General features: G+C 43.9%; 3 protein-coding genes across 5 annotated transcripts in view; 2 read left to right on the top strand and 1 right to left on the bottom strand.

Moving 5' to 3' along the window:
* Positions 1–22,427: 22,427 nt before the first annotated feature.
* On the top strand, positions 22,428–30,759 carry glb1 (galactosidase, beta 1). The gene is made up of 17 exons (XM_056279997.1): positions 22,428–22,478; positions 23,128–23,253; positions 23,647–23,816; positions 24,920–25,070; positions 25,691–25,751; positions 25,844–25,938; positions 26,076–26,256; positions 26,707–26,765; positions 26,860–26,981; positions 27,283–27,323; positions 27,482–27,594; positions 27,754–27,828; positions 27,977–28,066; positions 28,292–28,405; positions 28,673–28,804; positions 29,199–29,438; positions 29,988–30,759. Exons 2-17 carry the CDS (start codon positions 23,203–23,205, stop codon positions 30,240–30,242), a joined length of 1,950 nt encoding a protein of 649 aa, XP_056135972.1. The 5' UTR covers positions 22,428–22,478; positions 23,128–23,202; the 3' UTR covers positions 30,243–30,759.
* A 1,001-nt stretch (positions 30,760–31,760) lies between these two features.
* Positions 31,761–37,247, top strand: cldnd1b (claudin domain containing 1b). Its single transcript, XM_056279796.1, has 5 exons — positions 31,761–31,817; positions 32,144–32,769; positions 32,894–33,001; positions 34,946–35,083; positions 35,248–37,247. Exons 2-5 carry the CDS (start codon positions 32,484–32,486, stop codon positions 35,466–35,468), a joined length of 753 nt encoding a protein of 250 aa, XP_056135771.1. The 5' UTR covers positions 31,761–31,817; positions 32,144–32,483; the 3' UTR covers positions 35,469–37,247.
* A 28,866-nt stretch (positions 37,248–66,113) lies between these two features.
* LOC130113159 (N-acyl-aromatic-L-amino acid amidohydrolase (carboxylate-forming) B-like) overlaps positions 66,114–71,933 on the bottom strand; it is a 16,141-nt gene continuing 10,321 nt past the window's right edge. For 2 of the 3 annotated variants that reach the window (XM_056280699.1, XM_056280697.1), the window contains 6 exons: positions 68,813–69,039; positions 68,313–68,505; positions 67,345–67,438; positions 67,136–67,243; positions 66,900–67,012; positions 66,114–66,338 (listed from right to left, as the gene is read on the bottom strand). In XM_056280699.1, coding sequence (XP_056136674.1) covers positions 66,144–66,338; positions 66,900–67,012; positions 67,136–67,243; positions 67,345–67,438; positions 68,313–68,505; positions 68,813–69,039 — 930 coding nt within the window. In that variant the 3' untranslated portion in view covers positions 66,114–66,143. Of the gene's footprint in view, positions 66,339–66,899; positions 67,013–67,135; positions 67,244–67,344; positions 67,439–68,312; positions 68,506–68,812; positions 69,040–70,168; positions 70,336–71,933 lie in introns of those variants that run through there. The other variant, XM_056280698.1, reaches the window with a different exon arrangement.

Below are 71,933 nucleotides of genomic sequence, written 5' to 3' on the forward strand. Positions count from 1 at the left end.
CTAATTGATCAACTTTCTTCATAGTTCTCCTTATTAATAACCATAAACTTGATTTTTATTTAAAGAACTAATAATGACAGTAATAAATACATGGACCCCCACCCTCACCCTCTCCAGCCACAATACGCCCATTTCACGCCGCGGCCATCTTGGATTTTAAAAAACCAAGCGGTGGTAACTTAGCCACGCCCCCTTCTTACTTAATTGAAAACACTGCTGGAAGCAACATGTCGTACTGCTGTGTACCATCCTGCAACTCCTATCAAAGAAGGGAAAGAGATAAATCTGTATATATGTGTGTATATATATATTCACTAATCTTTCAATAGTGGATAGCTCTGTTCTGACACATCATCTTGATAACAGGAAAATGTGTGGATTTATATTGCTTCCCACACGTATGACATATCCTCATGTGTCCAGTGAGGTTTGGGCGACTCCACCTGATCATGACTACGATGTGAAGCCCCTTTCTGTGGAAGACCAGCTTGACGCAGTAAAGAAACGCATCGCTTTCCTGGAGGATGAAAATAAAAAGCTGAAAAGTGAGCGTTTTGGTCTAGAACGCTTCCAGTGTGCGCCCAATCTGATCAGGTTTTACACTGGTTTTAAGGATTACCACACCCTCAAAGCACTCTTCCTAGCTTTACAGCCTACTGCAGAGTCCATTGTGTGATGGACTCAAATGCAAAGGAACAGCCATAACCTAGAACACATTTCTGTGTCTGGCTTCCATGCAGAGCATTTATCGCTGATTGATCAGTTTTTCCTGTTCTTGTGCCGTGTGAGGCAGGGCTTTTTTGCTCTGGATTTATCTGTACGATTCAATGTGTCGCCGGCCACAGTCAGCAGGAACTGTACGACGTGGGCCAACTATTTGCTCTTTATGTTAGGGACCCTCCCAATATGGCCTAGCAGAGCAGCAGTAGACGAGCTAATGCCACCAGTATTCAGGGAATTCTACCCAAACACAAGAGTGATACTAGACTGCACAGAGATCCGCATCGAGACAGCTAGTTCGAAGGTTTTGAACACCATGACATACTCCCATTATAAAAGTAACACTTCACTGAAATCCCTAATTGGGATCACTCCCTCAGGGTCAGTTAGCCTGGTAAGTAATCTATACACAGGATGTATTTCTGATAAGGAGATAACTAAGAGGTCAGGTGTTCTGGACCTCTTAGAGTCAGGTGATGAGGTCATGGCCGATAAGGGTTTCCTTATCAAAGACCTGCTCGATGAAATAGATGTAAAACTTGTCATCCCTGCATTTTTAGGCCCAAGTGGACAGTTTAGCTGTGATGAGCTCACAGACACACAGAGTATTGCTGGCTTGAGAATACACGTCGAACGGTCAATAAGACGCATAAAGGAGTACCACATTTTTGATGGAGTCATACCCCTTTCACTAAGTGGAACAGTCAACCAACTGTGGACTGTGTGTGCTCTCCTAACAAATTTTCAGGGACCACTGTTTTAAAGCTTTGTTAAATTCAGCTGACAAGAAAATAGTGCACACAAACCTTAGATAGATTGAAACTTATTTAACTTCATTTCAGTACAGTCCCATTTTTTAGCCCACACCTTGAGATGCGCAATCACTATCTTAGTTTAGTAAACAATTGATGATTTGAGTTGGTAGCGAGTTCCAGTTTATTGCTACAACAGAATGACAGTTGACTGAACATATTTTAGTTTAAAATGAACCAACAGTTTTGTTAAAGTTAAAGGACAAAGAATGAAAATATTGTAGATGGGACAATCTAATGTATAAATATTGAATGTACAGTATAAAAATTAAACGTGTCTTATTTTTTATTTTACTGTGATTAAACTGCTTCTTTGAATACAGCCCTGTGTGTGTGTGTCTCTCCTCACTGGCACAGGAGAGGCAGAAAGTACTCGAAAAAGAAAAGATCCAGCTTAGTTTTCATATTATGGTAAATGACGGTAGGTGCTCGAGGTTGGAAGCCCAAACCATGTTTGGTGCTGGCCCCAGCTGCATTGATTTCCGATTGAGTAAGAAGGGGGCGTGGCTAAATTCCCACCACTTGGTTTTTTTTTTCAAATCCAAGATGGCCGCGGCGTGAAATGGGCGTATACACAACCAACTGCACTCTCTGCCAGCCCCTCTCTGCTGTCCCCTCCCCACCAAAGCCGCACCTGCACGCTGAGGACTTGATATTGGGCTATACAAATGCAATTAACTTGACTTGACGTGTGCCAGCTCTTCCAGAGACAGAAGACCAGGAAGGCACTGAGCCCGGATGGCGTGTCGTCTTTCTGTCTTAAAGTCTGCTGACCAGCTGGCCCCCATTTTCACACTGATCTTCAACAGAGCACTAGAGCTGTGTGAAGTCTCCTTCTGCTTCAAGAGATCCACTATCACCCCAGTCCCCAAAAACCCCGCATCACAGGATTAAATGACTACAGGCCCATTGCCTTAACGTCTGTATTCATTAAATCCTTCAAGATACTGGTATTGGCCAACCTGAAGGAAATCACAGCCCCCTGCTCGACCCTCTGCAGTTTGCCTACCGAGCAAACAGGTCAGTGGATGATGCAGTGAACACGGGATTGCACTACATCTTCCAACACCTCGACTCCCCAGGGACATATGCAAGGGTCCTGTTTGTGGACTTCAGCTCAGCGTTCAACACCATCATCCCAGATATCTGTTGAGTAGTACCGTTAGCATGAAAAGAGCAGACGGACAACGCAAGGTGTAGTTTCAACTTTCTTTAATCGGAACTCTTCTTCAGGGACATGCACATATCAACACGTACAGTCTGTAGTGCTAGGCGCTACTGCCACCTACTGGAATGATAAGGCATGTAAGACAATACCACATATCCCTCTCTTTTAAGAATAACATTCCTGCAATAAACCATGTTTTGAATGAACACTTTAAGTAAACGACTCTGACTTCTCAATCATTTGTAACAAAGTAGCTTATATAGCATATCAAATATATGTCACAAATATTGCATATCAATTTTAAACTGAAAGTGCAGTCATCACTGTAACTAAAACATCTTATCAGAATGTCAGTGCATTTGCCATAGATTACTTCGTGATAACACATGAACAGTGTATTTACCAACCAACAAACAGACAAGACAGGTGTCCTTTCTTTCTTTTTTTTTCAAATTCACCTTATACAAAACAGTATATCTGCTTACTTTCCCTTTTCAATACCAATTACTTTTTCTTCCTTTGTTGCTGATATTACAAACATATGAAGGTGCAACAGTCCTTTTTTAAGGTGAAAACATATTAAGTGTAACAGTCCATAACACAGTCAATTACACACCCAACCTGCCCCTCTGAAAAGTTTAGGGTACATAGTCCTCCAACCAAGCAGGAGGGTGAACTTGCCTGCGGCCTCGCTGGGGAACAGGAGATGCTCGAGGAGGCGGGGCAGCAGGAGGGGGCATGTAAACATCCTCTGGCTGGACAGTGGGCTGTGGGTGTGCAGCAGAACCTGGTACAGAGGCAGGTGACAGGTGCATGGCATTCCACACCCTACCGTCAGACAATTCATAGGTTGTAGGGCCTCTCTGAGCCACCACCTGGAAGGGCTGTGTGAACATGAAGTGTCCTTTCTTTGTGATCCCAGGCTTCCTAACCCGCACATACGATCCACACTGGAATGTAGGAGACCGTGCACCCCGACGCTCATCGGTGTATTTCTTCACTTTGGCATAATGTCCATTCTTGTTACATTGTCTACAAATGGCTGATTTAGCTGGGCACTTGGGATCATTTGCTAGGTGGTTTGTGGAGCCACACCGGTAGCAACTCTTACCAGCAGCAGCCGCGTTGGAAGGAGGGCGGGAAGGAGGGTGAAGGCTTCTGTGGACGTCTGTGTTTCCCGCCTCGGAACGTAGACCCCCCACGCACCATGCCGACTTCTGCTGACGCTCCATGGTGTGTAGTGGTCATCGCTTTAGCCCCAGCTACTGCATGTTCTATCTGGCATGAAATTGTAATGGCTTTCTCCAGAGTCAGATTTCCCTCAAGCAGCAGACGTTCTCTAATCCTAGCATTGTTCGTCTTTTCAACAATCTGATCTCTCATCATATCATCAGCAAGCCCGCCAAACTCACATGCAGCAACGAGTTCACGCAGGGCAGCAGCAAACTCTGCAGTAGACTCACCAATCCTCTGAGATCTCTGTCGAAACTTATTTCTCTCTGCCACGACATTCAACTTCGGGACAAAATAAGTTTTCAATGCTTTCAAAGCATCTGCATAAGAGTCACTATCGACTGGCAGTGTATAAAAAATGCGTTGTGCCTCTGCACCGATTGTATGAATTAGCAGGGCGCGCTTCCTCTTGTCTTCCATCTTGTCAGCAAGAGCCATCACGTAGTTATCAAACATACGAATCCACGTATCAAAGTGGACAGTGGGCACACCCGGGCTGCGTAAAAATGCCGGAGGTGGCGAAATACCTAGTAGGGCCATAATTATCCCGTCGTCGCCAATATGTTGAGTAGTACCGTTAGCATGAAAAGAGCAGACGGACAACGCAAAGTGTAGTTTCAACTTTCTTTACTCGGAACTCTTCTTCAGGGACATATACACATATCAACACGTACAGTCTGTAGTGCTAGGCGCTACTGCCACCTACTGGAATGATAAGGCATGTAAGACAATACCACAATATCCTCCACTCCAAACTCACCCGGCTCACTGTACCAGCCCCCATCTGCCAGTGGATTAAAAACTTCCTGACTGACAGGAGGCAACTGGTGAGGCTGGGGAAAATCACATCCAGCACCCAGACAATCAGCACTGGCATCCCCCAGGGATGTGTGCTCTCCCGTCTACTCTTCTCCCTCTACACAAATGACTGCACCTCAGCTGACCTGTCTGTTAAGCTCCTGAAGTTTGTGGACGATACAACCATCATTGGCCTTATCCAGGATGGTGACAAGTCTGCATATAGACGGGAGGTTGATCAGCTGGCCCTCTGGTGCAGCCATAACCACCTGGAGCTGAACATGCTTAGAACAGTGGAGATGACAGTGGATTTTTGCGGGGAGTCTCTCAAAACTGCCCCTCCTCACCATACTCAACAGCACAGTGTCTGTGGTGAAAACCTACAGATTTCTGGGTTCCACAATCTCCCAGGACCTAAGGTGGGCATCCAACATAGACACAATCATTAAAAAGGCCCAGCAGAGGAGGTACTTTCTCCGCCAGCTCAGAAAATTCAACTTGCCTCAGGAACTGCTAATTCAGTTCTACATGCAATAATCCAGTCTCTCCTCTGCACATCCATCACTATCTGGTTTGGTTCGGCTACAAAACAGAACAGGGACAGATTACAATGATAAATTAGGTCTGCAGAGAAAATCACTGGTGCCAACCTGCCCTCCATTCAGGACTTATACACCTCCAGACTAAGGAAACGGGCAGGCAACATCACTGCAGACCTGCGGCGAACCGTCAGGGCCTTCTAGAAGGCCTAAGACTCCACACAAAAAAAGGAAAGCACTTTCATAAATATAATACAATCTTCTAATCAATATGTTAATGTTAATATCACATTACATTTCGATTTCGACTACACATGCGAATTCGGGAGGCTCTTCTTGCAGACTCTCGGCCAAAACAAATCCAATCAACTTTTTCCCTGTTGTAACCGTGTGAGAAGACTTCTCCTGCCAATGCCTTCGACATCTCGAGTGAAGGAAGGTCTCTGCTAACTAAATAAATTAGGCGTTAATACGGGATTGATAGATTACTCAACCAATCAGATTTTGATGTGTAGTGAATGGGCGTATTCTTTTATATTTGCATGGCGTCATAGGGCCTTTGCTGCATACAGCCTACTTGACCGATTGTTCAGCCAATCAGCAGCAGCACCTAGGTCTGTGGTTGAAACCGTTGTGGATGCATTCCGCAGCGCATCGCGGTAGTTGGTGGCTAATGTTAGCTAGCGTTTGTGTTTTTGATTTAGTTAGCTAAGCTAGCTAGCCGTGAATGAGAATAATGTCTCACTGAGAACTCGTGAATGATGTGGTGGCAGATTTATTAGTCGCACCATTTTCAAGACGATCGTTTCGGGAAAAGCAAAGGGTTGTGGAGATGGGCAGATCAACCCCACAGTTAGCGGCTCTGACCCAACTGGGGAAGACGTATGTGCGGCATTTCCAGGCAAGAACCTACACAAGGTACCCATGGCTCACTGGATCCGAGCAAAACGGAAAACTTTACTGTTGGGCGTGCTTGCTTTTCTCGTCAGAGAAGGGGTCATGGAACTACACAGGCTTCCAAAACCTGGCTTGTCTTATTCAAAAGCCAAAGGAGTGCTCTATGACCGTGTGATCGACCGTTTAATCCAGAAAGAAAAGAGAATGGATTTTGTCTTCAAATCGACAACACAGGTGAGTCAAATATATTTTTTTGTACAGCTAGTTGATTTGCTTAATGTTTGATTGTTTTGATGCCCAGCAGCCCGGCTGGGATGTGTTTGTTGAGTTTCTTGATAGTGTAGTGGTTATGGGGCTACATAATTCCCCTTATTGAGCTAGTAGGAACGTTAGTTTACAGCTGCCGTTTCCTCGGTTCGGGTTTACAGTGACACACTTCCGCTGCGCGGGTTTTTTGATGTTGTTGTAATGGTGGAAGGAATAAATGGTGCACGCTGTGTAGCCGAAAGAGAAAGTTGTCACGACTCCTGCTTGAGCTCCTCTACACTGGTGACCCCGACGTTTGTCTCGGTAGTTATCAGAGACAAACTTTCGAACGAACATGGTTGACGAAATCAACGCGGTTTCTCTCAAATTGGCAGAGTTCTGGGAGTCATCGGCAACGACATGGTTCGCCCAGGCGGAAGCGCAGTTTGCTATCCGCAAAATAACGGATGATGCTACTAAATACTACTACGTGGTATCGGCGCTCGGATGTTCGACTGCAACTAGAGTGGCGAGTCTCCTTACAAATCCTCCGGCGGCAGACAAATACAAGGGGCTCAAAGACAGCCTCTTGAAGATTTTTGAACTTTCCGACGCCGAGAGGGCCCACCGTCTCTTTTCTCTGCAAGGCTTGGGCGACAGCAAGCCATCCGAGCTCATGGACAAAATGCTGAATCTGCTGGGACCGGCGCACACACCTGATTTGCTCTTTGTACAACTATTTCTGCGACAACTGCCAGCTCAGGTGCGGACCGCTTTGGCTAACACCAGCATTACCGATTGCCGCAAGCTAGCTGAAGAAGCTGACAAGTTCTTCCTGGCCAGCCAACAGCAGCACTGCGCGTCCGCGCTCACCCCTGCCCACCCCCACACGCCACCACCTGGTGACTCCATGGTGGTCGCCGCGGCAACCCCCGGTCGGCGACAGGAGCCCGGCCTGTGCTTTTACCATGCAAAGTTCGGGGCCAAGGCGAAAAAGTGCACCTCCCCGTGCAATTTCAGCTCGTCGGGAAACGCCAAGGCCGGCGCTCACTAGTGGCCATGGGCGTCGGCGTGGAGGACAACAGGCTACTTTTCCTGCGAGACTCCATCTCGGGGCGGCGTTTCCTATGCGACACTGGGGCGCAGAGGAGTGTCGTACCTGCATCGAGTGTGGACGCCCTGTCGGGCGCTCACGGCCCTCCCATGGAAGCTGCTAACGGCAGCTCTGTCCGTACGTACGGCACGAGGCACATTGACATGTGTTTGAATGGACAGCGGTTCAGCTGGGATTTTGTCACCGCCGACGTGGCATTTCCCCTCCTCGGTGCAGATTTTCTTTGTGCTCATGGGCTGCTGGTGGACGTCAGGAATCGTCGCCTGATTGACGCCGTCACCTTCGCTTCACACGCGTGTGCACTCAGCGATACAGGCTCCGTCAGGCTGTCCAGCATGCTCTCCAATGAGGACGTGTTTCTCCATCTTCTCTCCGAGTTCCCTGACCTCACTAAGCCCACATTCTCGTCATCTACGACCAAACATGGGGTTGAGCACCACATCGTCACCACCGGCCCGCCGGTGCACGCCCGAGCTCGGCGCCTCGACCCGACCAAGCTCTCTGTCGCCAAGGCGGAGTTTGAGAACATGGAGCGCCTCGGCATCATCCGTCGCTCCAGCAGCCCGTGGGCTTCACCCCTCCACATAGTGCCTAAGCCTGGCGGTGGGTGGCGTCCATGTGGTGACTACCGTCGGCTCAATGACGCAACAACACCGGACCGCTACCCGGTCCCTCACATCCAAGATTTCTCCGCCCACCTGGCTGGAAAATGATCTTTTCCAAGGTGGACCTCGTCCGTGGATACCACCAGGTGCCCGTCCATCCCGCTGATGTCCCCAAAACGGCTGTGACAACTCCGTTCGGACTGTTTGAGTTCCTGCGCATGCCGTTTGGGCTTAAGAACGCCGCGCAGTCCTTCCAACGCCTCATGGACTCAGTGTTGTGGGACCTGCCTTTCCTCTTTGTGTACCTGGATGACATCCTGGTCGCTAGCACCTCCGTGTCTGAGCACTTGTCCCACCTCAGAGCCCTTTTCAAGAGACTCAGCCTGCACGGGTTGATAGTTAACCCGGCCAAATGCCAGTTTGGTCTGAGCACCATTGACTTCCTGGGCCACCGGGTCACCAAGGATGGGGCGGCCCCCCTTCCATCTAAGGTGGAGGCCGTCGCAGACTTTCCACGCCCACACAGGAGTGCAGGCATGCAGGACCGCCGACACAGGGCTGCAGTTGGAGGATGTGGCTTTCGATGACGCCGGCGCCACGCTCCTGTGCGACATCTCTACGGGTCAGCCCCGACCAGTCGTTCCGACTGCTTGGAGGCGACGGGTCTTCGACGCAGTCCATGGGCTGTCTCACCCTGGCAGAAAGCCTTCACAGAGGTTGGTGGCGGCAAAGTTTGTCTGGCATGGACTCAAAAAGGATGTGAGGGACTGGGCTGACACCTGTGTGGAGTGCCAACGCTCCAAAGTGCTCCGGCACGTCAAAGCGCCCCTGATACCTTTCACGGTACCTGAGAGGAGGTTCGACCACGTGAATGTGGACCTGGTAGGCCCCCTACCCCCCTCCCGTGGTTTCACATACCTGCTCACCATGGTCGACAGGACCACGCGATGGCCAAAGGCCATCCCGCTTTCGTCCACGACAGCGCCTGAGGTTGCCTGAGCGTTTATCGGAACCTGGGTCGCCCGCTCAGGCACCCCATCTGACCTCTCCTCGGACAGAGGGCCACAATTCACGTCAGCGCTCTGGGAGGAGATCGCCGCGGGTTTAGGGGTGAGGCTCCATCGCACCACAGCATATCACCCTCAGGCGAATGGATTGGTGGAGAGGTTCCATCGCTCGATGAAGGCCGCATTGCGGGCTACCCTCAAGGACGACCGCTGGGTCAACAAACTGCCTTGGGTCATGCTTGGGCTCAGGACGGCTCCCAAGGAGGACCTCCAGTCCTCATCCGCCGAACTGGTCTACAGACAGCCACTTCGGGTCCCGGGGGATTTCCTTCCCACTGCCACAGCTCCCTGGTCCGCCAGATGCCAACGGACTGCGCTGCAGGAGGAAGCCAGGGCTTTTGCACCGGTCCCCACTTCTCAGCATGGCGGCTCTCAGTCCTATGTCCCCACGGAGCTGCGGTCGGCGGAGTATGTTTTCATCCGTCACGACGCGCACCGCGGTCCCCTGCAGCCACCCTACGACGGCCCATTTCGGGTACGGGACACTGGAGATAAGCGCTTTGTGGTGGAGGTTGGCAGCAGGCTGGAGCGGGTTTCTGTGGACCGCCTCAAGCCTGCTCACCTGGACTTAGACCGCCCTGTTGGTCTTGCCCTGCCCCCACGGCGGGGGCGCCCCCCGGCTCTGCCCCCCTCCCCCGGCGAGCCGCCCCCTGCTTCCCCAGCCCCTCCCTTTCCTCGGTCCAGCTGTGAGGACTCTGCTGCTTTGCCTGCGGGTAACCAACCCCCAGCTCCTGTTCAGCGGAGCCGTTGGGGTAGAGATATCCGCCCCCCTCGCCACACTGACTTTTCGTATTAAGGCGAATTCTGGGGGGACGTGTGTAGTGGTTATGGGGCTACATAATTCCCCTTATTGAGCTAGTAGGAACGTTAGTTTACAGCTGCTGTTTCCTCGGTTCGGGTTTACAGTGACACACTTCCGCTGCGCGGGTTTTTTGTTGTTGTTGTAATGGTGGAAGGAATAAATGGTGCACGTTGTGTAGCCGAAAGAGAAAGTTGTCACGACTCCTGCTTGAGCTCCTCTACACTAGCATATTTGCCCGGCGGGATTACTTCCAGTAAGGCTGTACGTTACACCATGTCGCCACACGATGTCGCCGTTGTGAAAGTGAAAAGTGTCAAATAACTTGATGATGGTGATGATTGTGATGACAACCACTTTTGCGACTAAAACATTGTAGCATGGCGATATGACGGCTGTCTATGGGTAATTATGAGGAGGTGACGTCTTACCGAAGGCCTAAGTCTGAAATGCACGGTCCGCTACTGCTGCAGACTCATCACACCCTAGTCACAACCTAATCCAACTCCTCCCCTCTGGCAGGCGCTACAGAGCACTGCCCATCAAAACAACCAGATTGAAAAACAGTTTCCTTCCATGGGCTGTCATTCAAATGAACGCGTAACAGTCAATAAACTGTTTGTACATACTGTACTATACATTGTATGTATACTGGTACGCTCTGTCATGTGTTGAGTGATATTAAATATAATCCGAGTGTATTTTGTATTACTCAGTATGTAACCAATGTATTACTCTGTATGTAACCAGAACAGTGGGTGAAGAAGACACCTTCATGTAGACAAATATATTGCAGGTCTCCCACAAGAATGTGGGTAGGGGAGGGGGTTGCCCTCCCCTGGGGCCTTGGGAGAGACACCGTGTCTGGTACGAGGAGGACCCCCTGCTAAGCTCAGTAGGGTAGAACAGGATGAGCACTTCTTAAAGCTCAACCACCAAAAGGTTCCATTGATAGGATAATCAAGACCAGAGGTGTCGTAAAGGAGAAGCAGGGGGGTCTATATAACCCACCAGGACACACAAAGAAGTCAGACACACACGACGGATTGGCAGTGTGTCTCCAGATCTGTACTCAATAAAATTATTTTAATCTCCTAAAATGTGGTGGCTGTTTCCTTCACATCAACGGACCCGGGGACGAGGACCACGAAGGTGATTTCTCAACAAATTGGGGGCTCGTCCGGGATGTGAAGAAGCAGTCCTAATTGGACAGTGTGGCTGCCCGCCGACACCTCCCGAGCTTGGGGTCGACCCATAATACGAATAAGGTAAGCAGAACCTGTAATGTCCGTAGACGCCTTGTCTTACTGACATAAGAATAATTCAAGTACGAGCCGACTTCGTAGGTTCTTAACTGTGTAGCTTTTACTAGCGTTCATCCGACATACAACCTTCATAACATGCGCTTCTCACTTCCTGTATACGTCACACGCACTGCACGTACATCCGTGAGTAGGTCAAGTTAAACACGTGACCTTTCATTCATTACATCTCCCCCTCTAAGATTATTTTCTAAACATTTCTCTGAACATTTACTGCCAACAATTTTAACCTGTATATCACCCCCCTTTTCACAAAAAATTAAAAATCTCCCACAGTACACAAGTCCATACGCCTCACAAATCCAGCCGGATTGCTGGCTTGCTCACCCTGCCAGAGCGAGTAACATATGGTGTGGAAGTTGGCATTTCTGCTGCTCGGGACTCATCCGTGTTTCCACTCTCCCCTGGAGTGACATGGTCAGGATCCCTGCTGACAGAGGTGAGTGTTTTGGGTGTAGCCAACAGGTGGCGCCTGTTCCTTCTGTAAGGTGTAGCTCTGTATGTCAACAGGGCGAGGAGAGGGTCTTCCTGCCTTAATATGCTTTTGGCTATCTGAACAGCCCTCTCTGCCTGTCCATTACTCTGGGGGTAGTGTGGGCTTGAAGTCACATGGATGAAATCATAATCCTCACTGAACCTCCTCATCTCTTCTGAAACTAGCTGTGGCCCATTATCGCTAACTACAATTTCAGGGATACCATAACGTGCAAATGTAGCCTTCAGGCTAGCTACAACCTGACTGCTAGTAGTTGTTGGTAGATTTAGGATCTCCAAAAACCTGGAATAATAGTCAGACACTATCAAGTAGTTTTGCTTTTTGTACTCACACAGGTCTATGCCAACTTTCTGCCATGGTCTGGATGGGAGCTCACTTGACATTAAAGGCTCTTTTCTCTGTGTGTTCTTGTGTTCTCTGCAGAATTGACATTGCTGTATCTTTGTTGTAATGTGCTCTGTCATTTTGGGCCACCACACTGACTGGCTAGCTCTCTCTCTGCACTTAGCTATCCCCTGGTGCCCGTCGTGTATTCTGTCTAAGATCACCTCCCTCATCTCTGTGGGAATGACGATACGACTGCCTCTGATGACTAAACCATCTACCTCAGATAACTCCCCTCTCACCTGATAAAAGTCTCTGACTGTCTCCGGCACTTTATCGACATACTCAGGCCAGCCGTGTCTGATGAAGCCCAACACTGTCTGGAGCTGCAGATCCCCATCCGTGCTCTGTTTTATCTCCTGCATCCTTTGAGGTGTGGCAGGCACCTGGCACACGATGGCATCAATGTGCGCTGCAACATCATCATGAGAAGCACCATCTCCGTAGCGCTGCTCTGGGCCTCTGGAGAGTGCATCAGCCACAGCTAAAGTTTTGCCTGGTGCGTATTCAGCCACTGCATTGAAACGCATCAGCCTCATTAACAGTCTCTGGCACCTAATGGGCACATTATCCAAGTCTTTGCTGTTCATGAGAGGCACTAGTGGTTTATGATCGGTGACAAGTCTGAAATTGTCAAGCCCAAACAAGTACTTCTCGAACCTTTCACATGCCCAGACGCTGGCTAAGCACTCTTTCTCGATCTGTGCGTACCTTGTCTCTGCGTCACTCAGCCGTCGGGAGCAGTAGGCCACGGGCTTCCAGTGTTCCCCGTGCTGCTGGAGCAGAACGCCTCCCAGCCCGTAGCTGCTGGCATCTGCTGACACCACCGTAGCCTTAGTAGCGTCATAAAAGGTGAGTACCGGGGCGGTGGCGAGTGCTGCTTTAAGGTCTTGGAATGCTGTGTTCTGTGCAGGTCCCCACAGCCACTCTGTCGTTGCTTTAAGCAGTCCATAAAGCGGCTGACCTACAGTGGACAGCTCTGGGACGTATTTTGCCAAATAGTTCACCATCCCGAGGAACCTCTTGAGTTCCGTCACGTTCTGGGGCTGAGGAAAGTTCTCTATTCCGGCCACTTTGTCCGGGTCAGGTCTGATGCCTGCCTCGTCGATGACATGACCAAGGAAGCGGACTTGTTTCTGTTTGAACTTGCATTTCGCTTGGTTCAGTTTGAGACCTGCTGTTTCAATGACCCCCAGCGCTTCTGCTAGGCGCCGGTCATGGATTTCCTCAGTCTCTCCATGTATAAGGATGTCATCCATGTACACCTCTGTGCCCTCTAGCCCGGTCAGAGTTTCCGCCATCTTTCTCTGGAAAATCGCTGGAGCACTCGTTATACCAAATGGAAGGCGGCAGAAAGCATACCTCCCAAATGGGGTGATGAAAGTGGTGAGCCCCCTGCTGTCTTCATGCAAGGGGATCTGGTAAAACCCACTTGCTGCATCCAACGTTGTGAAGAACTTTGACCCTGCGAGCCTTGGCATTATTTCCTCCATAGTGGGCAGCACGTATTTCTCACGTTTCACCGCTCGATTCAGCCTCATGAGGTCAGCGCAGCAGCGAACCTCTTTCTTGTTCGGTTTCAGCACCGGCACCATAGCGGCGCACCATTCTGTGGGCTGAGTCACTTTTTCAATAATGCCCTCATTTTCCATGCGCTGCAGTTCTTTCTTAACCAGTGGTACAAGTGGCAGTGGTATCCGTCTGGCTGTATGCACCGCGTATGGCTGGGCACCCTCCACCAGAGCTATTTTCACTGGGTCTGTTTTCAGCAGTCCACTTGAACCGAAAACTCCACTGACCTCATTCATCCGCTTCACTAGACCCATCTCCACTGCCTCTGGACGACTCAGCAGACAGCTGCCTCTCCCCTTGATCACATACACTGGAAAGGAGTATTGTTTCTCCTTGTATTTGGTTGTGGCTTGAAACTGTCCTATGCAGCTGATGTTTCCACCTGGGCTTATGAAGCATGTGTCAGGAGGTCCCAGTTTTATGTTTGGCTTCAGCTTTTTAAATGTCCCTTGGTTGATAACAGTAGCGTCAGCCCCCGTGTCAATTTTAAAGGTTATTGGTACATCACTTATTGTTAAACTAACAGACCAATCTTCCTGACTGCTCTCTTTACCAACTTCTCCCAGAAAGTACAGCTGTTTAACCTCTTCAGTGACTTCTCTCACCGCTTTAGAGTGACATACACGCTCCCAATGTCCCTTTTTATGACACTTGTTGCACTTACTGTTCGTTGCAGGACACTTCCGCTCATCGGTGTGCTGCGTCTTGCCGCACCTCCCGCATTCATCTACTTTGTTGGTTGCCGGACTGCCGCCACCATGACGCTGTCCGCCCTTTTTGTTTTGGCGTTCGTCCCGCCATCGGACAACATTGACGTTAGCCAGCTGGGCCTCTGGTTGGTTAGCTTGGAGGCTGAGCTGCCTTGTTATTGCCTCCGCCTGGCGCACTTGTTCAATGACTTTCACCAGAGTAAGGTCCGCTGTGAGCTGGAACTGACGGGAGAGCACCTTATCTTTTATGCCCACTACCAGACGATCTCTGATATGTTCATCCCTCTTGTCCCCAAACTCACAGTGTTCAGACAGCTCATGCAATGTCCGGATGTACATCTCCGCTGTCTCTCCTGGCTGCTGGCTACGTTGATAGAAGCACGCCCTCTCATGTATGATGTTACGGCGGGGAATAAAGTAGTCGTCGAACCTTTTCAGTACGATATCATAGTCCACTTTATCACCCTCCGCCGCGAAGTCAAACGAGCTGAATATCTTTTCAGCCTCGCTGCCCATTGCATAAATCAGCGAACTCACTTGAATCTCCCCGTCGTCTTTATCCAGCTTTGTCGCGAGCCTGAAGCGCGAAAACCGTTGTTTCCACTCCCGCCATTCAACGGGGCAGTCAAACTTGAATTCACTCGGCGGATTAAACTTCGGCATGACCACTCGTGTTCCGATACACAGACTATTCTGACACCATGTAATGTCCGTAGACGCCTTGTCTTACTGACATAAGAATAATTCAAGTACGAGCCGACTTCGTAGGTTCTTAACTGTGTAGCTTTTACTAGCGTTCATCCGACATACAACCTTCATAACATGCGCTTCTCACTTCCTGTATACGTCACACGCACTGCACGTACATCCGTGAGTAGGTCAAGTTAAACACGTGACCTTTCATTCATTACAGAACCTGTTTTAACGAAATCTGCATATTGGACTGAATTACTAAATTGTACTAACCTCGGGAAGGAGAAGGCGACCAGTTTAACAAAAGAGGAGGGGTTGGAGTCCCCTACGGTAAGAGTAAAAAAGAGATAACCGGTAGAAGAGGTTGGAGTCCTCTGTCTAAGATCCTAGGTAGTGGCGCACCCACTCACTCTCTGACGAGGGGGTGAGATTAAGGCTGGGAAAACTCTCCCGGGGAATTGAGGACCCCCAAAGGAGGGAAGCTTAGAGCTCAGTAAGGGTTGGAGTCCCTGAAAAATTGGTTAAATACAGTAAGGGTTGGAGTCCCTGAAAAATTGGTTAAATACAGTAAGTGTAGGAGTCCCTGAAAAATGGGTTAAATACAGTAAGGGTTGGAGTCCCTGAAAAATGGGTTAAATACAGTAAGGGTTGGAGTCCCTGAACAATTGGTTAAATACAGTAAGGGTTGGAGTCCCTGAAAAATTGGTTAAATACATTAAGGGTTGGAGTCCCTGAAAAATTGGTTAAATACAGTAAGGGTTGGAGTCCCTGAACAATTGGTTAAATACAGTAAGGGTTGGAGTCCCTGAAAAATTGGTTAAATACAGTAAGGGTTGGAGTCCCTGAAAAATTGGTTAAATACAGTAAGGGTTGGAGTCCCTGAAAAATTGGTTAAATACAGTAAGGGTTGGAGTCCCTGAACAATTGGTTAAATACAGTAAGGGTTGGAGTCCCTGAAAAATTGGTTAAATACAGTAAGGGTTGGAGTCCCTGAAAAATTGGTTAAATACAGTAAGGGTTGGAGTCCCTGAACAATTGGTTAAATACAGTAAGGGTTGGAGTCCCTAACAGATAGACAGGGGACGTAAAAGGTAGAATGAAAAAAGAAGAAGGAGAAAAAAGCGGGAGCCGACCGCAGTGGAAGTCCCTGCAGAAGCAGAGCGACATACTGATACAAATGATGACCAACCAAAAAAATGAGGGTCCCAAGGCAAAGGCGAGACGAAGGGAGGAAGAACAAAGGAGGTTAGAAGAAGCTATTAGGTTGGGAGAGAGAAGGGTGAAGAGAAGCCCCGGTGGAAGTCCTTACGGGAACAAATAGATGCACTGGTCAGAATAATGTTGAATACTCGGAAAAGAAAGGGTGTGAAAGTAGGGAAAGAAAAAGCTACAGAGGACTATGACACGAAACCATTGGTACCAAACCGCACTTTGATTGACCCTGACTGACTTGTGTTTGACATGACTTGTCTGTGTGTGTGTTCATAGTTTGTTTTGTGGTGTTTGTCCGTCTGGCCATTTTGTGTTGTTTAGAAGTTGCAAGTCCTTGAGAGTGGCTTAAAAGGGGATATAAAAGCTGGAGGAGGTTTTGTTTTGGCTTTTCCAAACCTTTTGTTTTCCTGACAATTGGGGTGTGAGAGGAGTCTTCAGAGACCACCTCGTTTAGCATCCTTATCAGACCCCACCCGGCTTTTGTTCCTGTGTGACAAAGAACTGGCTTTAGAAAGTTACCAACCTGAAGCATTAATTATTTAAATCCTTTCAAGAAATCTATTTCTTTTTTTTCTGAGGTACCTCATATAAAATGTGATATATCCATTTGTTTTTTGTTTTTTGTTTTTGTTGCATTGAAAAGTTTTTGTGGTGTATTTTTCACTTTAAGTTGATTCTGTCCTCACTTCTTTTAGATTCCCCTAAACCGAAGGATTTCCTGTCCCTGTTTCATTTCCTGAACTGTTAAGCAGAACTCTGTTATGTCCAACGCCACAGTTGCAATATTTTTAATTTTACTTGTTCTGTTTTTCTTTCTGTTACTGGGATTTTTTTAAAAGAATAACTGGTGGGAACCAACTGCCTACCCACTTCACACCTTGGGGGGATGGGGGGTTGCCTTGAGAGTAACAGGGACAGTGTAAACCAGTTATGTTGTTTTAAGCTGTTGTTGTTTTTCTTTCCATTAGAAGACACCCATTGGTTTATTTGTTTTTATGTTGACTTTCCTCTGTGTTAATTTGAACTTGTTTTTGTTTTTCAACACTAAGGTGTGAATTTTATGATGTTGTTCTTTTTTTTAAAGAGGGTATTCATTTCTTTGACAATTTCTTGTGTGGAGGACGATTACATTTTATTTGAATATGAATGAAACCTACCGAGTCCTGCGTTTTAAAGGTCTATGCTATGGCCATGTTTATGTTATTTTTTACCATGAGTTTGAGCCTCCTCATAAGACTCATTTTTGGTTTGATTTATTTGGTTTTAACTGATTACATCAATTTCTTTGTATTGTTAATTGAGCGTTTCTTTCCTTTGAAACCCCCTCCCTCTTTCTGGGGCCTTGAAAGGGGCTTCTTGTTGTTTCATTTGGTTAAGGTGGGGGGCATTTGTTTCTTGTCTTCAAACAGCTCATTGTTTCAATGATTTACAAGATACCTTATGGTTTTATTCATTTAGGTTTATTTGAACGTTCAGGATCTGAGACAGCAACTATCTTTATTATCCCTCGTCTGTTTTCGTTTTAAAGACAATTTATTTCAGAGAAGTACAACATTACAGACTTCAGAACATTTGTAAACAGCTTGGATGAAATGAAAGTCCGATTCATTCGACTGCATGAAATTGTTTTTGGTTTATTAACAACTAACACACAAACTGATCATGTCATACTTTCATTTTTGTCCTTCATGGTTAAATGGGTTGACACAATGTGTTCTGTTCTTGTGTAAAACGAGGGGTAGTGGGAATGAGGAATTGAAATGTGGGAATGAGGAATTGAAATTTAGAATGGTTGTGAGCCTTCTTCTGTACAGTTTTCTTTGATTTTTTACTTCATAAGAAACAAACGGATACAAACTTGGATCATAGCGTAAGTATCTGAAGAACACTGAATCAAGTTGACTATGAATCTTCAGAATCCTAGAATGACAGTGTTTTCAGTGTTGTGCAGTTTCTCTCTGAAAGTTTTTCCCTCCAGATATTGTCATCACCTGCTCCTCCCCCTCCTCCAGACGGGCTGGGTAACACCCCCACTCCCGTGGTACCGGGTCCAGGGGCCCGGGGTATGCTCCACGGGAAGACAACCTCCCGGCTGGACAGAACTAAGAGCAACCCGCCACATAACGTGGCTGTAGGAGCTGTGTCTGTGTGAGGGTGGTCTCCATGGTGTCCCGGTTAGCTTCTGGGTGAGAGGAGGTGAGGGTGGTCTGCTTCTGGCCCAGCCAATCCCCCACATATGAAGACCCCTCTGGTTGTCTAGATGAGACTAGCACCAACTAGCTAGCTCTGGAGACCATAGGTTTGGGTTTGGCTTTGAGAGTCCGAAATCGCCTTGCCTCTGTGGAGTCTGTAACCAGTGACAACTTTGAACGTTTAACTGCAGCTGAGTCCACCATCAAAATGGTCCGAACCCAAAACCTGTCTCTGCAGGACCGAATCGACGACCTCGAGAACCGATCTCGGAGGGTCAATCTCCATGTACTGAACATTTTTGAAGGCAGTGAGGCCGGTAGAGATCCGGTGCAGTTCATGTCGGAGATGCTGATGCAAATAATGGGTCCTGATGTCTTTTACTCGCCTAGCCGAAGCAGCATCACTTTTCCTGGGTGTCCTGCTACTCCTCACCTGCTGCATCGTGCCCATAGTTCGGCGTGTGATACACGGCCTCATTGCTACTCAGCTCGTGTATTATCACCTCCTTGCCCAACAGGACGGGGATCTTGTTTCATCTTCCCCCTCTCCACCACTGATTTTCCTCACCCCCCCACAAGGACTTCGGTTCTGAATCCTCCTACACCTCCTCCAATGACAGCGACTCCCCCGTCTGAATGATACTTTATGACGAACACTGGTTAACCCTTTCGATTCCGGTTGTTCTCATGGCTGGATCTCATTTCTGTATATGCATGTTATGTGTGCTGATTGGTATTATTTCTATGTTACCTTTGGGTGTTCAATGATGAACAAAAGGGGGGAATTGTGGAGTACAAATAGTACTCCATGTGCACTCCGTAGGTACTCTGTAGTTTTCCACTTCTCTGTGTGTATGAAACTTCTCATACACTGCAGACGACAAAGGGTCATTAACACATGAGGGCCTCCCCAGCCTTGGGCAGTAAAGATAACAACAAGGGGTCACTAAAACATGAGGGCCACTCCGGCCTGGGGCAGTAAAAGAATAAATCTACAGACACTCACCAGGCACAGAACATTACTGATGTTTTCCTGCATTCCTTTGTAAGACAACACCTTGGTTAATGCAGGAAACATAGGGTATGACACGACGGACTGTGCTAGAAAACCCCTTATCTTCAGTATAGGGGCGGAGCATATCCTCACAGACTGACTTCTGTGATTATATGACTCTCCATCTGGAGATGCATTAGAGATTTTCTGTTTGCTCCAATATTTGTCCAATGATTGTTCGTCCCAGAGGTTGCTGGGGCAAGAGCCCATTAAGAGGATAAGAAAATCCACAATTTGGTGCCAGAAGTGGGCTCTCACGTCGCTCGCCAAACGGACAACCGGCGGACTGATCTTCTCGGGACAAGAACATAGCTACCGATCTCCCAATAACCTAAGAAAGGGTGAGGCGGGTGGTCCGTTTGGTCGGTGTCGCCGAGATTCCTCAGCAAAACCCTGGGAGATTCGTCGCACGCGTAAGATCATTTAAAAACGCGCATGAGGTCGTGCACTGACAATAATGCGGCTGTTTACCCTCGGTCTCGCACTAATAAGAGTGCTGGTAGGATTAAGTGAAAAAAAGAAGAAAAAACAAGGAAAAAAAAGGGTAACCATATACTCAGACTCGGAGTAGGGCATGTAGGGGCTGTTCAGATGAATCGAAATCTTTGCCATTGGTGGCATCCTTTTTTGACCGACATGACTAAATACCACGTCAAGAGTTGCCCCATTTGCGCTCAGTGTAATCCACGCCCCACCATAAAACCTGAGATGGGGGGATTTCCCCTGATCTCGTGTCCAGGACAAGAGGTGGTATTGGATTATATGGATATTGGGGAAGCCAAGAGGGTGAAAGGACACCAGTATTTGTTGGTGTGTGTGGATCAATTGACAGGGTGGCCGGAGGCATGGCCGGCAAAAAAGGAAGATAGCGCCACTGTTATAAAATGCTTGATTAACCACTACATACCTCGACATGGATTCCCCTCCAAAATCCGCTCCGACAACGGATCTCATTTCAAGGGGGCCGACCGCAGAAAGGTCGAGAGCCTATTAGGACTGAAACACGCCTTTGGGACCGTATACCATCCACAGTCCCAGGGCAAGGTAGAAAGAATGAATCACAACCTCAAACAAAAACTGGCTAAAATTTGTGCTCAAACTAAAATGAATTGGGTCGAGGCCCTTCCCTTGGCACTAATGACGATTAGGTCATCAATCAATCAGAGGATCGGGTTCACCCCATATGAATTAATGACGGGGCGACAGTTTCCGGGGCCAGGGGCGGCCCCAACGGAGGGACTAGAGTCAATGGGGGGAAATAAAAGCACATGTTTTAAAGAATTACAGGCTTTGGTTTCAGATTTCTCCCGACAGGTTGGCGAAAGACGCACGCCAGCACCGGAATCCACCCTCCCCCAGGCGCGGTTGATCCTGTTGCGAGCCATTAAGCGGAAGTGGGCGGAGCCCCGGTGGACCGGACCCTACGAGGTGGTAGAGAGGACGTCTCACGCAGTCCGGCTGAAAGGGAAAGGAGACGTCTGGCACCACTGGAGCCAGTGTGCTGTCGCGGAGGAGCCCGGACGGACCCTAGACGCTATACCAGAGGGCCTACAGGAGGCAACGTCCCCCCCAGGAAGAGAGACCATATTCCAGCGAAACACCAAAACACACTGTTAGCTTGGAACAGGTTGAAAGTGCTGGTAACCTCTCCCCTAGGTCATAGAGGAACCCGGCCGGACGATCACAAACCCGGCTAGAAGAAGCCGATTCGGGAGGTACGGCCCAGCAGATCGGCGACCCAGCAGCCTGCGCCATGACGGTCAAAAGAATTCACCATCATGTAGAAACTAGATTTGTGGTTGGGGCTCTGGCCGTGGTGATGTGGCTGACCGTGTGCGTCTGGGCTTTTGATTTAACCCAGAGCCAGGCAAAGAGGGACGAGGTAAAAAGCGGGTGTTTGCTCTATGTTTGGGGACCAGCGTTGTACTTTCATTCCCAATAACACCGCCCCAGATGGATCTGTTACACGAGCCCTCGGGGGTCTGAGGGCATTATCACAAACCATGCATGAGCACTCTGGGATTGCCAACCCGGTTGAAAGATGGCTCTTTTCCCCTATTTGGCAAGTGGAAGGGTGTTGTAATATCCCTCCTCCTTTCCCTCGGCGTATTCCAGGCTATACTAGTAACTTGCGGTTGTTGCTTCATACCCTGCCTGCGTTCCCTGGTAAACCGGCTCGTCATCACGGCTATCGACCGTAAAGACGGGAACTACCGCCCCCTATGATGCCCCTGTTTGTCCTGAACCCCTTAGATCAGGAGTTAGAAGCCTTTTAGTGATCTCCTTAGAGGAGATCAAAAGGGGGAATTGTTGAGTGATATTAAATATAATCCGAGTGTATTTTGTATTACTCAGTATGTAACCAATGTATTACTCTGTATGTAACCAATGTATGTAACCAGAACAGAGGGTGAAGAAGACACCTTCATGTAGACAAATATATTGCAGGTCTCCCACAAGAATGTGGGTAGGGGAGGGGGTTGCCCTCCCCTGGGGCCTTGGGAGAGACACCGTGTCTGGTACGAGGAGGACCCCCTGCTAAGCTCAGTAGGGTAGAACAGGATGAGCACTTCTTAAAGCTCAACCACCAAAAGGTTCCATTGATAGGATGATCAAGACCAGAGGTGTCGTAAAGGAGAAGCAGGGGGGGTCTATATAACCCACCAGGACACACAAAGAAGTCAGACACACACGACGGATTGGCAGTGTGTCTCCAGATCTGTACTCAATAAAATTATTTTAATCTCCTAAAATGTGGTGGCTGTTTCCTTCACATCAACGGACCCGGGGACGAGGACCACGAAGGTGATTTCTCAACACATGTCCATCTACCTCAGGCATACATGTAAGTAACCTGCTAATATTTATTTCATCCATCCATCTGAGCCGCTTATCCTGCGCTCAGGGTCGTCGGGATGCTGGAGCCTATTCCAACAGTCATTGGGCGGCAGGCGGGGAGACACCCTGGACAGGCCGCCAGGCCATCACAGGGCCGACACACACACACACACACACACACACACACACACACACACACACACACACATTCATTCCTAGGGACAATTTAGTACCGCCAATTCACCTGACTTACATGTCTTTGGACTGTGGGAGGAAACCGGAGCCCCCGGAGGAAACCCACGCAGACACGGGGAGAACAAGCAAACTCCACACAGAGGACGACACGGGATGACCCACCAAGGTTGGACTACCCCGGGGCTCGGACCCAGGACTTGCTGTGAGGCGACCGCGCTAACCACTGCGCCACCGTGCCGCCCTTCTTGAAAATTGTTCAATATATATTAAAAAAAAACTCATGGCACTACATGTGTAAAGTATCGCGAGTTACGGAAGTGATATCATGTGACTGCCAAGAGCGAGTCTTAGTGAGCTCGCAAACCACGTGACGACTCGCTCACGGCAGTCACATGATATCACTTCCGTAACTCATGATACTTTACATTAGTAAGTACCATGAGGTTTTTCACTCTTTCTAGCGAGGTAAACAAAGATACATATATTCAAGTGCCCCAGCTGAAATCCTGACGTGGAGGCTCGCCGTGATCAAGACCATGCCTGGCTTCAGTGTGACAATCGTGATACTACTCTTCGTTGGAAATTCAGTAAGTATTTTATAAGTCACGAGTCTCCGCAGTTTACCGCTCGATTTCTATAGTTAAATCCCGTACCGCAAAAAATAAAGCGAACTCCATAACGTTCAGTTGTGCATCGATAACCAGAACTGGTGTTGACTTGCTTTTATGGAGTGATTATCAGACATTTCGTGCAAGGTGTCAGATACTAGTGACAGCCTATGGGTGTCGCCTGGGATAGAGTACTTGTTTTATAAACGCCTAAATCCTGAATGAAAGATAATGTACATATGGTGTTCTCTCTCAGTTTAAAAAAAAAAGTTAATCCCAACTAAAAGTAGAGAACTTATTCCACTTGGCATTTGCCAATGTAAATGGAAGCTGTGCATCATTTCAAATTGTGGTTTTGACTTTTACCATCAGTTTGGGGCAAACTACTCATTCACCGTGGACTACGTGAAGGACTGCTTCAGGAAAGATGGGCAAGAGTTTCGCTACATATCTGGGAGCATCCATTACAACAGGATCCCGAGAGTCTATTGGAAAGATCGTCTGCTCAAGATGTATATGGCGGGCCTAAATGCCATTCAAATGTATGTTTACCGCATGTACACTCTCTAAAAATCTTTTTCACAACTTTTATTGAAAAATCTGCCAAAATATTTAGAAAATCATAATGTACTGAAAAAAACAAAACAACCATGCACATTCTTTTGGCTTGCCCAGATAGTTTCAAATAATTTTAAACAGCCCTAAATAGGTATACATACGGCCCTAAAAAAGATTGCCAGATGTCACATGGATGGAGCACAGTGATGAGGCATTTGTGTCAATGTTAACAGTCTCTTATGAGCAGGGTACAATATGTACAGTGTTGTGATGCAGTAAAGCTGCAATAGGCATCCCTGGGCTGAAAAATGTATAACGTTGTCAGCATAATGTAGTATGACTAACAGGATTGCATTTTAAAGCATATTATAAAACATCCTCCTAACCTAACTCAATTGCTGTTTAATGTAAGTGCAGAACATCATATTTTCCCTCATTACATTCACAGAAAATTCAAGTTTTAACCTTCTCTCTATCGATTAGAAAATATCCTATGAAAACAGTCATGTTTATCAAACTGAATTACCAGCAGGGTGTCCGGGTAGCATAGCAGTCTATTCCGTTGCCTACCAACACGGGGATCGGCGGTTCAAATCCCCGTGTTAGCTCCGGCTTGGTCGGGTGTCCCTACAGACACAATTGGCCATACCTGCAGACGAGAAGCTGGATGTGGGTATGTGTCCTGGTCACTGCACTAACACCTCCTCTTGTCGGTCGAGACGCCTGTTCAGGCTGGAGGGGGAACTGGGGGGAATAGTGTGATCCTCCCACATGCTATATCTACCTGGTGAAACTCCTCACTGTCAAGTGAAAAGAAGCGGCTGGCGACTCCCCATGTATCGGGGGAGCCATGTGGTAGTCTGCAGCCCTCCCCGGGTCGACAGAGAGGGTGGAGCAGCGACCGGGATGGCTCGGAAGAGTGGGGTAATTGGCCGGAGACAATTGGGGGGGGGGGGATCCAGAAGAAAAACAAAACTGTATTACAAGCAGAGCATTTTACATTCCCAATGTCTGGTGCATGTAACCAACAATGGTTGGTTAACCCCTTGAGTGTCCACGCAGTAATCCCTCTTCATTCACCTTGAAGGTATATTCCCTGGAACTACCATGAACAATCTCCGGATCAATACAGCTTCTCTGGAGACAGAGATTTGGAGTACTTCCTACAACTGGCACAAGACATTGGTTTACTGGTCATCCTTAGACCTGGTCCATATATATGTGGAGAGTGGGACATGGTGAGAGAGGGGGTCTGAAACTTCAACAACTAAGTGTGTTGAGGATTTAGAGCTTTCCAAGAATGAAACACTGTAAATGTCGATCTCTTTACCACACAGTATGTTACAAGTGATCACAGCTTACTCTTTAGACTCAATTTACAGTTATGGACCCACTGAAATCAGTGCACATATTGAATTTCAGGCAATAATGATAAGAGGATATCACCAATGCTTAATTCAGATAGGTATTTGTTGCATACTCCTAATCACTGCAGTGACGTAATTGTCTGTTTTTTTCCCCTACATAGAGCAAAGGAACTCTTGAGTAGAAGACAATGGATAACAAATTAATCTTTTTTTTCTTTTTTTTTTTACACCAGTGACCCCAAACAAATGGTATAAATTACTTAGTAAAACTACAGGATCTCAACAATTTTCTGTGCCAGATGCTACATCAGGTTTTGTTATAGGAAGCTGTAGCAACAGTGAAAATGTAGTATTGCTGCATCCCTATTCATGATACTTAGAATGAGTCAAGACTAATCACTGCAGTTGATCTTAAATCTTACATTTTGTTTCGGTACATTAAGTTACACTGTGAAACTTGTTCATAGCATGCCAATATTGCTGTCATTTAGGGTGGTTTGCCTGCCTGGCTTCTCAACAAGAGGGACATTGTGCTGCGGTCTTCAGATCCAGGTGTGAAAAGTAATGAGAATCAAGATTAACAGTAAAGACACAAAGTAAATATAGCTTCAGCTGTGTGAGATCATGTATCTAATTTATTTCAGACTATATTGCAGCAGTAGACAAATGGATGGGGAAATTGCTACCTATGATAAAGCCTTTTCTATATCAGAATGGTGGCCCTATCATCACTGTGCAGGTAAGTATCATTCATCATTGACATTTATGTTAGATAGAGCTCTGCAAGTTGATACCATTTGTTTTTAATCAATGTTCCCTTATGCAATATTCATATTAGAAAAAAAACAAATTTTCCTGTTTTTCCTGTCTTAATAGGTGGAGAATGAATATGGCAGCTACTTTGCCTGTGACTACAACTATCTGCGCCACTTGACCAAGTTATTCCGCTCCTACCTGGGCGAGGAGGTGGTGCTGTTCACCACAGACGGGGCTCAGGTAGGATACCTCAAGTGTGGCTCCATACAAGGTCTCTATGCGACCGTTGACTTCGGACCAGGTAGGTGTCTGGCTGAAGTTTCTTTGGCAATTTCTGCTGATATAACGCTGCACTATTTTGGACAAGTATTATAATCTCTCACTTCCCCTCTGTATCACTTTTAGCAGAGGGTTCAGTTATTCCTGAATATTATGATTTTGATAAGGAAGCAGTAATTCTCAAGAGAATCCTAGAAAACTGAGGGAAGAATTGAATTAGTCTGTTTGAAGTTAACAATAAAAGTTAAGGGTGTTTATTTGTGTTGGTATTCCTTTTGTATTCTTGAACTGTAAAAAAAAAAGTAAATGAAGAAAATTATCTTAGTCTAGTGCTTTTTGTGTTTTAAGAAGTAAACCTCTTGGTTAACACCATGCTGACTCATTGTCAGATTTTAGATTAGTCATGCAAGAGGCTGTTTTTTCTGTGACTGTGCAAATATGTGTGCTTGTCTTTGCCTGTATTGTACACCAGGTGGAAATGTAACTGCAGCGTTTGATGCACAGAGACATGCTGAACCTCACGGACCTTTGGTAGGTATTCCCATCAACACATTTTGTACTCCTTGATAATGAATTGTTGATACATTTCAACCTCCAATTTGAAATGGTTTCCCCCATATTACAGGTTAACTCTGAATTCTACACAGGCTGGCTTGACCACTGGGGCAAAAGACACTCAGTTGTAGCCTCTGCCACAGTGGCCAAGACCCTCAATGAGATCCTGGCCCTACGAGCAAACGTAAACCTGTGAGTATAAAAACTGAAAAGAGAGCGTTGCAGAGTCATTTATAGAGTCTCTCTCTCTCTCTCTCAAACGTAGATACAGCCACTTGTTTATATGCTGCAAGAAATTTGGGACCAGTACACTTATTCTTCTGCTATACTGATTGTCAGCTCTATGGCTATTGACAATGAGGAACAGAATCAGTCTGTGGAAAGAGCTCACACCCCCCCCCCCCATCTTTGATGAACACCCATTAAGCTCTTTTTGGAAACTTCTGCTCTATTAAAAGGGAAAAAGTCATACAGTATGCCATTCTTTTTATAGGTATATGTTCATTGGTGGAACAAATTTTGGCTACTGGAATGGTGAGTTATCCTCTGCTCTGGAAAAATGATGTTCTTTTCCTTTACAAATTCATGACCGACCCTCCTGTAGCCATTTTTTTATTTTATTTTCTTACACAAGCTAATTTTGATAAGCGTACACCCATAATCTAAGATTCTCATTCTCATTTTTTTTTCAGGTGCCAATTCACCCTATGGTCCACAGCCTACCAGCTATGACTATGATGCTCCTCTTACGGAGGCAGGAGACCTCACGCCAAAGTACTTTGCCATTAGAGAAGTCATTAAAATGGTATGCAAAATAAGAACTGCATGAAGTTTTACCTTTTTAAAATCTCTCCAGTAGACTTTGAAAACAAATTGACAACAAAGACAGATGAAATGTAAAAAGTTGTTGATCTCACATACGGTTTGTGTATTCAAGCTGAGCTTTTGTACCTTTCCTCATCAGTATCATAAGATACCAGAAGGACCAATACCTCCAACAACTCCAAAATATGCATACGGGGCTGTTAAAATGAGGAAGGTCGGTACATGCTTTAATGTTATGTGTTAAGCAAAGAACCATCTTTACAGTGGCATTGCATAGAGCATGTTGCAACTCACAGGCGAGAGGGGAGTGTGGCATTATCATGGTACATGAAAAATAAATCGTTAACTTTTTCTCATTTCAGCTCCAGACGGTAACCGATGCTGTAGAAACACTGTCTTACTCGGGGCCTGTCAAAAGCATGTATCCTCTTACTTTCATTGAATTGAAGCAGGTAATAATAATGATAATAATAATAGTAATAATTAATAACATTATATACCATTTGCAATGATTCTCTTTTCATGTAATAAAACAAAAAATTACAGTATTGTTGGTGAAGTTAAACAAAAAACTATAGTAGATACATATGAAATTACTCCTACATTGTAAGTGTCACAATTTCAGTGATTTGATTGTTTGTTTGTTTTTTTCAAGTCATGCACTTTTTGGCCCAAAGGCCTTTGGGTTTGTCCTTTACAGGACTACGCTGTCCATGAACTGCAGCACACCAACACCCCTGTCTTCACCACTGAATGGGGTCCATGATAGGGCATATGTGTCAGTGGACGGGGTGAGTCTGCTAGCAGGCACCTTCCTGTGACTTACTAGCAAATATACCCCATCACACATACAACCTGTCCTCATTTGATTCCAAATACTTTATCTGCTGCTGTTGCTGGCATAGTTAAAATTGTTGAAAAAAAAGTCCACCTGTCAGTTAACTATGCATAAAGACATAAGAGGTGTGTTTGTTTTCATTCTACCTCAGCTCCCATATTTATGCTACATATCCATTTGTTTGACATGTTCCCCTATGCTTATTCTGGTCATTCTTAAGGTGGCAGTGGGGATCCTCGAGAGGGATAAAGTCATAGCGGTTAATGTGACAGGGATGGCTGGCAGTCAGGTGGACATACTGGTGGAGAATATGGGCCGAATTAACTATGGAAAGTACATCAATGACTTCAAGGTTTGTGTTTTGTTTTTTTTAAGATTTCATTTCAAATCTTTATTTTATACCGCTTAACATTGTGACAAAAAACAATCTGTCCAAATGTAGGGGGATGGCTTTAAGTTCCTGAAGAACTAGCATGGGGCTTTATTGATATTCAAATTTGTTATTCATGCCTGACTTAAACATACTCTTTCATTTCACAAAATGAATTAAGGCTACATTGAATTACATCTGCTCTTCCTAATGATGTTAGGTTAGTTTATATTGTGATGTGATTTTTTTTTTTTTTTTTAGAGGGAGGGAAATCACTGTCAGCCACAGTGTTGAGAAAAATAGGTGTTGTATACATGGTCTCATTTCCTCCTCCTCAGTTTTATTTTTTATACCACCGTTCCTCTTAACTACACAGGGTTTGGTGTCCAATCTGACTCTGGGGAAAGATGTTCTCACTGGCTGGACCATCTACAGTCTCAGTATTGATGAGGCAGTCAGTCAGGGTCTCCTTTGGGAAACTGAGCCTACATCAATGGACACACCTCAGCCTGCCACCCTCTCTCCTCCAGCCTTCTATGGTGGCAGCTTTCTCATTCCCAGTGGCATCCCAGACCTGCCTCAGGACACATATATTCAATTCCCTGCCTGGAGGAAGGCATGTTACTCAAAACATATTTAATTTTAGGGCAGTGCTAATTTCCATAGATTTGTCTACCTGAAGGCAATTTCATATGTTGATTATCCATCACTGTAGGTTGCACTTATATAATTGCATTATTTTCAGAAAAATCTTTTTAAAACCATTGCAAAAGAACTGAATCAGAACAAACTTTTAATGCCTGTTGTTAACGTTGATCCCTCAGGCTGTAAGTATAAATGGCTGATTGTTCAGAAGCGTTCATTGGCAATGTATCTTAAAAGCAGAAAATGCACTACCAATGTTTAAATCATTTTAAAAGTGTCTAGCAAATTATTTCCTTTATTCTAGAAAGTTTTCTCAGAGGATTGTTTGTGATCATTGGAATAGTCTCTTTTGCTACTGAGGACAGTTAAGTCCAACATGTTACCCATTTAAATCTTTTTTGTTTTTCCATCATCAGAGTTTTAGAAGTGGGTTGTCCGTTTTAACTCGACATCCCGAAAGTAACTGAAGGTACTAAGGCCCGTCTTTGGTCATCTGTACTTTTCCCCCCATCTTTTCTAGGGACAAGTTTGGATCAATGGCTACAACTTGGGACGTTACTGGCCCAGCAGAGGTCCTCAGATGACACTTTTTGTGCCTGCCAGCATCCTCAGCACAGCTGCACCCAACAATGTCACAGTCCTGGAGATGGAGGAGGCACCCTGTATTACGGGACCATGCACTGTGGAGTTCACCAACAGCCCCATTCTGAATGCCACAGTCCAAGGTGATCACAAACAGATGGAACTCTTTAGGAAAGACAATTTTCTGCCCTAAATCACTTTGCACACCTAACTCACAACGTTGCACAAAGGAGACCTATTTACACCATTAATGGTTGTCTGGTCCCAAGTCAGCGATGCTGTTTAAATACACATTTGTTTGTTATGCTTATCTGGCTGCAAAGAAATGCTACCAGCTCAGCTTTTAAAAAACTAAGTTGATCAGGGCAACAGGATGTTTTTGGGATTTAACATAAATGATTATGTCCTGTTGAACATAACTAATGAAGCACTGTAAAGATTTATTTTTTCTCCATGATTATCACACAAATCACGGGTGGCTTTATCTCAGTGATTCTTGACATTGATTGTCGAACGCCTGTGTTTTTTCTTGTGGGAAAAGAATAATGTTGTTTAAGAGGCCTTATTTGAAGAAAAAAAAATAGTGCAAGAAATGTATTATTTTTTGAGAAATCACAGAAGGGAAATTTGTTTCAGGATGAAAATCATACAGTGTATGCTGTTATGTATTACTGTTCTTGTGTTTTTATATTTAAATAAATGGTTTTAAATCCTTTTTTTCATTTGCTATACTAACTTTATCACGAATCACGAACAATTTATTGTCATTTCATATTATGTACTACGTACATGAAAGAAACGAAATTCTGTTTTCCTCAGCCCACAGCAGTGCAACACAAAAACACATATCCAAAAACAACAACACCAAAAACATACAAAAACAGAACAAAGCAAAAAAGAAAAAAAAGAAAAAGCTAACAACACAGGCCACCCAGTGCAACAAAACTCCACCGTACAGACAACGAACGCCAGCCAGAATGGCTGTCGGAACTGCCGGTCTGCATGGGCAAGCAGCTAGCCTAGCCTGCCCCGCCTCCGCGTCCCGTCAGGACGCCCTCAGTGTTCCCCCTCAGGCGCAGCTCCAGGCAGGCCCGTGGTCCCTGAGCCTATCGGATGCAGCAGACCAGGGTCCTCCAGCCGATCCAGCGCCAGCTTCCCCAGCCAAGCGAAATCGACGATCAAAATAAAAATAAAATAAATACATCATACACCTGACTGATCTGTTGAGAGACAGTGAGATGGATTGATTCACTTGTTGACTGACTTAAGAGTCCATCAGTCTGACATGATGTGTGTCTGTGTCTGGGGAGGGGGTGAGACGGGGGCTGGTGGAGGAGGGTGATTGCTGTTGGAAAGAAACTTCAGGCTTTGGGTGTTGTGTGCACTGGTTCCTTTTCCAGCGTCTGATATATCAAACAGATTATTACCTTTGTAGACAAGAGTTGCATTTTTTCTTAGCTCTCATAATTGCCTTGCCCTGCATTGAAATAGGATGAACCTGAGCTAACCTTGACAGAAATAGAGTATTTTGATTACAGATATGCACATTTTTTATATAACTTACAGTCTTCATTATGAAAATAAGTTATGTTTAAAGCGTTTTGCTCTGACTTGAGATAGGCCACATAGACTATCTCAGCTATTTTGCCATTAGCTTCACTAGTCGGCGCTAATAGGCCACATACGTTGTTGCACGCCACCATAAATCCAAGGAGAAGAAGGAAGACGAGGCAGTGTAGCTAACTGGACTGACTCGCTTAACGATAAGGTAACTAAATCACGAATACTTGCATTTAATCGTGGTACGAAAATGAATCTCACCACGTCATCGAAATATAATTGTAGCTAATTAAAGCAGTACAGTACAGTTTTGCAGATAACCTGCATAATTTGTGGCAAGTGGTTATTAGCTAACATCTAACCGGCTCAGCTAACGGCGAGGAAACGCTAGTTAAATGATGTAAAAGCCATTGAACTATAAATTGTCACCTTTTACAAGTTTGAATAGCTAGCAGTTAAACATGAGTTGGCGGTATTTATTCCAAAATGATTGTCTATGGTATTCTCGACTCATTTTATTGACCTTCCTTGTAGATTATGAGAGTGGCTGCCTGCCCTGCATATAAGTGGAGCAGAAGCAATCGTTTCCTCTAACGTGGAATGAGACACAAATCACAACACAGTGGGAGCAGTGTGGTTAATTAAAACGCAAAACCAGGGTACCACGACTGCATCCCGAAGCCCTATGAATGCCAATAGCTATGTCAGCGTGTCTGGTAGGACCAAGTGACCAGAAAAACATCCTGTTCTTAACCACACAGCCCGGGATTTGTCCCACACAGGCACAAGAGTGAATGCCTTTATTACGACATTCAGGAGACATTTTTCTTCCACAGTTAGAAACAATCAAGTTAAACTCTTGCTTGTCTCAGTCATGGTTGATAATCGATATGCCACAGCCCTGGTCATAGGCTCAGTGCTCAGCCTGCTGGCCACTGTCTACCTCTCTGTGGCTGTGGGAACACAGCACTGGTATCAGTACTGTAGTCTGCCGGTCAAACATGAGACGAGTAATGTCTCTGAACTCCGTGAGGAGTTTATCAATGGAGAGTTTGATGAGAAGTCTTACAGCGATACAATGTTCCGCTTGAACGGCACTCTGGGACTGTGGTGGAGGTGCATACTGGTGCCAAGCCAGTCTCACTGGTTCAAAGAGCCAGGTAAGCGTTATTCACAGGTGACATCTCTGCAGCATTTATCACTGTACTTATCACCTAAAACCATGAATTCATTTACTGTTAATGTCTTAATGAAACCATTAACAGTGCACTTGTTTTCTCTCAGATCCCAAGATGGTGACCCAGTGTGTGAGTTTCACTCTTCCCCAGCAGTTTGTTCCCAAGTACAAAGAACCTGGAAACCATAACAGTGGCGAGGATATGCTCAGGACATGTAAGTAAAATTTCCATTCGCTTCCATCTGTTAAAAAACGTATTTTCTTTTATCAGTCAGAATATCCTTTGCCTGATTTAATCCTTTCATTGCAGGAAAACTCCAGTAGTTTTAAATCTAAGCCCTATTTTACTGTTGTGAGTTAGGTTTGAGCGATGGGTAACAGAATCTTTTAAATTGATTCAGTATTGAGCCAGCTAGCATTGGCACACTACTGGGCATTAAGCTTTGGGGCAATAGCACTCACCAAATAGCTTCTGCTAAATAAGCTCTTTTTAGGCATGCACAGGGTGGGGAATGTAATCGGAGGAATCTAAGCCTTAGCCACAATATCAATTAATTTCTAACCTAAACAAGAAGTCTTGCTCTGTTATCCTGCAAGGGGTGAGTTTCTGCAGGAAGACAACAGTGGAAAAATGAGTATTGCAGAGAAGTGCAAAAAAGAAATTGCAAAAATGGTTTATCACGTCACTGACTGACTGCACTGGGATTATGTTTTCATAATGGAAGGTGCTTTCAGACACTTATTTTCCCTATCATAACCATATGTGGGTGGCTGCCCACTTATCGTGAATACCTGCCCACTAATCCTCTGTCAGTGAATTGTGAAAATTTGTGTTTTTATATTCAGTGGAAAAGAAAAGACGTGTGCAACAAAAGTTAATTTTACTGTGACAGAATGTCAGAGGTCTTCACACGTTTTCAAAAGAAAAATCGATAGCTCTCTGTTTGTCTTGTCTGACATGCCGGTTTTGTATTAAAATAAATTCATGCAAGAGAGTTGCAGTACTGTTTACAGTGCAGATATCATGCACTGTCTGGTATTTTGGTTTTCACCAGAGCTTGGTGGATGTCTTATAACACTGGTTCCCAACCTGGGGGTCGGGACCTTCTAAGAGGTTGCAAGATAATTTCTGGGGGTCGTCAGATGGTTGTGGAGAAAAAAATAACATATTTTAGACTGAGGAATGTTTTTTTACATTACACCACCTGTATCAGTGACATAATTTGCCTTAGAATAGATTTTTTGAGTGTGTGTGTGTTTGTGTGTGTGTGTGTGTGTGTGTGTGTGTGAAGTGCTGTTATTTCAATAAATCTAAAAACAGTAATTAAACCAAAATCGAATTAGTTGTGTTCTGGCTGTGGGCAAAGCAATGGTCTCCTGCGTGAGTTTGGTAGCTTTCATGTGTTATATTATAGTAATCCCTTAACAGTCTCAGGCAGACAGTTTATTAGCGATTTGCATTGAGGTGTTGTGAGTTAAATGTCCCAGTGCTATTCAGGGGGGGTTGGGGTTGCGAACACAAACCTGATTATTCTGGGGGGTTGCGACTCCTTGAAAAGGTTGAGAACCACTGTCTGAATAATTACAACATGTTAAGTTTCAATTTTAGTATTTGTTTTCCCTAAATATTGATTTACATTCAAAACAGATGAATGTTCCAATGAGTTGAAAGATGTTGGACAAGACTACTTGTATTTTCATACCACATGCTTTTTAAAAGAATATGCTAACCACAGTGAAACTGACTACTTGCAATAACTGTGTAACAGAGGCTGCGGAAAGGTATTTGTTTTCGATGCACCTCCCCCACCCAATAATAGAAAATTCTTAGGGGAAACACTGCTTCTCAAAACATTCTGAGAAACATTTCCCCATTCTTGTGGTGAAAAAGGCTTTTATTAGATATTATTTGCCGAGCACACTTGCCTTGATTGATTACATTGCAGCTGGTTGCACAGCAGTCAGCTGACACAAACTTGCTCAATAGTGAAACCATTTAAAAGTCTGCTACCCATCATTTGGTTTGATTCCAAACAATACAAAATTAGGGCTTAGGCTAAAGTAGTTTTCCTTTTTAAATGAGTGTGACGGGGTAAGAAACATTAACTTCAGCGGGTGAATTTAGTTTTGTTTTCATTGGATAATGTTTCTTTGAGCAGATTTGTGGAGGTCTCAGTTCCTCCTGCCCCTGGTGTCCCTGGCACTGGTTTTTCTCAGTGGCCTCATTGGGATATGTGCATGCCTGTGCCGCAGCCTCACTCCCACTTTGGGTGTGGGAGTGCTCCATCTTCTGGCAGGTTAGAGAAATAAATGCAATGTCTCCCTACGTATACAGAGTTTTATCCACCTTTGTGCCCCATATCTCATGCAGGACATAAGAATTTGTATGTTGAAATTTGCTGTCATTGGTCATTATGGGATCTTACCTCTCTCCTCTTCTATCATACCTTTACCTCAACAGGTCTGTGCTCTCTGGGCACTGTATGCTGTTTCTTGGCTGGGATGGACCTGCTTCACCGCAATTCTGCGCGACCAAATGGGACAGAAGATTCACTGGGCTGGTCACTCTATCTGGCCCTCATCTCTGCGCCATTGCAAATGATGGCAGCTGCTTTATTCCTGTGGGCAGCTAGGAGCCACAGGAAGAGCTACACCCGCATGACCGCATACAGAGTAGCCTAAAAGAGAGACTATTTTTTGGGCAAGATACTTCAAAAAGAACTAACTATTCTCAAGACTTCTACTTCAAGAGGATGCTCTTCAATTCAATCAGCTCTTTAAATAAAGTAGCAACATTTAAAAGGTTTCAGGTCCAACCTCCAAATGTACATCAGGTAAAGAATAAAGTCACAATTTTTCTGCCAAGTAGGGCTAAAGAAGGAGGGTTCTACAGAGCGCAACAAAATGTTGGTGCTCTCATCTCTTAAAATTCACCTTTTAATTGTGTGTTCTTTGGCACATATGGCCCTTAACCCAACCTAATATTCTTTTTCAAAATTTGTCTCTATTAAGTCTTACCAATTCATGTGTAATGTATCATTTAATTTTCTGCTTTTTTGGGGCTTGATGTGCAGTATCTGATTGCCTTTGTTTCTAATGCCATTACTATAGCAGTCTATCACCACATTGCCCTTATTCAAGTATAATTTGTAGATGTCATGCTAATTAGCATCTGATCTGATATGTCTGCACAACCGGTTGCATTTTGCATGAATATACTGAACATTGAACATAAGCCTGGGGATTTTTTTTTTCTTGTTTGCCATCATAATTTTGTGTAATCTTAATCATAGAGCCTTTGCTGTGCATGCCTTTTTCTAGGGACATCTCAGACATTTGTATTATCTGTGGTTTCTTTCATTTTGTGTGGTATCTTTTGAACTGATTCCCTGAAATGTAACCACTCCTTGTGCTACGCTCACCAATTATTTATAGCCTTTTATTTGAATGAAAAACAATATTTATTGTTGCCACTCCAGCAAACCTGTAATCTCATTTTAAGATTATTTTTAAATCCTTATGTCTTAATCCCCATTCTTCACTTGTATCTACTGTCATGATGGATATATATTTCCCTCACCTCATCATTATTATGTTAGAATTTGGAAAAGTTCTAACTTTTTCTAGATTGAGAGCACATAGTTGTTGATCAGCGAGTGGCCGCGCCCAAGTTTGAACTACAGTTTGAACTGCTGAAATGGGGTAATACTATAAAATGCAAAACCAAAATCGTGCAGTTGAATGAGAAAAGTGATTTTTGTTTGCTTTTGTTAATGGAGTGTTTGTAATTTTGAAATAAAACAGACCTAAATTCGGTTGCACAATTTGTGAAAACCATAATTTTCATGATCAAGTGGGACTTCTCAAATATGTCAATAAATAAAACAATAAATACACTTTGAATTGCCATGCATCATGTATTCACTGCAAAAACAGCCCCTCTAGAAAGAAGCCAAATATTCTTAAATTTAATCAAATTGTCTTGTATTGAGCAAAAAAATTACCAGTGGGGTAAACCAATTTTGCTTGACTAGAATTCTTAAAACTAGCATAAAGTTCTAGCCACTGAACGACAATGGGCCTTAAAACTAGACAGGAAAGCCTAAATTTAAGCAAGCTGTGCTTATTGCAAGCAATGAAAAGTCACTTATTTAAGACAGACTTACTTAAAATTTTAATTTTGGTCTCTGATTGAGCTGATTTAAGAATTTATACCTTAATCTGACATTAATAGTTAGCCAAAAAACATTTAAAATAAGACACAATTTCTTTAAACAACATAATACAAATAAGTGACTTAGTCTTAAATTAAGACACCAGAAAGATTATTTTTTTTAATTCTTTATTTTTCACAGTAGTATATATTACAAAATTTATATCAAAACTAACAGTTTCATTTTCATCTGCCATAGGGTTTTTTTTACTTACAAGAGAAAGTTAAAAAAAATGTATATATATATATATATATATATATATATATATATATATATATATAGTGTGAAGGTTCACAATGCGTGGTAGGGAAAAGGAGTGTGAGGGTAGAGAGAGAGGGTGTATTAAAATCTAATTAATTCAAAATCAATCAATCAGTCAAATTGCATTTTATATCTGGCCTTAAGACCTCACATATTTGACCCACTTGGTCCAGAATTTAACAAACTTATTTTTCTGAAGACAGAGGGAAAAAGTAATATTTTCCATGATTAAATGTAATTTACTATATCTATCCACTCCTGTATTGTGGGGGGTTCAGGAAGTAGCCAATGCCTTGTGAGTGCTTTTTTACCAGCACATGTCAAAATACCAAATAAATATTCATCCGGCCGTCCTGCCTGGAAATTGGCATTTCCTAAGAATATTGTGGAAAATTGCAAGGGCAGATCATTGTTAAGTATGCTTTTCAATCTTTGTGAAGCTCTGCCCAGAAAGGTCTTATCGTTGGGCACTCCCAGAATATGTGCCAGTAGTTGGCTTCCTGAAGTCCACACTGTCTCCAACATTTGGTGTCCCCCCCATCAATATGTGCTTTCTGTTTTGGTCTAATAAAAAATCGAATAAAACACTACCATCCGAACTCCCACCATGTGTGGGAGTTGATGCATTTCCCCTGGAATTTACATACATCATGTCAATCCTCATTTGATATTGTAAAGTTGCCTTCTTTTTCCCATTTTTCTTTAATGTATTCTGTAGAGTGGGATTGTTTTTGTTTGTCATAAGACCTTTATAAAATCTCGAGATAACACCCTTATTTGAGTCTTTTTGATAGGCACCAATAAATATCCTCAGTATAGGATCATTAAAGTCTGTTTTATCTTTAATGGTATCTTCAAAATGATTACGTATCTGGAGATATCTATAAAAAAGCAGATTTTTAAAGATCATATTCTTTCCTCAAGTTTTCAAAGTTAAGTGTCCCTTTTCTGTTAGGGAATAGAATGTTGTTATTCCTTTTGAAATCCAGGACTTAAATCTGTAATCCATTTTATTAGGCTTGAACTCAGGATCATAGGTACACCATTGAATTATTTGTAATGTATGGCCCAGTTTATATTCTTCTCATCATATTCCAGATTTTTAGTTGGGCATTAATTCATGGATTTTGCACCTTATCTATAAACCTTCCTAAATTTTTGTGAGCCAATACTGCATGAATTGGAGGATCGTTCATAATGGAGAGTTCAATATTTTTCCACCTGGCATGAAATATTGGGTTACATATGTTCATTAAGGATTTAGTCTGGGCTGCATAAAAATAATCCTTAAAACAAGGTAAGGACATTCCTCCCTTCTCCCTTGGTAGTTGTAGAGTTTTGAGTTTGACCCTGGGGTTTTTTCCCCTGCTAAATACATCTGGAAACGATCTTATTCAATTCGGAAAATTGTTTTGAAGAAATTTCTACAGGGAGTGCTTGAAATAAATAGAGATATTGGGGAAGGATGTTCATCTTTACAGAATCAATTCGATGACTGAGACCAAGGAAAGAGACAGCATTCCATCTGTGTATGTCGTCTCTAATTTTTGTTAAGAGGGGACCATAATTTATCTCTGCCAGTGTTGAGATTTTTTTCGGTATGTATATTCCTAAATATTTCAATGAGTTCTGATCCCAGTTAAGGTGGAATTTTCCCCTAAGGTGTTTTGAGGGTGTATAATTAAAAGCCAAAATTTGTGTTTTCTTTACATTTAGTTTGTATCCTGCATATCTACCAAATGTTTCTAGAAGTTTAATTAATTCAGAAAATGATTTTGGGGGTTTACCTAAATAAATCAAAATATCATCAGTGTACAATGCCAGTTTGTGGTCTTCTCCATTTATGCAGATGCCTTTGATGCTTTCAGTCTGCCTTATCCACTGCACAAGAGGCTCAATATAAAGCGCAGAGTAACGGTGAGATTGAGCACCCTTGTCTCAAACCACGCTCTAATATAATAGTGTCTGAAAGGTACCCATTTATTTTTATTCGGGCTATTATATAACGTACGGATGCCCTTTACAAAGTTTTTGTGCAGGCCAAATTTTTCAAGAACATTGTATAAGAACAGCCAACTCACTGAATCAAAAGCCTTCTTGGCATAAGATTCTTATTTTTAATATTTTTTATTAAAACTCTGCAACATAACTGCTTCACTGAAAAGTAACATTCAGCACCATCCATCATTCACACAGACCAAAGGATTCCAGATCAATCATTACCAGATTGAAAAGCAATTTTTGATTTGGTTTAGGACCTCTTTTTTAATACAGTCAAAAATGAATATTCCAGCTATTATAGCAGCATACCATAACAATAAAATAACCATAACATTCCAGCTGCTGGTTTGCGTAATATCCCACAGGAAGAAATTTGCAATTACACTAACAAACAACTTGGTTGGCTAACCTGTGACTAACCTTTTCTGAAACATAAGTTTGTCAGATATGAGACTCTCAGAGAAAGACAGAGAGTGAGGCACAGTGAGAGAGACTCACTCACTCGATGAAGGACTTCCACTCGCCAATGGCTTTTTTGTAGGAGGGGGTTGAATCTCGCTCATGAATGGAATCTTGGAGAATTTCAGTTTGCAATACTGTTAGAAATTTGGAAATACACTTTGGGTAAGTGAGGTGCAGGGCATAGTAATATGCCATGAGGTAAAGCAGTCCCTCATGAAACCTCTCACTGTTGAAGGTGGTCACTGGTGTGTTTCCAACAGCAAACATGCAGTTGTCTTCAGAGACAAGCACAACTGGATAAGACAGCGGTCGCTGGCGCAGGAAAGCATCAGGGTCCTCTGAAGTCTAAATGACAAAAGTCAATGTAGAGTATTAGAAAAACACCACAAGTAACACACACTTTGACATGGACTAGGACACTGGTCAAATGATAATTGTACTTCAAAACATCTAGCCACAGTAACCCCTGACATCAGAGGGAGAAGATTTTGTATAGTCTTTGCTGAGCACTGCGAATAGTGAGCACACCACAGCAAGTTCCAATAAAGTTACTACAACAACAATTACAGCATGGACACCACTTCCCCATTTGCCATTGTGAAAATGAGAAAAACTTAGCACAAATATAACAAAACAGAACATAAAATGTATGGATGAATAACTGCAAGATAAAGTATAAAATATTGCAGTAAATCAGTAAGTCTCACCATAGGACATGGAAAAGAGCCTCGCTGCTTGTGCCCAGCTTCCTGGGCAGCATGGTGCTGGATGGGAAGAGCAGTGGCAGGGCTCTGAACACAGCTGTGGCATGCTCCACTGGTTTAATGGAAACGGCACAATACAAGGCAGTGCCATAAATAACCACTTATCATGAGATCTCAAAATATAAACCTGAACAAATCAATGTATTGTGACCTCACCTCCATTTAAAGTTTTTGGAGACTTCATGGCTTTCTTTATAACACCATAAAACTGGAAATTTGAGTAGAAGCTTTCCCATCTGTCCTTCATCTCAGAGATGTACCGGGAATTGGTTGGTTGAATAATTCGCTGCAGCTCATCCAGCACCTGAAAAATACATTCAAATATAGATAGAAAATAAAATTTGTTGAAACAAAATAATCTCCACCTCTAGTCCTGGTCAAACACTTTGATGATTGATGTCCTTCAAAAAAGACCTCTAATGTCTAAGGAATATGAAAATTATGTCAATTATGTTATGCTCAAATGTGTACTCGGAAGAGCTGAAAATATGAGGACTGGATAAGGCAAACATTGCTTATGTGATCCAATCCTCTGAAACACTGGTAAGCCTCTAGAATCTTTGTTGGTCTGTCTTGCTCCTTTAAAGCATCAGAGGTAATGAAGCGTCTTCTAAACTCGAACTCCAGGTTCAGCAAATGAGTTACCGCAGCTTGTTCAGCCTCTTGGACTTGTACATTTCTTGGAGAGCCTTGTAGTGTCTTGCTTGGGTTTTCTGGCTGAAGTCAACTGAACCAGCTGAAAGCATTAGGGGATAGTAAGCAGGTAAGAAGAGATATTAGGTTTCCAAACTAACAAATTAGCAGTATAGAGGAACTTGGGAAGTAGCAGGATTAATTCATTCATGCCTGTTACTTGATATAATATTGCAATATTGTACAATGGAATACTAACATCTCTGGACAGATACTGAAAGATGCTAAAGCTGCTGCATGTGTACTTGCTGGTGGTGCATGTTTTCTTAACCTGTGTGCATCCTTTTAAAAAAATTACACTGGTCTCGCATCATAAAACTGCCATAAAAATATTATATATTATCATTATTTTCCACTTTCACTGAGTTTGATTTTTAACCAACATCTGTCCTGATCATACTTACCAAATATTTATTAATTTTCAGGTGGAAAATAGCTAATTTTGGAGCCAAGACTCCAGAATGAAAGCCTAATAAAATAAAATGCACGCTTCTATGTTATAGTGGCAGAGTGATTTTAAAAAATGCAGTTTTAAGGGGTTTTAATTGGGTTTTGTCATTAAGGTCCTGAGCGTAACTATTTTGTGTTCAGTGCATTTTAGACATATCATTGGAGCTGATGCTGAAGTTCCAAAATAAAAAAATAAATAAAAAAAACACCCTTAGCAAAATGAATGCCTATGCAATAACGCAGCCAAAATGAACTCAAAATCTCAATTAAAAAGGACAAATATGTCCTCAAGGATGCACAAGTGTTAAAAAGTGTTCTCTACCAAAGACTTATAAATGCATACAGGGTGTATTTAATGCAATACATACATGCTTCATCACTGTTATCCCGGTGCTGCACTGGGGTGCTGGCTCTAGGTGAACGGTCTTGCACTGGGGTGCCCATGACACTAACAGGTGACCATTCCAGAATAATGGTTGATGCACTGGAATCTCCATCGTAGTCAGTTGCTGCAACATCTGAATCGATTTCCACATCCTGTCATGGTTTCTTTGAAGGAGGAATTTCGGCCTTCCTTGGACTTCTGACATTTGAGTCTCTTCATGAGCTTTTTAGCAACATCCACCTATGAGGAACAAATAGTAAACATTAAAAGATGACAAAAGAGACCCAAGTTTTCTAATATTGTAATTATAGTTTTCAGAACAGTCTAGACCTGCTCTATATGAAAAGTGCCTTGAGATAACTTCTGTTATTATTTAGCTTTATATAAATAAAATTGACTTGACTTTTTTCCATTAACATCGAAAAAAGCAACAGTGACAAAAAGCTACTTACCCACTCACTGTTTGATGACCTGTCTTTTATCATTTGGTAGTACTCCACCAATTGCTTTTCCATGGCATTGGCCTCATGTTTGCTGGGGTATCTGGAGTCCTCTGTGGCTCTTGCGATTGAAATCATATTAGTCATAGTGTTTCTTATGAGTCGGAAGAAGAGCTCCTTGGATAAAAGCCACACCGTGCTCAGGCCCCAGCTGTTTCTGCTCAAAGTAGGAGCATTGCACTTGTTCAAGCTCACCGTGAAGACTATTCTGGGTAGGACATGTTACAAACTTCAGAGTGTTGGCCTCCTCTTTTGAAAAGCAACTGCCTCCACCTGTTGATGGTTTTGAATTTCAGCAGCAGTCTCCACCTAAAATACATTTACACTTCGACATTTCATAGGATAACTTTCTATCATAGTCTGTGCCTTTACTTGTTAGTTAAATGAACAAGCATTATCTTTTAGTGGATTTAAAATTTTTTGCATGAGCACTTTTTTCTTTACACCCATTGTTGAATAGGTCTCAAAGGTATATTCTTTGACTAATTAAATATTATTAAAATAGACAGAATTTGTAATTACTTAACATTTCCGTGATATTGCACAGGAGCGTACTCAGTTTTGTTATACTGTAATAGACATAGAGCTGACCTTCTCATCTATATTCACAACAAGCCATATAGCCCTGCGCCTCAGGACATTTTCAGGACCAGGGAACAGATCTTTAATGTCATCTCAGGAAAGTGAAGGTAGTAAGTCTTCTCCAATATTAGCAGCTGGAACATCATAGGTATGATAATGTTAATGTTTAGAACTCACTTTGGTGCATACTGTATCATTGTGTCATGTTGAATGTTTTAGAAGATAGCTCACGCCAATAGTTAGCTAGTGCCAAGCGCTAGCTTAGTAAGTGATGCATTGGAGAATTGTGTAGCATTAAAGATATGTGGCACTTATCCTGTTGATGTTAAAGCCATTCGATTTAAGTGGTTAGTGCACTTAAATGGTTTGTATTGAGACTGCACTGTGATTGCACTGATTTTGTGTAACAGAATTATATATGTTTAGTGATTAAGTAATGATATCACAATTCATATACATGTTAATGATACTAAAATGATGTATAAGAAGGTTAAAAAGGGATATGTAACAGATTAAAAGAGTGGATAAATACAAGTAATTCATTTGTTAATGTTAAGTATTTCATGTATTAGTGGTATAATGCCAGTTGCTGTGGTGTAAGCCAATTCATCGCATTGAATGGCATTGATGACAGTATATATCCTTAGTTATTGGTTATACATTGTAAGATGTTCTGAATGAAAAGAAGTTAATGAGATCTCATGTTAGAAACAGATATAGAATGGAATACTTACTGTTCTGCGCTATTTGTGTAAATTGTGTTTTTGTTTTTTTTAACTACCAGATAGAATTTGGAAAATTGTGATGGCGAGCCCAGCGAGACTGTGGACGATCATAGAAGTGACGGCCTACCATAGGATCTGTCCCAGGAAACATCTGACAAGCCTGAATCATTCATCCAGACACCAGATAAGAACACATACACACTAGCCTATTTCCTCTGCCAGGGTAGAAATAGTCATCATTGACGTATATCCAATACACTCACGGATCAGGAACTGAACTCTTGGACCAACACACACACTCAAGGACGAGGAACTGAACTTTTCTTTCATCTCAAACTTCTAACACTCATTGAGGGTTGTGATTTGAATGAGGTTTTCTTTGTTTTATTATTTTATTTACTTTAAAGAGCTCTATTTTGTTTTATTTCAATTCTTTATGCAAAAGTCAGCGCTGTGTATATTTTGCTGTTGTGAGGCAATAAAATTGTCAACTGTTCAACTACATGTAACCTGCACGACAGGGGAATGGGCCTATGCTTGCGCAGGGACAGTTTACAGTCTAATGTCTAAGTTCAGTGGAGATTGGTGTAGGTTTTTTTCTAGACCAGATTCTAGTACTCACCCCAAAGACAACACACACACTCGTGGGTATAGTTTACAATAAAAAAAACCAATTTATTTCAACAGTTCAAAGTAAAGTTATTTCAATATCAATACTAAATTAGATGTGTTATATATATATATATATATATTTTTTTTTTTTTTTACTCTATTATACTTTTTAAAAGTTCTTCCTAATATTCTATTTATTGTCTATATCTATCTATATTCTATTTTATACCCTTCTAATATATTACTTATGCAGCCATATTCTACACTAACAAATTAAAGAAAATAATCCAAAATAAAGTATGAGTGCACTCAAAGAAAATAATAAAGAAAAGAAAAGGGGGAATGATTCAGTCTTCCAATCTGTGCAAGGTGCAATGTCCAGATCCTACCACAATCACAGGGGCAAGTTAATGTAGAGGCGATGATGATGAATCCAAATCCAGGGCGATGATGGGGGCAATCCAAAGGGGGTATCCAAGGGTTCCAAACGGTGTAGCAAGGGGGGTTGTTCGGGGTACAAAAAAACCAGTCAGGATTCCAGCAGCGTACAAAACACAAGAGAAAAGAGTCTTCCTTCTTCCTTCAACAGGAGATCATCTGTCAAGGAAGCTTCGTGGGAGGGATCTTTTTTGTCGTAGTTCAAATGTCCTGTAGCTCAAATATCCGTAGTTCAAATATCAATAATTCAAGTATCCATAGTCAAAGTTGTCCGTATTTCTAAATATCCGTATTTCTCTTCTCTATTGTTGACGGTTGTTTGTATGGTTTAAACTCTGTAGCTCGTGTGCCTCCTAGAGGCTACTCGTGGAACTTACATACGTCACAGGGTACATGTAATCATGTGGGTTACATTCTCCCCCTCTAAACCGCATCAGTCTCTGCATGCGTCTAAACACTGTATGGTCTTGCAGAGGGCACTCTAGAAGAATCAGGGACATTTCTGCCCAAACTTTCGAAAAATGAGGCCATGGCTAGGACTAAAGGCCTTCCTAGTTCACCATAACAGAGTCTCTCAGGGGGATGTCTTTCTCTGATAGATCTTCTGATCGGTTCGCTCTCAGACGGGTTTCCGTCAGACAGGTCAGCCTGGCCTGTCACACCAGTGGGCGGTGCACTCTCCGGTTCAAGTGGGTTGTTTTCAGGTGAACGTCCTTCAATTGGTCCAAATTGAGGTACAACAGTAGTAGATGATGCGGGGTCTCCCTCAGGTAAGTGTCTTCGAACAGGTTGAGAGAATTCATCTGTGACTACTTCTGTCTCACGCCCAATTGGTTTCTTTTCAAGTAACTGATTGTGAACAGACTCAGGGGTATGGGGTACTTCACTAAGGAGTGGACTATCAGATTGGGAGAACTCCGACGGACTTGGATTCAACCCGACTGGGTTCAACAGTTCCGTGGCACGTGCTAGAGGGGTGGCCTGTGTGGTTGTCCTAATGCTTTGGGGAAACCTTGTGGAGATCTGTGGATAGCAATCCTCATCCTCGTCACTGCTGGGCATATCTGGGTCAACAATATTGTCGTGCCTGGTCTGCTGCGAGACTGCTTCCCTGCGTCTCAGCCTCCTTGTTGGTAAGTTTGTTTCGGGTTCTGAGACTTTATCTGTAACAGGTAGAAAGCCGCAGGGCAGAAGAAGGTCTCTGTGAAGGGTACGGTGTGGACCTTCACCCTGTTCTTGCTTGACGACATACACTGGGCCATCTCCCATCCTCTTCACCACAGTATGGACTTCCTTTTCCCATCTGTCCGCAAGTTTATGTTTCCCTCTTAAATTGACATTCTTCACCAGGACTCTATCTCCGGGAACAAGTTCTGCGGCTCTGATCTTTTTATCAAACCTGGCTTTATTCTTCTCTCCCATCTTCTTAGAGCTTTCAGAAGCAAGTGCATAGCTGTCTTGGTGGCGCTGTCGAAGATGTTTAACATACTCCGAATGCGACTTGAATCCAATTTGGTTTGGTGTAAGGCCTAGAACCAGATCAATGGGTAGTCTTGGCTGTCTACCAAACAACAATTCATATGGAGAGTAGCCTGTGGTGTCATTTTTCGTGCAATTGTATGCATGGACTAGCGGTTTGACAAAGTCCCTCCAATGATATTTATCCTTGTCTTCTAGTGTCCCGAGCATGCTGAGAAGGGTCCTGTTAAATCTCTCGACAGGGTTTCCACGTGGATGGTATGGCGTGGTTCTGATCTTTTCGGTTCCAATCAGACAGCACAACTCCTTGATGGTGTGGGATTCAAAATCTCTCCCCTGGTCACTGAGAAGGCGACTTGGAAAACCATACTGTACAATAAAGTTTTCCCACAGTGTTTTGGCAACCGTATTCGCCTTTTGGTCTTTCGTGGGGATGGCAACGGCAAACTTGGTGAAGTGATCCGTGATGACGAGGATGTTTCTAGTGTCCTTACTATCAGGCTCAATACAGAGGTAATCCATACACACCAGTTCAAGGGGATAACTGGTCTGTATATTCTCCATATGAGCAGCATGCTGGGAATTGGCTTTCCGCCTCACGCATCTTTCACAAGTCCTACACTTCTGTTCAACAGACTGAAACATCTTTGGCCAGAAAAATCTGGAACGAACAAGATGAAAGACACGCTGAGCGCCAAGATGACCGACTTCATCATGAAGGCCTTGCAATGCTCTTTCTCTGTGGCTACTAGGCAGCACCAGCTGATAGATCTGATTCCCACGATCAAGACATTTCCTGAACAGTACTCCATCTATAAGCTCTAGTCTATTCCATTCTCTAAGGAGCAGCTTGACTTCTGACAGTTCAGAGGACATCTCTTGAAAAGTGGGTTTTCGGTTTCCTTGAATGAAACTGATCACACGTCTGATAGATGGATCCTGTCTTTGAGACTGATACCAGTCATTGTGAGTCATTCCAGGGAGGGTGCCTTGTCCAGAGAACACAAAGTCATCAGGGATGGCAGAAGCATCTAAAGCTAAGGATTCCGCAAGAATGGGGAGTTCTGGCTGCAAATAGTCAGCCAAAGTGGTCACAGAGTGGCGTTGACATAAAGCAGACAGCATGTCACCAGAAACAGTTTTGCTTTCTCCATCCAAAACCCTTTGCTTCAGCTCTTCTATCCTCGCTTTCTCCTGCTTGAACTCCTCATCTTCTTCTGACGGACTCCGAGGTCTTCTGGACAACCCATCGGCGTCTTGATTGCTGATCCCAGCCCTATACTTTATGGTGAATCTGTAGGTTGATAGAGCGGCTAACCAGCGATGTCCTGCTGCATCAAGCTTTGCTGTGGTCAACACATAAGTTAGGGGGCTATTGTCTGTTAAAACCTGAAATTCTGTTCCATAGAGGTAATCATGGAATTTCTCACAGATGGCCCATTTCAAGGCGAGGTACTCTTGCTTGTGGGCAGGATAGTTTTGTTCACTTCTGGATAGTCCTCTGCTGGCATAAGCTACAACCCTCAGCTTCCCATCATGTTCCTGATAGAGCGCAGCACCGAGACTATCGCGGCTGGCATCAGTATGCAGGACGTAAGGAAGATTGGGATTGGCGAAGGCAAGAACAGGGCCGAAGTCAGTTTATCTATGAGAGTTCTAAAAGTAACGTCACACTCTTCAGTCCACTCATTTCCAAAAGGTAAGGTGGGATTGATGGAAGTCTTGACCCTGTCCTTCTTGTAAATCTTCCCTCTTTTCCTTGGAGCAACATAGCCAGCAGTTAGAGCATTCAATGGCTTTGCTATTTTAGAGTACCCTTCCACAAAACGTCGGTAATATCCAGCAAATCCTAGGAAGCATTTGAGCTCTTTTATGTTGGTGGGTTGAGGCCATTCTCTCAAAGCAGAGACTTTGCTTGGATCTGTGTGGGCTCCATTGGCATCTACAACATGGCCAAGGTATTTAACAGAAGTCTGGAAAAAATGGCATTTTTCAGGGGACAACTTTAGGCCATAGTCTTTGAGCCGGTTCAACACTTTCATCAATCTGGCCTCGTGCTCTTCTAGTGTGTCAGAGAAGACAATCAGGTCATCCAGAAATACTAGTACTTCATTGAGATGCAGGTCTCCAACACATTTCTCCATCAGTCTCTGAAAGGTGCTTGGTGCATTTGTCACACCTTGGGGCATACGATTAAACTCATAGAAGCCTAGAGGGCAGACAAAAGCGGTCTTGTGCTTATCTTCCTCTGCAACTTCTACTTGATAGTACCCTGACTTCAGATCCATGACAGAAAACCATTTGGCTCCACTAAGAGCAGAGAAGGTGTCTTCGATGTTGGGGAGAGCATAGGCATCTTTGATCGTTCTCATGTTCAGCTTCCTGAAATCTATGCAGAGTCTTATTGCACCATTCTTCTTCTTGACAACTACAATGGGGGAAGCAAATGGAGACTCTGACTCGCGAATAATTCCAGCGTCTAGCAGCTCTCTTAGATGTTGTTTGACAGCTTCTCTGTCAGAGGGATGAATGGGTCTGGGTCGCTCTCTAAAAGGGGCCTCATCCTGGAGTCGGATGCGATGTTTTACTGCAGTCGTATGACCATGAGACAAGTCATCAACAGCAAACACCTCTGGCATGCTGTTCAGCTGGTGTGTGATCCGTTTTTTTCCACTCTTCTGGAATGGGGGAATCTTCCAAATCAAAGTTGGTGGTGTTACTCTGAGACTGAGGGATGTCAGGCACAGTCATATTTTGGGATTCAGACGGCATCACATACTGTGCTACCATCATTTCAGCTATCACCTGCCTTGGATGCAGTGTGACACTACGATCAGTCACATTTCTGAGAATGACAGGAATCTTGTTTAAAGATCGAAGTGGAGTTTATATCAAGGAATTTTCAACGAACACTCCACCAGGTAAGGAAACGGTTTCAGGGGATTCGACCACGAAAAGGGAACGTGGGAAATGTTTCTTCACTCTGACATCTCCAAAGACAGACACTTTTCTTCCTGGTGGAATGGTGACAGGATGGCGGCCATGCAACTTAACATGATTGGTGGAAATCTCTTCCTGATGACTTAGGGCAACATGCTGGAACAGCAAGATACAGTCACTATTGATATTGGGCCTTTGTAAGAATTCTCTTCCATGCGTTTCTATGCCACCTTCATATAATCTGTCAAGGACATTGGTTCCAATCAATAGGGGAATCTGAGTGTTAAAATGGCAATTTGGCACAATGACAGCTAATGAAGAGACCTGTTCAGCTACGCCAGTGATGCTGCTGGGGAAGGAGATGAGGGCTTGGATATAACCCTGGTAAGGAACATGTTGGCGACCTGCACCTTCTATCTGGAAAAGAGTCTGAATGGGCTGGATGGGGAGGAACGATAAGTGGTTCAAGTAGAATGTCTCTGAAATGGTTGTTACTTGGGAACCGGTGTCAAGGATTGATTCACATTCTATTCCTTCAATGGAGACAGATGCAGTGCAGCGTGGCCCTACAAGTTCACAGGGAAGGGATTGGCTATTTTGATATCTTTGTCTGTATCTATTTTTTCTTGTCTGGGTTCTATTCATAATATCATTAATGGGTTTGGGACTTTTATGCTGGTACTTAGCTCCTGAACGTCCCGAAACAGGAGCTGCTACTAGTTTAAAGGCATGGAGGTGAAGGTATGCGTATTCCTGAGAGCTTCACGTTTCTGTCTCAGCTCGGTGTTCTTTTGATGGACAAGAACGGGGTTGGGGGCACTCACACAGTGGGCAGCAATGTGACCATCTCCACCACATTTAAAGCAGAACCATGGCTTGGGAAAACGAGGCGTGTAAATTCGAGGTGTGGAGGCATTCGTGACCATGCAGCTGGTTTCAATCTGAGTTCTGTTTGGCTGTGGTTCTTCCTTGATGGACAGGGTTGCAATTTGTTTCTTTAACTCAGCTACCTCATCGCGGAGTTTCTGTGTGTCTTCATTTTTGTTTTCGGCTGGGGCTTCGATTCCATAAACAGTGTGGGCATGCACTGAAGCTTTGAGCTCCCTAGATGTTTCTTCATCCTATCTAGTTTAGCTGAACGACGGCCTTCTTCTGTCCTAAGCTGATGAAGCAATTCAGGAAATGAGGGTGGGCTATTTTTTTTCTGTTCAAGCTGAAGACCTAAAATCAATGAGTGGTCCCAGCATCCTCTGCAGAACTGTCTTATTAAGTGTTTTTCTGAATCTACAAGTGAAGCTCCCCCTCTAGAGATGACTTTAGTCAGGAGGGTCTGAAGTCTGAATAAATAATCAGATGGCTTCTCTCCAGAATTCTGGTTTGCACTCAAGAATGCAGCAAAAAGCTCTTCTCCATCTTCTACGACTCCAAAGGCTGATTCGATGTGGTTTACGTACGCAACAAGGTTTGCATTGACACCAAGTGGTTTCACCATGTCAGAAGCTGGACCAACCAAACTCTAGAACCTTTCTGATTTTTTGTGAATCGGTGACATAGGTGTCACTTAGAAGCAGCTCAACTTGAGTTCTCCAAGCTTCATAATCTACTTCCCCATTTGGCTTTGGAAGCCTACCTGAGAAGGTTCGAATTTTACTTGGGCTACTGTATGGTTGTGTTGACTCATTCTTAATAACATGTTCTACTACTATGTTCTGGATACTCGGGGGACTAATGATGTCTCCTTCAAGGCTCATTGAATTACGCATGGATGAGTGTGTGGTTGGAGCACGGTGAATGTCAGATATAGATGGCCGTCTGTTACATTCTTGGGTCATGCTAGGCATGTGCTCAACATCAATGTTAGGCTGAGTGTCCTGCATAGGGCTGTGATCCGGTAAAGACGTGTTGTCAGTTTTCTGTGATGCTGTAGACCGAATGCGTCTCAGTTAATTTTCTAAGATGGAGGCATAGCCTGACATGGCACTACCACCAATAGCGCTGAGTTCTTCGAGATATTGCTGGGCTAAGTCTTTGCCTATTTCCTCTTGACATATTTGTTTAATTATTCTGACATTCCATAGAGTAGTTGGATCAACAGGGCTAGGTATAAGGCCAAGGGTATCTGGGGTTATCCTGGTGATTGACTTTTCACACTCAAATTCTATTAATACCCTACCATTAGGTTGGTTGGGCTCATCCGCAACTCTGATGCAGGATGAGATCTTCCCATGTTGTTCGAAGAAGCTTATTATCATTTCGGCAGAGCTCATTTCATTGAAACCTTCAACTAATAAGCAGTTTTGTCCATGGACTTTATACTGATTGCAAAGATCCATATTGACTGTGTTATTTTCAAAAATAAAAAAATATATAATCAAGTATTTTATAGAGAGGTGTGGTCAGTGGGGTAGTATATGGCCTGGAACGCTAATTAACCAATCTCCTGGCTGGCTCGCCAACTTTCTGTAACTTGCACGACAGGGGAATGGGCCTATGCTTGCGCAGGGACAGTTTACAGTCTAATGTCTAAGTTCAATGGAGATTGGTGTAGGTTTTTTTCTAGACCAGATTCTAGTATTCACCCCAAAGACAACACACACACTCGTGGGTATAGTTTACAATAAAAAAAACAATTTATTTCAACAGTTCAAAGTAAAGTTATTTCAATATCAATACTAAATTAGATGTGTTATATATATATATATATTTTTTACTCTATTATACTTTTTAAAAGTTCTTCCTAATATTCTATTTATTGTCTATATCTATCTATATTCTATTTTATACCCTTCTAATATATTACTTATGCAGCCATATTCTTCACTAACAAATTAAAGAAAATAATCCAAAATAAAGTATGAGTGCACTCAAAGAAAATAATAAAGAAAAGAAAAGGGGGAATGATTCAGTCTTCCAATCTGTGCAAGGTGCAATGTCCAGATCCTACCACAATCACAGGGGCAAGTTAATGTAGAGGCGATGATGATGAATCCAAATCCAGGGCGATGATGGGGGCAATCCAAAGGGGGTATCCAAGGGTTCCAAACGGTGTAGCAAGGGGGGTTGTTCGGGGTACAAAAAAAACAGTCAGGATTCCAGCAGAGTACAAAGAGAAAAGAGTCTTCCTTCTTCCTTCAACAGGAGATCATCTGTCAAGGAAGCTTCGTGGGAGGGATCTTTTTTGTCGTAGTTCAAATGTCCTGTAGCTCAAATATCCGTAGTTCAAATATCAATAATTCAAGTATCCATAGTCAAAGTTGTCCGTATTGCTAAATATCCGTATTTCTCTTCTCTATTGTTGACGGTTGTTTGTAAGGTTTAAACTCTGTAGCTCGTGTGCCTCCTAGAGGCTACTCGTGGAACTTACATACGTCACAGGGTACATGTAATCTGGTGGGTTACATACACATCAACTCCTCTTGTGAGTTAGTCAAGGCAAACCCCTCACCGAACCTAGTTAGTTGTTAGTGCCTTTACTGCTACCCCTAGTTTGCACCGGAGGTATTATAAGTGCATTGTAGTCCATGGGCCAGACGATATTTCGGTACACTGAAGGTGGCAAAACTTACTTATAATTTTTGAAAGGATCCATGTCTGTAGATGATATTTTGGTATGATAACCATTCCTGAGTGGCAGCTGTATCACAGTTATCCGCTCATGAAGTTAACCACCCGCTAAACTAAATTGCATTTTAGACGCTGGTGCATATCCTGGTTTAGCCTCATGGTCAGGACATTTTTCAATGTTCTATAATATTGTCTTTGGTATCATTTTAAAGGGGACCTTCTTAGCGTTCATTCAAGCCCTGTTGTGGATATTTCTCACAAATATAGAGGTCACTTGAGCTCTTCAACCCGTCAATAACACACATCTTTCTGCAATGTTCGCCTAAACTATATACTTTCTTTTAGCCCTGTGGCATCTAGGAATATCAGGGACACAAAACACAAAAACTGGAATACTCACAGGACTGTAAAGATTCAGGAAATGTATAATATACCCATACTATTTCATTGTGTGAGGTGATTGTGAGCCTTAAATGACGACTAGACCAAAGCCAGTTAGGTCACAAACTGGTCTCTATACATTTGTTTAAATACACAATCAAAATACATGATAAAAAGGAATACCATAGTGAGGTAATGAACTATTTTAATATTTTAAACAACATTGACATTTACATATACTTAGTCAATGATCCATGTAATCCCATATCATTAGTGGGTATATGTAATGGTAATGGGTAGGGTAATGGGTATATGTGAATATGGTTACATTATTGTTATCAAGCTCTGGGTAACCAAGTCCAGAATCAACATCCTGTGCATCAATAGACTACTACCACAGTAATACCATCAGAATCATCACACTGTCATTCATCAAACTGCTCGTTTCTCTCATCATCTGACTCCCCAAGTTCAAAGTCCAGTTCTGGACCATCCTGCTGTTTTTGGTTACTGCAGGTCTGTAACCTGCACATGTCTGTGCATGGAAGTCCATTTGACAGGCACATGCAGCTTGGCATTTTGCATGAATGCACACACTTGCATGTTAGCATTTCCAAGACCACATCTGGTGCAGGTGGGGAGCACATCCAGTAAATGGCCAGCTTGCCTTCATCGTCTGTCCATCCATACTCAGTAGGGCTTGGCACCACAGGGTTAGCCTGCAGACAGCACTTCCATGTTGCTGCCTGATAGTTGGCTCGTTGAACATGCATAAAGAGACAGTCTCTACATGGTGGCAGCTGGCTGGACTCAACCTCTCCCCTTTTGGTGCAGAAGAGCTGGTAACGCAGTTTGTTCACCTCAGCAGTGCTGCTATTAGCAACATACATCCGACAGGTGAACTGCTCAATTTTCTGGAACAGCTCATCACTCACATTCCATGTCTGTCCCAGTTGACTAAAAGTCTCTTGGCAGGAAGTGTGCTTTCTCACTATCTTCAGGGCATTCAGCTTCCCTCGACCAGCGAATGCACTGACAGTGTCGCAGCCTGTGAAGGCATGTAAGCCAATTAGGCTGTCACAGATGCTGTCTCCAAGTGAACTTGCCAGTTTGGTGATGTCGACAAACCGTGTGCGGTTCTGAGTCCCACACTTCTGGTAGATGGGACAGGTGATGTCCTTCTGGAAGCCAAGACAAAGCACCATGACATCAGTGTCCTCAGCTGTGATGATAACTGACTTTGAGCCCGCATTTGCTGCATGCAATGCATGCAGGAGCAGACGGGTGTCAGCTTCTTCATGTGTGGAGTGCAGTTCTGCTGCTTCCTCACACCCATCTTCTGTCAACTTGTAGCAGGTTTCCTCACAGGTCATGTACAACACCTTGCCATGCAGCATAGCTCTGTATCGTGGGAGTTTCCACTCTTCCACCAGAAACTTGATGAAACTGGTCTTGTTGGAGGAACTGCACAGAAATTTTCTCCACTGCTGGACGTGGTGTCCCCCTGCAAGATTCTTGTACTGGAGAGTGATGTCTCCACCCCGGTTCAGTCGTTCAGCATCTTTGATCGAAGTCTGGTGATAGACATCAAAAACAACATCAATCCTCCCACTCTGTGCTCCCTCATGGAGGACCTGGGTCAAGGCTGACTCTGCCACCTGTGCAAAGGTTTTGTTGTTGCCATTCATTTTTTGGACCAGGCTCATCCCATCAATGATGGAAGTAGATGGGATTGGGATGTCTTCTGCAGGAGATACATTCTTTTCAAGCTCTCTGGCAAGTGCAGCCTTGTTTGTTTTTCATAAGGACCCATCAGCATTTGCCAGTGCCCATGGTAGTGGGCCCAATGGGTAGGCAAGGACATCCTTCAGATTCACCTTCCTGCTTTCAGCCACCAGGATCATGTGACTGAAAAGGTTTCTAACTGCCTTCAGAACCACATCCTGTGCTTTCTTTCCATGAGCTTGTTTTGTGCTGACATTGGAGAATGTTTTCAGACTTTGCTTGGTCTTCTTGTCGTGGAATTTCACAGGTGGTGGGTCTGCATCTAACCTTGTTTGCTGGAATGCTTGGTAGGCCTCTTCTCCTTTCTAAAGAGCTCTCAAGAGATCTATGGTCACATCAGGTGGAGCCATGTTGCCAGTGGAGAGGCTAACCAAATCAATCTCATCAGGGGACATAGGATTGAGCCAGTTATTCTCCATAAGGTCCATGAGAGACTGGACATCTGCTTCATCTCTCTTGATCCTTGGACTCTGTAGATCTGGATGAGACCATTTGCACCTGCCTTGACCTGTCAGGTCTCTCAGCTGTCTGAGGTACATGCTTCTATACTCAGCTGTGAGATAATATTTGGTCACAGCTCCTGGCTTCAAGCTGAATCCCTTTGTCCCTCCAGCTGTTTGGGTGCCTTTGTTCACCGTTTCTTCTATAGCTTGGTCAACAGGGATTCGGCCAAAGGGATTGGTGGAGCCCAGTTGGACTGAGAAGCCTCCTTCCATGAATTCTGTGTACACATCTGGGTGTGTGATGGGCAGCTCAGACATCTGGGCGTAGTAGTAGGGGAGGTAGCGTGCATAATTCATCCTGTCATAAGCAAAGCACCATGGGATCATTGCTTGAATGCTAGCCAAGTGTAGCATCCAGTCTCCCTCTCTGGATGCTCGGATGAGCCCCAACAAGATTTCAACCATGTCCAAATAGGACATCCAGAAGTTCGAGAGGCTGCCGTTTCCACCTCTAAGGAACTCACGGTAGACTTCAAATAGATCCATGATGCGTGTACAAGAGCTGTTCTCGAGGACCTCCTTCAAAGCATGTTGTGAGACTTCTTTCCCAAGGCTGTCAATGGTCTTCAGTGTCTCATTCAGGTGAACCATGTCATTCCTGTGAGTTTCTTCCAACCAGGACAGGAAACCATTCAAGGTCAGTCGCATGAGAGCCTCATACAGGAGCTTGTGTAGTCGCACTGCCCTGTTGTACTTGCGGCCATCCATAACACCAGCAATTGAGCCTTCTGCAATCATGCCAGACTCAATGCAGAGGTCTTTGAGTCCAGCATCTTGGAAACGCTTTCCTATTATTGCCAGCAGTGTGCAGATGGTGTGGAATACCCCAAGCCTAACGATGATATCATGGAACTTGTCATGGTGTTTCCATGTGATCTCGACAGCCTTCGCATACAGGGCTTGGTCAAAGACACAGACAATCTTCCTCAGGCCTAAGCACTGCATGATGCTCAGTGACTGGTTAAGCATCTCGTTGACAGTAGACATTTGTGTCGCTGGAGCATTGATGGTAGGCAGATAACCTATATTGTCGGGGATGACCGTCATCTCTCCTCGAGTCAGGATGTTGAAGCCTGTCCAGCTGCTGACTGACTGTTCTTCTTGTTGTGACATGCGTGCTAGGACCCAAAGAAGGTTTTTCTCTCTGGCAAGCTTAGTATTGGCTGCAGTATCGGCATCTGACTTTTTGCCTTGTGGTGGCCCTACCCGTTGTCCAGCATTGTAAGTTGGTAACATTGGTGGGGGTCCATCAATGCTTCTCTTCTTTGTTTTGGGAACAGTGGGCATGGGTTGGACAGGAAGTGGGTTGACTGGCTTTGCTTGCACAGCAATCCCATTGACTCTGTGAGATGTTCCCTCACCACTGACAGTTTCTTCAAGACGGTCGATATTGTCCCAGGCTAAAGTTGTGAATATGCCAGGATGGATGTTAGCTGGAAGGGCAATGCCACTCCCTGATGATGAGAGTTTCTGGAGACACAGGGCAGTGTTGATCTCTTCCATCTGTGAATAGGACACACTGTGACCAAGTCGGTTGAGGATGTTTATCAACTCTACATTTCCTGTCAACGATTTGACACTGAATGGCAGAACAATGTGCTTGGAAGGCTTGGTATTTCCACATGTCACTGCATATACTATGTCATGGCCAAATGACTGCAGAAGGCACTGCACTCTCTGAGATGCATGATCAGGATCATTTGAGCCTGTGAGTAGAGAGTACAGGAAGATAATGAGCGACTCTGGAATGGTAGGACATTCTGCTTCTGGTTTGACTTCAGGCGGCCAGGTTTGAGGAACATCTTGACTTTTAATGTCTGCTCTCAATTTGATGGCTGCTTTGGCTATAACATCTTGTGCACTGACACTTTTCAGGGTCTGCAGCTCCCTTTTGAGAGACTGATTTTCTTTGGCAAGTTCCCTCATGGACAAGTTATCGGGATAGAGGAGGAATTTTCCTTTCTCATCAGGGAATATCTGCAAGGCTCCAGCAAACTCACTCTCCAGGTTTCGCCTTATGTGCTTCTTGGTTGATTCCTTGACTTGGGCAATGCCTTGGGAGTTCATTGAAGCTACCAGTCTAGAAGAGAGATCAGTCATTGTCATCACTTGAGGATTGCCAAAAAGCTCCATCCTGATGAAGAGGAACAGCTCATTGTATGCCTTATTCACAGCAGCTTCATACTGGGCTGCAGCATCATCATCTTCATTGCTGGCAACCTCTCCTTTGGAAACCTCTTCTTTGGTGTAAAGTCTATAGCATGACCTGTGGTAGTGCCCTTCAGCTGCTACAAGGTCTCTACACACAATGGCAAGGATTCTGCTGTCCCTTTTCTTTGTGGCTGCACTCCTGATCTTTGCATCAGCTCGCAGTTCTCGACACTGCACCAGTACTTCTCTCATATTCTGTCTCTTGGAATATTTGTGGTTTTTCTGACAAAATATGCACTCTGCATTATAAGTCCTAGATGTACTTGGAGCATGTCGAGCTACTCTCTTAGATTGTTTCTCTTCAGCAGAGACACAACTTTTCTTTTCTTTTGCAAGGAGGCCATCAAGAATTTGCTTCATAGTGAAGATACTGCGACACTTTCTGTGGTAGTAGATTGCTGGAATCTGTCCCTCAGGAATGTCTTTTGCCAGTTTCAAAACTGGTGCATGATTTCGTATCTGAGCTGCCCTGAGCAGAGTTCTCCATGAGTCGACACTTTGTAGTGAAACCAGCTTATCTGTATCATCAGAACAGTGGATAATGCACTCCACCCGTGGGCGCTTTGGTATTGGGTAAAAACTTGCTTGTTCACCAGTGGCCATATTCAGTCAGTTTTCACCTGCCACATACAAACAAATACATGTAACTTAGGTGTATGAACACTACTAAAACAAAGTTTACTTTGCTTCACCAGCGTCATATTACCATTATTTATCTTACATAGCCACAAATAGATACATTACCTAGTTGCTATGCAACAGCTGTATTTTGTCCACATGAGGCCGCTAAAATCAACACAAGATGAAAGTTCCTCGTAGCCACTTTAACTAATCATATTAACATATACATTAAAAGAACATGCTAACATTATGGGAAATTAGCTAACAATCTTCTCCAGAGTGAGACAAGAAGATAGATACCAGTTTCCTCTATATGTGTTTAGTAGAAAGCTATCTGGCTGCACGTTAGCCTAGCTTAGCACAATGAATGGAAGTACACAGTACTGGTTATCCTTGGTTGTTGGCCAACTAAGAACTGTCCCAGAGTTTAAGCTAGGCTAATCAGTACCAGGGGTGTTGAAATGCTATATTTGTAAAAATCTGGGCAAATACACGATCGTGAGAGGCACAGAAACAGGTTTCCTGAAAGAAAAATGAAATAGCTGCTCATTTGGAAAGGTTATCATGTATTATTTTACTTCTGTTAGTGTACCAAATAAAATGGCACCAGTGAAGTTGTGTCACCTTGGGTGATATCGATATCTGGTCGGACCCATGGACTAACTGGCTTTGGTCTAGTTAGTTTCTTAGTAATAATGCCCTTCTAATTTAAGGTTCACAATCACCTCACACAATGAAATAGTATGGGTATATTATACATTTCCTGAATCTTTACAGTCCTGTGAGTATTCCAGTTTTTGTGTTTTGTGTCCCTGATATTCCTAGATGCCACAGGGCTAAAAGAAAGTATATAGTTTAGGCGAACATTGCAGAAAGATGTGTGTTATTGACGGGTTGAAGAGCTCAAGTGACCTCTATATTTGTGAGAAATATCCACAACAGGGCTTGAATGAACGCTAAGAAGGTCCCCTTTAAAATGATACCAAAGACAATATTATAGAACATTGAAAAATGTCCTGACCATGAGGCTAAACCAGGATATGCACCAGCGTCTAAAATGCAATTTACTTTAGGGGGTGGTTAACTTCATGAGCTGATAACTGTGATACAGCTGCCACTCAGGAATGGTTATCATACCAAAATATCATCTACAGACATTGATCCTTTCAAAAATTATAAGTAAGTTTTGCCACCTTGAGTGTACCGAAATAGGAAATTTTGGGCTCTGGCCCATGGACTATTGGGACCAACATCAGAAATACGCAACATGTCATATTTAAAAGAAAAAAAATGAGGGTTTTCCTTGGAAATGATGAAGTAAACAATGCAGTATCTGTTAAATGGATTAATCTAAATGGCAACGACAATATATGGGAGAAGACATTACTTGTAAGTGCTGTTAATTCTAATAATTTACCTGAATTTGGGCTACTGAGAAATATCTATGTAATTAATTCATAATTTTATTGTTTTGAGTTCCAGTAGCACAATACTAATTGTTATGATAGATTACATGGCATATAAAATAGAGATTCCAAACATGGCACAAGCAACTGAATTGATATCTGCCGATAACCTTGTAGATTTCACTCCATATTACAGTTTTACACACAAGGATATGACATACACTCACCGGCCACTTTATTAGGCACACATGTCCAACTGCTCATTAACGCAAATTTCTAATCAGCCAATCACATGGCAGCAACTCAATGCATTTAGGCATGTAGACATGGTCAAGACGATCTGCTGCAGATAAAACCAAGCATCAGAATGGGGAAGAAAGGTGATTTAAGTGACTTTGAATGTGGCATGGTTGTTGGTGCCAGACGGGCTGGTCTGAGTATTTCAGAAACTGCTGATCTACTGGGATTTTCACGCACAACCATCTCTAGGGTTTACAGAGAATGGTCCGAAAAAGAGAAAATATCCAGTGAGCGGCAGCTCTGTGGGCAAAAATGCCTTGTTGATGCCAGAGGTCAGAGGAGAATGGCCAGACTGGTTCGAGCTGATAGAAAGGCAACAGTAACTCAAATAACCACTCATTACAACCGAGGTATGCAGAAGAGCATCTCTGAACGCACAACACGTCGAACCTTGAGGCAGATGGGCTACAGCAGCAGAAGACCACACCGGGTGCCACTCCTGTCAGCTAAGAACAGGAAACTGAGGCTACAATTCGCACAGGCTCACCAAAATTGGACAATAGAAGATTGGAAAAATGTTGCCTGGTCTGATGAGTATCGATTTCTGCTGCGACATCCGGATGGTAGGGTCAGAATTTGGCGTCAACAACATGAAAGCATGGATCCATCCTCCCTTGTATCAACGGTTCAGGCTGGTGGTGGTGGTGTAATGGTGTGGGGGATATTTTCTTGGCACACTTTGGGCCCCTTAGTACCAATTGAGCATCGTGTCAACGCCACAGCCTACCTGAGTATTGTTGCTGACCATGTCCATCCCTTTATGACCACAGTGTTCCCATCTTCTGATGGCTACTTCCAGCAGGATAACGCGCCATGTCATAAAGCTCGAATCATCTCAGACTGGTTTCTTGAACATGACAATGAGTTCACTGTACTCAAATGGCCTCCACAGTCACCAGATCTCAATCCAATAGAGCACCATTGGGACGTGGTGGACCGGGAGATTCGCATCATGGATGTGCAGCCAACAAATCTGCAGCAACTGCATGATGCTATCATGTCAATATGGACCAAAGTCTCTGAGGAATGTTTCCAGTACCTTGTTGAATCTATGCCACGAAGGATTAAGGCAGTTCTGAAGGCAAAAGGGGGTCCAACCCGGTATTAGCAAGGTGTACCTAATAAAGTGGCCAGTGAGTGTATGTCCTTACGAAATATTATCTTGGAGATGTGATTGGACTACAAAAAGCCTCATCTGATGTATTGTAAAAGGCACACTGTTTCATGTGGTTCTCTCTAGTGGACAAACTGTGACTGAATGTGTGAATATTGTTTCTTGAAGATATACATATTTGACTTTTGCATTGCAATTTCTTGTTACTTATTGACTAACATGAGCTGATAAATAAGTACTACCCCAGCTAGCTCATGTATCAAAATAACCTGAATCTAAAGAAATGCTAAAACAGCAAATCAGCTGTTTAACAAGCCTCCTTAGAGGACCTAAACTGAAAACACTGCAAGAGACAGGGAGTGAATGTGTGAGCCATAGAGAGAGAGAGCTAAAATCTGACTCAAACCGAAACTTTGTGCCATATGTAAACATAGATTATTGCAAGTAATAACAGCCTTTGATATTTTCATGTGATAATGATGATGCTTGTAGGGTCCTACTACATGTACCACATGAATTGCTTCAGTTTTTGTCATGTGTTTGTGAGCCATGCAGTTTTTGTTCAGCATGGTCATTTGTATTTTGTTGTGTGTGTTGCGTTATCTTAATATGTGAAATGTGAAGCAGTAGGTTCTGACAGCCTGAAAGCGTTGGCAATGAATAAAAATAGAGCAACAAACTTTAATTGTTGTTTAATCTTTAATTGTTTAATTGTTTCACAATTGAGAAGTTGTATAAGTGGTCTTACTCTTAAAATAAGGGAAACAACCATATTCCTTTTCTGGGATATTATTTAAAACATTGTTATAGTTTGTTACTGGTTCAAATTAGCTCAACATTAGCTGGAATATCTTATTAAGATTAAGTTAGATGTATTTTCTTAAAATTAGATTACTTTTCTATGCAAAACATGCTTGTCAAGATTATTTTTCTTCTTAGACAAAAATGATACTAATTTCCCAGAAACAAGGCTTTTTTTACTTTCTTAGAATTCCTTTTTTGCAGCCAGGGCCCTTATTAAGCAGATGTCATGTTACTTAAGTGTGGATTTAAGAGTGCTTCAGAATGCAGTTCGGATGTTTTTTCTATAACAAATTCTTATGTGCTTAGCATTTATACACTCAGCGTCCTTTTTGTAAATGTTTCTCTACCCCAAAACACTGCTCGGTAGAGTCTTGATTAAGAAATGTCTTTTCCAGCAGCTGTGATTTGTTTCTGACTCATGTTTCCTACTTACATGGTAATACTAACCCCTAGCAAACCAAGCACTGTAATTCTGCAGAATTTCGATGGCCTGGCAGCAACCCAGCCACTGAGGATGCACAAGCCAGTACATGCTTAGTGCCGGTCCCAAGCCCGGACAAATGGGGAGGGTTGCGTCAGGAAGGGCATCCGGCTTAAAATCTTAGCCAAATCAAATATGCGGATCATAAATACGATTTCCATACCAGATCGGTCGAGGCCCAGGTTACCAACGACTGCCACCGGTACTTTTAACCAGCAGGGTGCTGGTGGAAACTATGCTACTGTTGGGCGAAGGAGAAGGAGAGGGGGAAGGCATGTCCAGAGACAGCTAGAGAGGAGGAAGGGTAGGCATGTGGAGGTGAGAGTTGGAAATTTGAATGTTGGCACTATGACTGGTGAAGGGAGAGAGCTGGCTGACATGATGGAAAGAAGAAAGGTAGGCATACTGTTTGTGCAAGAGACCAGGTGGAAGGGTAGTAAGGCCAGGAGTATCGGCGGTGGGTTCAAACTCTTCTACCATGGTGCGAATGGGAGGAGAAATGGGGTAGGGGTAATTCTGAAGGAAGAGTATGTCAAGAGCGTGCTGGAGGTGAAGAGAGTGTCAGACAGAGTGATGAGTATGAAGCTGGAAATTGAAGGTGTATTGCTGAATGTTATCAGCGCATATGCCCCGCAAGTTGGGGGTGGCATGGAAGAGAAAGAAGAATTCTGGAGTGAGTTGGATGAAGTGGTGGAGAGTGTACCCAAGGAGAGAGTGGTGATTGGAGCAGACTTAAACGGGCATGCTGGTGAAGGGAACAGAGGTGATGAGGAGGTGATGAGTAGGTGTGGTATCAAGGAGAGAAATGCGGAGGGACAGATGGTGGTGGATTTTGTGAAAAGGATGGAAATGGCTGTGGTGAATACATATTTCAAGAAGAGGGAGGAACACAGGGTGACGTACAAGAGTGGAGGAAAGTGCACAAAGGTGGACTATATCTTATGTAGAAGGCGCGATCTGAAAGGGATTGGAGACTGCAAGGTGGTGACAGGGCAGAACGTAGCTAGGCAGCATCAAATGGTGGTCTGTAGGATGACTTTGGAGACCAAGAAGAGGGAGAAGTCAGTGAAGCCAGCACCAAGGATCAAATGGTGGAAGTTGAATAAGGAAGACTGCTGTGTGAGGTTCAGGGAGGAGTTAAAACAAGCACTGGGTGATAGTGAAGAGTTGCCGGATGGTTGGGCAAGAACTGCAGAAATAGTGAGGGAGACAGCTAGGAAGGTACTTGGTGTGTCATCTGGACAGAGGAAGGAAGACAAGGAGACTTGGTGGTGGAATGAGGAAGTACAGCAAAGTATACAGAGGAAGAGATTGGCAAAGAAGAAGTGGGCATGGAAGTCAGTGAGATGAAGAAAGTAGACAGGAGTACAAGGGGATGCAGCGTAAAGAGAAGAGAGAGGTGGCAAAGGCAAAGGAATAGGCGTACGGTGTGTTGTATGAGAGATTAGACACTAAGGAAGGAGAAAAGGACTTGTACTGATTGGCTAGACAGAGGGACTGAGCTGGGACGGATGTGCAGCAGGTTAAGCCAATCAAAGCTAGAGATGGAGATGTGCTGACAAGTGAGGAGAGTGTGCTGAGAAGGTGGAAGGAGTACTTTGAGGGACTGATGAATGAAGAAAATGAGAGAGAGAGAAGGTTGGATGATGTGGGGATAGAGAATCAGGAAGTGCAGTGGATTAGCAAAGAGGAAGTGAGGGCAGCTATGAAGAGGATGAAGAGTGGAAAGGCAGTTGGTCCAAATGACATACCTGTGGAGGTATGGAGATGTTTAGGAGAGATGGCAGTGGGGTTTTTAACTAGATTGTTTAACACAATCTTGGAAAGTGAGAGGATGCCTGAGGAGTGGAGAAGAAGCATACTGGTACCGATTTTCAAGAATAAGGGGGATGTACAGAACTGTAGATACTACAGAGGTATAAAGTTGATCAGCCACAGCATCAAGATGTGGGAAAGAGTAATAGAAGCTAGGTTAAGAGGAGAGGTGATGATTAGTGAGCAGCAGTATCAGTTTCATGCCACGAAAGAGCACCACAGATGCGATGTTTGCTTTGAGAATGTTGACTGAGAAATATAGAGAAGACCAGAAGGAGTTACATTGTATCTTTGTGGATTTAGAGAAAGCATGTGACAGGGTGCTGAGAGAGGAGGTGTTGTATTGTATGAGGAAGTCGGGAGTTGCAGAGAAGTATGTAGGAGTGGTGCAGGATATGTATGAGGGAAGTGTGACAGTGGTGAGGTGTGCGGTTAGAATGACAGATGGGTTCAAGGTGGAGGTGGGATTATATCAAGGATCGGCTCTGAGCCCTTTCTTGTTTGCAAGAGTGATGGACAGATTGACGGACGAGATCAGGCAGGAGTCTCCATGGACTATGATGTTTGCGGATGACATTGTGATCTGTAGCGAGAGTAGGGTGCAGTTTGAGGAGAGCCTGAAGAGTTGGAGGTACTGGAGAGAAGAGGAATGAAAGTCAGTCGGAGCAAGACGGAATACCTATGCATGAATGAGAGGGAGGACAGTGGAATGGTGAGGATGCAAGGAGTAGAGGTGATGAAGTCGTATGAGTTTAAATACTTGGGGTCAACTGTCCAAAGTAATGGGTAGTGCAGAAGAGAGGTGAAGAAGAGAGTGCAAGTAGGATGGAGTGGGTGGAGAAGAGTGTCAGGAGTGATTTGCGACAGAAGGGTACCAGCAAGAGTTAAAGGGAAGGTTTACAAGATGGTTGTGAGACCAGCTATGCTATATGGTTTGGAGACAGTGGCAATGACAAAAAGACAGGAGGGGGAGCTGGAGGTGGCAGAGTTGAAGATGCTAAGATTTTCATTGGGAGTGACAAAGAAGGACAGGATTAGGCACGATTATATTAGTGGGACAGCTCAGGTTGGACAGTTTTGAGACAAAGCAAGAGAGGCACGGTTGAGATGGTTTGGACATGTAGAGATGCTGGGTATATTGGGAGAAGGATGCTGAATATGGAGCTGCCAGGGAAGAGGAAAAGAGGAAGGCCAAAGAGGAGGTTTATGGATGTGGTGAGGGAAGACATGCAGGTGGCTGGTGTGACAGAGGAAGACGCAAGAGAAAGGAATAAATGGAAACGGATGATCTGCTGTGGCGACCCCTAACGGGAGCAGCCGAAAGTAGTAGTAGTAGTAGTAGTTCGATGGCCTGGCAGCCTGTCCAGGGTGTCTCCCCACCTGCCACACAATGACTGCTGGAATAGGCTCCAGCATCCCCATGATGCTGAGAGCTGGATAAGCGGTTTGGATAATGGATGGATGGATGTCTTAGTGAGGGAGGAGTTTTGCGGACCATGCATGTACTTACATTGATTCTCGTCTGAGTAGTTGCACACTTACATGTGGAGGCTGCCTTGTACAACACTAATGGCGGCCAGTAAGAACCTCCATGAAAAACTTCCTTTCATTCCCTAAAATCTTCAGACCTGATGATGAACCAAGGCAGCTGTTTCTAATAGTATAAAGTAGATGTTTTTCCAACCATGCACTTCTACTGAATGTGCCACAAAAGTAACAATTCAATAAATGATTCTGGAAATTCTATATTCAACCTTCATATTAAGTTGATTTGTACAAAAATCATAAAGCAATTCTAAGGTGATTAAAACTATTATTTTTTATTTCTCTCAAAATCTCTGCATCTCTTGCTCTTTCTTGTTGCCATCAGTCTTTCTTCACACTTATGGATGGGACGGTCAGGGTAATCTTTCGAGCTAAATGGAAAGCAATTTTCTTCTCGTAGTAGGCACATTCATTCACAAAGAACGGATGGAGTTCTTTCCCGTCATATATAATGGTTTCTCCAGAGAATGACAGAAAGATCGGGTCGCCTGGCTTGAGCAGACAGAAGTCATTGTCCTGGAGAAAGACAGAATGCAAGATATATGGAGAGATGAATGTGCCAGGCCAGCTTTTATACAATTCTCTCTGATTGTTTCACTTAGAAATGGAAGCAACCACTTTCTCTCAGTTGTCTTGCACACTGCCTCAAATGTGTGCATGTACATTCAGTTCAAGTTCAACTTGAACTTGAACAGCAGCAGACTTACACTCACTCACACAGCAAGTAAATTATGTTTTCTGTGAGATGAACACAGAACAAACATGTTAGAGCTTCATTTACCCTACTGTTACCTGCAAAAAAACACCTTGTGAAGTGATGGTTGAATGATTCGTAATGTTCAAAATGAAATAAAATTATTTTGATGCAGCTAAGGATATCACCGGTTACATGAACTGTGACATGGGCTAGTACACTAGCATGCTGTCTAGATTGTGTTCCTTTGTAGAGACCTCATGGTTATTAGATCATATCCTCTGTACCAGTACATTTTTTCCCCTAGTTTAGAGGATTCAGAATCAGAGATCTGGAATTTTGACTGTTGGTAATATTTGTGAGTTATTTGCCCTTAATTTCACCTGCAGTTGGGGGTGTATGGCAGCAGTAATTTCATGTGTTTTGGGGTCTCTTGGGTAGTCCACACTGCGCTCTAAAACATACGCTTCCATTTCACTCCCTTCGAAGAAGTTTCCTATAAGAAAAGAGACAAAAAAAGAACATGGGCAAATTAGGTTGACACTAACAAGGCCTATAGTTTTAGGTTTACAACTTGTTTTTTCAACTTTACTGTGACTGGAGGTCATGTACAGTATACCGGAATTGAAACTCTGAACCCAGTCTAGTGACTTGTCCACCGCGTCTTTCATCAAGTGAAAGATGTCAGCTCTGATCACTCCATTCGGCTGTGGTCCAATTTCTATTGCTGTGTAGAAGAGTAGAGACAATTTGAAGATCCCCAGTTGTCATACAGATCAATTTCTTGCTCCCTCTATGTCACACATACACACATGCACACACTCTTACAGAGGCCATGCTTGCCCAGGGAGTCAAGGGAGTAAGCGTCAGCAAGTGAGTGTTGCATCAGGATGCACCTGACAGGCACTGATGTTATCTTTTCCTGAAATGTCAAAAAAAAAAAAATCTATTTAGCAAACAGCATTACATTATTACTTATTACTGCCCTTTCCATAAGAAATGCTAGATTGCACGCTGACTTCTTGGATTAAAGTAATTTTACATCTAAAATTAACCATGAATTTAATTGAGATAATTTTGCGACTCATAAAAGACATAACTGTATGAAATAGTATGTCACTATAATTTAATGTTTTACAAAAAGATTCAGGTTAGAAATGTATTCAAAAAAGAAAGCAGGCTCTACTTAAATCTGTATTTTCCATCAAGATGTAAAATAAATAAATAAATTACAGTTGTGATAGAATGTTAATCATTGTACCTTTCTATTATACTTTGTATACATTTCAATCATAGAATGGCACAATGATTATTATTCTCTCACATTAGTCAACACATTGGTGTTTTGAGTATGTTTTTAATTACATTTTTAATTAAGTTTCCTTTATTAATACCCTAGGGGAAATTCAGTTACTGCAAATTAACCCATCCTAGCTGTGATCTGTGTAGGTAGGAGCAGTGGGCTGCTGCCTTCATGCTGCGCCTGGGGACCAACTCCAGTTCTTTTCCCATTGCCTTGGTCAGGGGCACAGACAGGAGTATAAACCTCTTCATGCAAGTCTTTTTTGATGGTAGGGGGAAACCGGAGCACCCGGAGAAAACCCACCACAGACACGGGGAAAATATACAAACTCCACACAGAGGATGACCTGGGATGACCCCCGAGGTTAAACAACCCCAGGTTTCGAACCCAGGACCTTCTTGCTTTGAGGTGACAGTGTAAACCACTGGGCCACCATGCCGAATAATGATCTTTCAGTGTTTCATGAAGGAACTCTGTATGCAATACAACCCACCTGAATATATTTATAAAGGTGCAATGCGATCTGGTCAGAAGCATGAAATAGAAGACACAGATCCACATTTGCAGTCGTGTTGTGGAGATCAAAAACCAGGTCGAAGCCTTCCTGGCTACCTTTGGGCCCAAGCTGAATGTTCAGCTGCTGGGCTCGCCTCACTTCGTAGGGGCTGTCATCTGTTATTTGGGCACTTAAGAAAAGAGGATATGATTTTTTTTTGCACATTCAGGATATACAACTCAAAATCTACATTCATGTATACCATAGTCCAATTACTGTCAAAAAATCTGTCTCTGAGGTCCATCCAAGCTAAAAAAAAAAGTGTAAAATGTTTGCTATTTACTAGTTAATGCAGTGAAGTGATACTGAACAACACTCTCAGGTGTAGAGTTTCTCAGCTGAATCTGTTTGCAGCAGGTCCTCAGCATGGAAACGTTTGGGGATCTGTAATCTAATCAAAAGGTTTTTTGTACTAGTGTTGGTCCATTTCCTCTCACCTGAGCTGTGCGTTTGTGAAACAGCGGTTGAGGTCAGTGTCCATGTATCTTCTGCAAGCTTCCATGGCCCTTGGGTTTGATAGTACCGTTGTAAGAGAGACTGAGCCCACCTTTTTCACTTGTCGTTTCTGCAAGTCTCTCACTAGACAAATTCCTGACATTTCATTTCCATGGGTGCCACCACAGATGGCAACACGAGACAATGCTGGGAAAGAGACATGCTCCATCTGTTGGCAAGGAATGAAATATGTTGTGCAAGTGTGCATTTTAACTTCTGGAGTGATTCTGAATTGCTGGTTCATCTAGAATAAAGTAAGTATCATCTTTCTTGCTTAACAAGTTGCTATTAGTCTTATTCCAGCTGCTTGAGTATTAGTCATTTTCTCTATACATCTGCTGCTGGTTCCTACTGGGAACTAGTGGGATCTTATTCTTGCTGTAGCTGTCTTATTCTAGCCGTAGCTGTTTTCACCTAGTGTGTCCTTAAATATTTATTGTTGCCTAGCTGTTTTGACTTAGTTATCCTTTTAGCTTATAAATATATTCGTTGGTAACTTCCTGTTTGCACTTTTAATTGTATTGTGTGACGTTTGATTGAGTTTTACATAAGTGACCAATTTCTGGGCAATAGGCCTATTTTCAGTGTACCTCTTTGGCCAATTGGGTGTTAAGTGGCCAGGGTTTGGCCTGCACTCCTGGCAGACAATTAGCAATCAGTGTTCTTTAAATCACTGCTGCTACTTGGACGCATCAGACAAACAAGCCGAAAGCAAACAGGGCTAGGTGAATGAAGGCTAGAATGAACAAAGACTAGAATGAACAAAGACAAGTGTGACTTTTTCAAGCCAAGACTTCGTCAAGCAAAGACTGCTCTTTTTAGATCCGGTCAGTCATCTGTATTTGGTGTACCTAGTATAGACTATGTGTTTCCTTCGCATTCCTGTCCTTTCCTCTTCCCGGGGCTGGCATAGACGTTGGGTAACTCCTAGACACTGCGACCCTACCAATCTCATCTATCCCACTCTCTCCACTCACGTTGAGCAAGTGGTGACGGGAGGGCTCTGGAATTGCCAGTCTGCAGTGCTGAAATCTGAGTTTATCTCAGGCTACGCAACCCTGCTCTCCCTCAACTTTCTTGCACTAACTGAGACCTGGATCATGCCAGAAAACACTACCACACCCGCAGCTCTGTCTGATGTGTACTCTTTTTCTCACACTCCCAGAGCTGGGAGGCGGAGTTGTGGTACTGGCCGGCTAATCTCCCCGAAACTGAAATACTTTCATTTCCATTCCACAATTTTCTCCGCCCTCTTTTGAATTTCATTCTGTTACTGTCTCTTATCCAGTCAAACTCACCATTGTGGTTGTGTACCGCCCACCAGGCCCCCTTGATGAGTTTCTGGAGGAGCTTGACACACTTGTCTTGCACTTCCCTATTGACGACTTTGCACTTATCCTTCTCGGTGACTTCAACATCCACACTGACAAGCTAGATCCTCTTCTCTCTTTCCTCTCCTCCTTTGACCTTCACCTCTCACCCTCTCCTCCTACCCACATGGCCGGCAACCAGCTGGACCTTATCTTTACTAGACACTGTCCTATTTCCAATCTCTCTGTTACTCCCCTCCAGCTCTTTGACCATTATTTCATGTCCTACTCTCTCTCCCTCTCTTCACGCCCCTCCCCCTACCCACATGGTTTCCACCCATAGACACCTCCAATCTCTCTGCCACTGATCTTTCTTCCTCTGCTACCTCTATCCTCCCTACACCTGAATCTTTCTCTCTCCTACTCCCTGACACTGCTACTGATCTTCTTCTCTCTACCCTCTCCTTCTCTGGACAATCTGTTCCCTCACCTCCAGGCCTGCACGCCCAACTCCATCTGCCCCTTGGCTGTCCGACTCAGTACGTACTGACAGACGGAGCCTGAGAGTGGCAGAGCGCAAATGGAGTAAAGGCAAACTCCCAGAGGACCTTCTCAACTTCTAATCTCTTCTTTCCACTTTCTCCTCTTCCCTTTCTGCTGCTAAGGCTGCCTTCTATCGCTCTAAAATCCTATCCTCTGCCTATAATCCTAAGAAACTCTTTGAAACCTTCTCTACACTTCTTCAACCCCCACCTCCTCCTCCTACTTCCTCCCTTCTCCCTGATGACTTCGCTAACTTTGACAAGAAGGTAAAAGACATCAGATCCTCCTTTTCTCACCACCCGGTTAGTGCTGCTTGCACTATCCCACCCTCTGCAACCTCCCTCACCTCTCCACGTCCCACCCTATCCCAGCTCGCTCCCCTCTCCCCCGACGAGGTCCTAAACCTCATCACATCAAGTCGCCCACCACATGCTCCCTTGACCCGGTCCCCTCCCCTCTTCCTCAGTCTATAGCGCCTCAACTCCTTTCCTTTCTAACCCACCTCATCAACACCTCCCTCCAGGCAGGATGGTTTCCATCTGCCTTCAAGACTGCTAGAGTCAGCCCCCTTCTAAAGAAACCATCACTTAACCCCTCTGATGTCAAAAACTACAGACCGGTTTCCCTTCTACCCTTTCTATCCAAAACTCTCAAACATGCTGTCTTTAACCAACTTTCTTTGTACCTCCACCAGAACAACCTCCTGGACCCCAACCAGTCTGGGTTCAGGGTTGGTCACTCGACAGAGACGGCCCTCCTTGCAGTGACAGAATCACTACACTCTGCGAGAGCAAACTCTCTCTCCTCTGTCCTGATACTCCTGGATCTTTCGGCTGCATTCGACACAGTGAACCACCAGATCCTCCTCTCTACCCTCGAGGGGCTGGGTATCACAGGCTCTGCACTCTCAATGTTTGCATCCTACCCGATGGGTCGCTCCTCCCAGGTGACATGGAGGGGATCTGTGTCGGAGCCTCGCAGACTGACTACAGGCATTCCAGAGGGTGCGGTTCTGGGTCCTCTCCTTTTCTCTCTGTACACGACATCCCTGGGTTCTGTTATTCGCTCGCATGACTTCTCTTACTATTGTTATGCCGATGACACCCAGCTGATCTTGTCCTTTCCTCCCTCTGATACACAAGTAGAGACACACATTGCTGTGTGCTTGACTGGCATCTCGGCGTGGATGGCGACACACCACCTGAAGCTC

This window comes from Lampris incognitus, chromosome 5, assembly GCF_029633865.1.
Source record: "Lampris incognitus isolate fLamInc1 chromosome 5, fLamInc1.hap2, whole genome shotgun sequence".
In the NCBI taxonomy this organism is placed as follows: domain Eukaryota; kingdom Metazoa; phylum Chordata; class Actinopteri; order Lampriformes; family Lampridae; genus Lampris; species Lampris incognitus.

Excerpts from the sequence above, each read along its gene's own strand:
- cldnd1b (XM_056279796.1), top strand. The coding sequence starts at position 32,484 with ATGGTTGATAATCGATATGCCACAGCCCTGGTCATAGGCTCAGTGCTC. Across the intron at positions 32,770-32,893 it reads TCACTGGTTCAAAGAGCCAG|ATCCCAAGATGGTGACCCAG; the intron begins GTAAGCGTTATT and ends GTTTTCTCTCAG. Across the intron at positions 35,084-35,247 it reads AGTGCTCCATCTTCTGGCAG|GTCTGTGCTCTCTGGGCACT; the intron begins GTTAGAGAAATA and ends TTACCTCAACAG.
- glb1 (XM_056279997.1), top strand. The coding sequence starts at position 23,203 with ATGCCTGGCTTCAGTGTGACAATCGTGATACTACTCTTCGTTGGAAAT. Across the intron at positions 26,982-27,282 it reads CTACGAGCAAACGTAAACCT|GTATATGTTCATTGGTGGAA; the intron begins GTGAGTATAAAA and ends TTCTTTTTATAG. Across the intron at positions 27,595-27,753 it reads TTAGAGAAGTCATTAAAATG|TATCATAAGATACCAGAAGG; the intron begins GTATGCAAAATA and ends TTTCCTCATCAG.